The sequence below is a fragment of the Haematobia irritans genome, chromosome 5 (assembly GCF_050003625.1).
Source record: "Haematobia irritans isolate KBUSLIRL chromosome 5, ASM5000362v1, whole genome shotgun sequence".
NCBI classification, from domain to species: domain Eukaryota; kingdom Metazoa; phylum Arthropoda; class Insecta; order Diptera; family Muscidae; genus Haematobia; species Haematobia irritans.
The window spans coordinates 52,827,467-52,899,555 of NC_134401.1; the positions used below are offsets into that span (position 1 = coordinate 52,827,467).

The 72,089-nt window shown below is 34.0% G+C and overlaps 3 protein-coding genes across 3 annotated transcripts; all 3 read right to left on the reverse strand.

Moving 5' to 3' along the window:
- Positions 1–20,348: 20,348 nt before the first annotated feature.
- On the reverse strand, positions 20,349–28,608 carry LOC142240978 (uncharacterized). Its single transcript, XM_075312724.1, has 3 exons — positions 28,562–28,608; positions 28,256–28,345; positions 20,349–21,656 (listed from the first exon to the last, which is right to left on the reverse strand). The coding sequence occupies exon 3, from the start codon at positions 21,650–21,652 to the stop codon at positions 20,573–20,575; it is 1,080 nt and encodes a 359-aa protein (XP_075168839.1). The 5' UTR covers positions 21,653–21,656; positions 28,256–28,345; positions 28,562–28,608; the 3' UTR covers positions 20,349–20,572.
- Positions 21,676–27,114, reverse strand: LOC142239688 (uncharacterized). Its single transcript, XM_075311473.1, has one exon. It carries the CDS (start codon positions 27,112–27,114, stop codon positions 21,676–21,678), a length of 5,439 nt encoding a protein of 1,812 aa, XP_075167588.1.
- An 11,684-nt stretch (positions 28,609–40,292) lies between the features above and the next one.
- On the reverse strand, positions 40,293–50,683 carry LOC142239689 (pickpocket protein 28-like). The gene is made up of 2 exons (XM_075311474.1): positions 50,305–50,683; positions 40,293–41,637 (listed from the first exon to the last, which is right to left on the reverse strand). Exons 1-2 carry the CDS (start codon positions 50,681–50,683, stop codon positions 40,340–40,342), a joined length of 1,677 nt encoding a protein of 558 aa, XP_075167589.1. The 3' UTR covers positions 40,293–40,339.
- Between the last annotated feature and the right edge of the window lie 21,406 nt (positions 50,684–72,089).

Here is a 72,089-nt window from a genome sequence, read left to right on the forward strand (position 1 = left end):
CAAATCTCGGGATCGGTTTATATGGGGGCTATATATGATTATGGACTGCTATGGACCACTTTTGGCATGATTGTTGGATACCATATACTAACGTCACGTACTAAATTTCAACCGAATCTGATAAATTTTGCTCTTCTAAGGGGCTCCGGAGATCAAATGTGAGGATAGGTTTATATGGGGTCTATATAATTATGGACCGATTTCGACCAATTTTTGCATGGTCATTAGAGACCATATACTTACACCATGTTCCAAATTTCACCCCGATCGGATGAAATTTGCTTCTCTTAGAGGCTCCGCAAGCCAAATCTGGGGATCGGTTTATGTGGGGGCTATATATAATTATGAACTGATTTCGACCAATTTTTGCATGGTTGTTAGAGACCATATACTAACACCATGTACCAAATTTCAGCCGGTTCAGATGAAATTTGCTTCTCTTAGAGCAATCGCAAGCCAAATTTGGGGGTCCGTTTATATGGGGGCTATACGTAAAAGTGCGCCGATATGGCCCATTTGCAATACCATCCGACCTACATCAAAAACAACTACTTGTGCCAAGTTTCAAGTCGATAGCTTCTTTCGTTCGGAAATTAGCGTGATTTCAACAGACGGACGGACGGACATGCTCAGATCGACTCAGAATTTCACCGCGACCCAGAATATATATACTTTATGGGGTCTTAGAGCAATATTTCGGTGTGTTACAAACGGAATGACAAAGTTAATATACCCCCATCCTATGGTGGTAATATTAACAATCCTATAGAAATTTTTACAAAATTTTCTATAAAAATGAAATTTTGAGAAAATTTCCTATGGAAATGAAATTTTGAGAAAATTTCCTATGGAAATGAAATTTTGATAAAATTTCCTGTCGAAATGAAATTTTGAGAAAATTTCTCGGAATAAAATTTTGACAAAAATTTTCTAAAGAAATAAATTTTTGATAAAAATTCATATAGAAGAGAAAATTTGACAAATATTACTATAGAGATGAAATTCTGTAAAAAATTCCCATAAAAATTTTTTTTTGGAAAATTTCCTATAGAAATAAGATTTTGACAAAATTGCCTATAGAAATGAAATTTTGAAAAAATTTGTGGCTAAATTTCCCCAAGAAAGGAAATTCAACAAAAAATTCTTATAAAAATAAATTTTGACAAAATTTTCTATAAAATTGTAATTTGGCAAAATTTCATATATAAATGAAAGTTTGAGAAAATTTCTTATCGAAATGAAATTTTGAGAAAAATTTCCTACAGAAATGAAGTTTTCATAAATATTTCTATAGAAATGACATTTTGACAAAAGTTTCTATAGAAATAAAATTTTGACAAAATTTTCTATAGAAATAAAATTTTGGTAGATTTTTTTTTTGGGAATCGGGAACCCATCCTATGGTGGAGGGTATAAAAACAATCATATAGAAATGAAATTTTTTTAGAAAATTTTCTATAAAAATGAAATTTTGAGAAAATTTCCTATGGAAATGAAATTTTGAGAAAATTTCCTATCGAAATGAAATTTTGAGAAAATGAAATTTTGACAAAAATTTTCTATAGAAATTAATTTTTGATAAAAATTCATATAGAAATGAAAATTTGACAAATGTTGCTATAGAGATGAAGTTCTGTAAAAAATTCCCATTGAAATGAAATTTTTTGGAAAATTTCCTATAGAAATGAGATTTTGACAAAATTTCCTATAGAAATGAAATTTAAAAAAAAATTACTATAGAAATGAAATTCTGAGAAAATTTTCTTTAGAAAATAATTTGTGGCTATATTTCCCCAAGAAATGAAATTCAACAAAAAATTCTTAAAAAAATTAAATTTTGACAAAATTTTCTATAAAAATGTAACTTGGCAAAATTTCATATATAAATGAAAGTTTGAGAAAATTTTCTGTCGAAATGAAATTTTGTGAAAAATTTCCTACAGAAATGAAGTTTTCATAAATATTCCTATAGAAATGAAATTAAAAAAAAAAATCCTAAAGAAATTAAAATTTGTCAAAAGTTTCTATAGAAATTTAACTCTGTAACAATTTCCGAAAATTGCTAATTGAAGTTCTGTAAAAATTCCTATCTGTATAAATGGAATTCTGCAAAATGTTCCCATTGAAATGAAGTTTGACAAAATTCTTATAGAAATTAAATTTTGACAAAATTTTCTTTTAAAAAAATGCTATAGAAATTAAATTCTGTAAACATTTCCCAAATTTTGCTATAGAAAATTTGACAAAATTTTCTACAGAAATGAAAATTTGACAAAATTTCTTATAGAAATTTTACCACAATTAACCATACAAATGAAATGTGAACAAAATTTCCTATAGGAATACAACTTTTCCAAAAAGTCCTATGAATATTGAATTTTTACAAGATTCTATTGAAGCGAGACTACAGACAAAGTTTTCTACTTTAATGAAATTTTTTGCAAAATTTAAAACCTAAGTAAAAAATTCAATTTTCATCCCATCATTTGCTTTTTCCCTCTTCACTGCCATAATTTTCCCAATAATATACATTTGAAAAAATTATCGTCATTTGAATAAATTTGTATTGCATATTTATGGCATTGATTATGGCCGTTAATTGTTGACCACTTTAACATAATTTGTGGAGGGCATTTAAGTCTGTCATGTTCATTTGTCTGCTGCCTATTTGCTGGCGCACACCATACTCTTTGGCAAATGGCCCCACTTCTAATCATGTCAAACGAAATGCTCGTATTCAATTCAGATCTCGTTATTGGTGAAATGGACATGGGCGGTAATAATTTAGAGGAAATATTATTTCCGAATGGAAGGAAGGAAGGAAGTACGGAAGTGTTGTGCCAAGGGGAGGTTGGTTAAATAGATTAGTCATCAATTATGCAAAATACTCGTAAATCACCGTACATTTGGAAAATTACGAACATACATGGAGTGTGGATGGAACGTGGTATGACTGACTGACAGGGTCACACCAAATGTTTGCAATCATGTGGTTCCATATATCTCCACTTTGCCCCCCTCCCCCGTTTTCTATGGATGTGTGATGAATATCTCCAACAAATAGAAAAGCTAGGCAATAAAATATGTTTGGTTAGGAGTTCGATATGTTGGCCCTTCTTGGGGATGGGCTATACATAGAAAGGAATTTTGGTTTGAACATCAAACGTTTTTGATTGAAATATAATGTTTTGGGGTAATGTATGAACAAATGTGGGTAATGCTTATTTCTATACTTCTGCCCCAAACCAAAGTACCTTTCCTGTAAATGTCTATCACATCTAATGCGAAAATGTTTACTAAATTATTTGAAAATGCGCATTGCAGTTCCATATCGAGATGAGAACAGCAATCATGTTACATTGGAAAAATCATCTGAATTTCTATAACAGCAGAGTTTTTTTTTTAAGTTTTCGGAAGATTTACCAAATTTTAACAAAATTTCCAATAGTAATGTAGTTTTGACAAAATTTCCTATAGCAAAGCAATTTTGGCAAAGCATCCTATGGCAAGTAAATTTTGATAAAATATACAAAATATTTACAAAATTTTCTACAGCCAAGAATTTTTTTTAAAAATATTCCTATAGGAAACCAATCTTAAGGTAATTTTCAATAGTATCGAACATTCGACGAATTCGGTGGGAGCCACCGTGGTGCAATGGTTAGCATACCCGCCTTGCATACACAAGATCGTGGGTTCGATTCCTGCTTCGACCGAACACCAAAAAGTTTTTCAGCGGTGGATTATCCCACCTCAGTAATGCTGGTGACATTTCTGAGGGTTTCAAAGCTTCTCTCACTGCAATGTGGAACGCCGTTCGGACTCGGCTATAAAAAGGAGGTCCCTTGTCATTGATCTTAACATCGAATCGGGCAGCACTCAGTGATAAGAGAGAAGTTCACCAATGTGGTATCACAATGGACTGAATAGTCTAAGTGAGCCTGATACATCGGGCTGCCACCAAACCTAACCTAACATTGGAATGTTTTCAATATTTTCTATACCTAAGAAATTAAAAAAAAGTTCCTACAGCAAAGAAGTTTTGATGAAATTTCTTATACGAATGAAATGAAAAATTTCCCATAGTCGGGAAACTTTAAAATTTTTTCCTACAGTCAAGAAATCTTCACAACAATTTTTTATAGCAAGGAACTTTCAACAAAATTTTCAACAGGCACAAAATTTCATGGGCAACAAAATTTGAGAAAATTTCGTATATCATAAAATTTTTATAAAATTTCCCTTATCAAAGAAATTTTTCCATAGCAAAGTTTTTTTTTTTCAAATTTCATACAGCTAGGAACTAATTACAAAATTCCTTGTAGCAAAGATATTTAACCAAAATTTACTATAGCAAATAAATTTGGACAAAATTTTCTATACCAAAAATATTTTAACAAAATTTTCTTTAGTAAAGAATTTTGACAAAATTTCTTACAGCGAATAAATTTTGGCAAAATATGTTATAGATATGAAATTTTGACAGCATTTCCTATAGCAACGATATTTTTACAAATTTTCCTATTTCCTACACACAAAAAATTTTAACAAAATTTCCTACAGTAATGTAATTTTTACAACATAATAAAGTGTGTAGAAAATTTCCTATAGCAAAGCAATTTTGGCAAAGCTTCCTTTGGCAAGTAAATTTTGAAAAAAATCGTCCATATGAATGAAATGAAAAATTTCTTATAGCCAGGAAATTTTAAGCTTTTTTCCTACAATCAAGAAATCTTCACAACAATTTTTTATAGCAAGGAACTTTTAACAAAATTTTCTACGAGCACAAAATTTCATAGGCAACAAACTTTTAGAAAATTTCTTATAGCATACAATTATTATAAAATTTTCCTTATCAAAGAAGAACTTTCCATAGTAAAGATTTTTATACCCTCCATCATAGGATGGGGGTATATTAACTTCGTCATTCCGTTTGTAACACATCGAAATATTGCTCTAAAACCCCATAAAGTATATATATTCTGGGTCGTGGTGAAATTCTAAGTCGATCTAAGCATGTCCGTCCGTCCGTCCGTCTGTTGAAATCACGCTAACTTCCGAACGAAACAAGCTATCGACTTGAAACTTGGCACAAGTAGTTGTTATCGATGTAGGTCGGATGGTATTGAAAATGGGCCATATCGGTCCACTTTTACGTATAGCCCCCATATAAAGGGACCCTCAGATTTGGCTTGTGGAGCCTCTAACAGAGGCATATTTCATCCGATCCGGCTGAAATTTGGAATATGATTTTGGTATATGCTCTCTAACAACCATGCAAAAATTGGTCCACATCGGTCCATACTTATATATAGCCCCCATATAAACCGATCCCCAGATTTGGCTTGCGGAGCCTAAAAGAGAAGCAAATTTCATCCGATCCGGCTGAAATTTGGTAGATAGTGTTGGTATATGGTCTCTAACAACCATGCAAAAATTGGTTCACATCGGTCCATAATTATATATAGCCCCCATATAAACCGATCCACAGATTTGGCTTGCGGAGCCTCAAAGAGAAGAAAATTTCATCCGATCCGGCTGAAATTTGGTACATGATGTTGGTATATGGTCTCTAACAATCATGCAAAAATTGGTCCACATCGGTCCATAATTATATATAGCCCCCATATAAACCGATCCCCAGATTTGACTTGCGGAGCCTCAAAGAGAAGCAAATTTCATCTGATCCGGCTGAAATTTGGTACATGATGTTGTTATATGGTCTCTAACAACCATGCAAACATTGGTCCACATCGGTCCATAATTATATATAGACCCCATATAAACCGATCTCCAGATTTGGCTTGCGAAGCCTCAAAGAGGAGCAAATTGCATCCGATCCGGCTGAAATTTGGTACATGGTATTGGTATATGGTGTCTAACAACCGTGCAAAAATTGGTCCACATCGGTCCATAATTATATATGGCGCCCATATAAACCGATCCCCAGATTTGGGTTGCGGAGCCTCAAAGAGAAGCAAATTGCTTCCGATCCGCCCGAAATTTGGTACATGGTATTGGTATATGGTCTCTAACAACCATGCAAAAATTGGTCCACATCGGTTCATAATTATATATAGCCCCCATATAAACCGGTCCCCAGATTTGGCTTGCGAAGTCTCCAAGAGAAGCAAATTTCATCCAATCCGGTTGTAATTTTGAACATGGTGTTAGTATATGATCTTTAACAACCGTGACAGAATTGGTTCATATCGGTCCATAATTATATATAGCCCCCATATAAAACATTCTCCAGATTTGACCTCCGGAGCCTCTTGGAGGAGCAAAATTCATCCGATCCGGTTCAAATTAGGCATGGTCGCTAACAACCATATCAAAATTGGTCCAATCACACAAAAATTGGTCCATATCGGTTCATAATCATGGTTGCTACTAGAGCCAAAAATAATCTACCAAAATTTTATTTCTATAGAAAATTTTGTCAAAGTTTTATTTCTATAGAAAATTTTGTCAAAAATTTATTTCTAGAGAAACTTTTGTTAAAATTTTATTCGGTTCATAATAAAATTTTCATCATTGTCAAAATTTTATTTCTATAGAGAATTTTGTAAAAATTTTATTTCAATAGAAAATTTTATTCGGTTCATAATCATGGTTGCCACTCGAGCTAAAAGTAATCTACCAAGATTTTATTTCTATAGAAAATTTTGTCAAAAGTTTATTTCTATAGAAAATTTTTTTAAAATTTTATTTCTGTAGAAATTTTTGTCAAAACTTTCTTTCTATAGAAATTTTGTCAAAATTTTTATTTCAATAGAAAATTTTGTGAAAATTTTATTTCTATAGAAAATTTTGTTAAAATTTTATTTCTGTAGAACATTTTGTCAAAATTTTATGTCTACTTTGTCAAACTGAATTATATACGTATTGGATCGATCTTTTTATACCCTCCATCATAGGATGGGGGTATATTAACTTTGTCATTCCGTTTGTAACACATCGAAATATTGCTCTAAAACCCCATAAAGTATATATATTCTGGGTCGTGGTGAAATTCTAAGTCGATCTAAGCATGTCCGTCCGTCCGTCCGTCCGTCCGTCCGTCCGTCCGTCTGTTGAAATCACGCTAACTTCCGAACGAAACAAGCTATCGACTTGAAACTTGGCACAAGTAGTTGTTATCGATGTAGGTCGGATGGTATTGAAAATGGGCCATATCGGTCCACTTTTACGTATAGCCCCCATATAAAGGGACCCTCAGATTTGGCTTGTGGAGCCTCTAACAGAGGCATATTTCATCCGATCCGGCTGAAATTTGGTATATGGTGTTGGTATATGGTCTCTAACAATCATGCAAAAATTGGTCCACATCGGTCCATAATTATATATAGCCCCCATATAAACCGATCCCCAGATTTGCTTTTTGGAGTCTCTAACAGAAGCATATTTCATCCGATCCGGCTGAAATTTGGTATATGGTGTTGGTATATGGTCTCTAACAACCATGCAAAAATTGTTTCACATCGGTCTATAATTATATATAGCCCCCATATAAACCGATCCCCAGATTTCGGTTGCGGAGCCTCAAAGAGAAGCAAATTTTATCCGATCCGCCTGAAATTTGGTACATGATATTGGTATATGGTCTCTAAAAATCATGCAAAAATTGGTCCACATTAGTAAATAATTATATATAGCCCCCATATAAACCGATCCCCAGATTTTGGCTTGCGGAGCCTCAAAGAGAAGCAAATTTCATCCGATCCGGCTGAAATTTGGTACATGGTGTCAGCATATGGTCTCTAACAACCGTGCAAAAATTGGTCCACATCGGTCCATAATTATATATAGCGCCCATATAAACCGATCCCCAGATTTCGGTTGCGGAGCCTCAAAGAGAAGCAAATTTTATCCGATCCGCCTGAAATTTGGTACATGATATTGGTATATGGTCTCTAACAATCATGCAAAAATTGGTCCACATCGGTTCATAATTATGTATAGCCCCCATATAAACCGATCCCCAGATTTGGCTTGCGAAGTCTCCAAGAGAAGCAAATTTCATCCAATCCGGTTGTAATTTGGAACATGGTGTTAGTATATGATCTTTAACAACCGTGCCAGAATTGGTCCATATCGGTCCATAATTATATATAGCCCCCATATGAAACGTTCTCCAGATTTGACCTCCGGAGCCTCTTGGAGGAGCAAAATTCATCCGATCCGGTTCAAATTAGGAACGTGGTGTTAGTATATGGTCGCTAACAACCATACCAAAATTGGTCCAATCACACAAAAATTGGTCCATATCGGTTCATAATCATGGTTGCCACTAGAGCCAAAAATAATCTACCAAAATTTTATTTCTATAGAAAATGTTGTCAAAATTGTATTTCTAGAGAAAATTTTGTTTAAATTTTATTCGGTTCAAAATAAAATTTTCATCATTGTCAAAATTTCATTTCTATAGAAAATTTTGTCAAAATTTTATTTCTATAGAAAATTTTGTTCAAATTTTATTCGGTTCATAATCATAGTTGCCACTCGAGCCAAAAATAATCGACCAAGATTTTATTTCTATAGAAATTTTTTCAAAAGTTTATTTCTATAGAAAATTTTGTTAAAATTTCATTTCTGTAGAAATTTTTGTCAAAATTTTCTTTCTATAGAAAATTTTGTCAAAATTTTTATTTCTATAGACAATTTTGTGAAAATTTTATTTCCATAGAAAATTTTTTAATATTTTCTTTCTGTAGAAAATTTTGTCAAAATTTTATGTCTACTTTGTCAAACTGAATTATATACGTATTGGATCGATCTTTTTTGATTTAATATATACCACGTATGGACATACAATTTAGAAGATGGTGTTAGGAGGTTTTAAGATACCTTGCCATCGGCAAGCGTTACCGCAACTTAAGTAATTCGATTGTGGATGGCAGTGTTTAGAAGAAGTTTCTACGCAATCCATGATGGAGGGTACATAAGCTTCGGCCTGGCCGAACTTACGGCCGTATATACTTGTTTTTTTTCAAATTTCATACAGCTAGAACTAATGACACACTTGTTTATAGCAAAGAAATTTAAACAAAATTTACTATAGCAAATAAATTTTTACAAAATATTCTACACCAAAAATATTTTAACAAAATTTTCTTTAGTAAAGAAATTTGACAAAATTTCCTACAGCGAATAAATTTTGGCAAAATTTGTTATAGCTATGAAATTTTGATAGAACTTCCTATAGCAACGATATTTTTACAAATTTTCCTATTGCAAAGAAATATTGACCAAATTTCCCGTGGGAAAGAAATTTTTAAAAAATTTCCTATAGAAAAGAAATTTTTATAAAAATATCCTACAGACAAAAAATTTTAACAAAATTTCCTACAGTAATGTAATTTTGAGAAAATTTCCTATAACATAATAAAGTGTGTAGAAAATTTCCTATAGCAAAGGAATTTTGGCAAAGCTTCCTATGGCAAGTAAATTTTGAAAAAAATCGTGCATCCAGAAAATATTTACAAAATTTTCTACATCCAAGAATTTTGTGAAAATTTTCCTATAGCAAAAAAATTTAACAAAATCTTCAATAGCATCGAACATTCGACAATATTTCCTATAGCTAAGAAATTAAAAACAAGTATATACGGCCGTAAGTTCGGCCAGGCCGAATCTTATGTACCCTCCACCATGGATTGCGTAGAAACTTCTACGAAAGACTGTCATCCACAATCGAATTACTTGGGTTGTGGTATCTTAAAACTTCTTAACATCGTTTTCTAAATTGTGAGTTAGTCCATACGTGGTATATATTAGACAAAAAAGTTATGTATAGGTAAGTCTACAAGTAATTACGAATCGAAATGGACTTTTGCACGGTACGTAGAGAGCCAGAATTGAAATATGGGCGTCGCTTATATGGGGGCTATATACAATTATGAACTTGATATGGACCAATTTTTGTGTGATTGGGGATCGATTTATCTGATCCCCAATCAATCAAAAATATGGACCTAGTTAGGCATGGTTGTTAAAGGCCAGATACTAGCACAATGTACCAAATTTCAACTGACTCGGATGAAATTTGCTCCTGCAAGAGGCTCCAAAACCAAATCTCGGGATCGGTTTATATGGGGACTATATATGATTATGGACTGATATGGACCACTTTTGGCATGGTTGTTAAATATCATATACTACCACCACGTACCAAATTTCAACCAGATCGGATGAATTTTGCTTCTCCAAAAGGCACCAGAGGTCAAGTCTGGGGATCGGTTTATATGGGGGCAATATATAATTATGGACTGATATGAACCAATTCCTGCATGGTTGTTGGATACCATATACTAACATCACGTACCAAATTTCAACCAGATCGGATGAATATTGCTCTTCCAAGAGGCTCCGGAGGTCAAATCTGGGGACCGGTTTATATGGGGCCTATATATAATTATTGACCGATTTCGACCAATTTTTGCATGGGTGTTTGAGGCCATATATTAACACCACGTACCAAATTTCAACTGAATCAGATGAATTTTGGTCTTCCAAGAGGCTCCGGAGGTCAAATCTGGTGATCGGTTTATATGGGGGCTATATATAATTATTGACCGATGTGGACCAATTTTTGCATGGTCATTAGATACCATATACTAACACCATCTACCATTTTGCAGGCGGATCGGTTGAAATTTGCTTCTCTTGGAGGCTCCGCAAGCCAAATCGGGGGATCGGTTTATATGGGGGCTATATGTAATTATGGACCAATGTAGACCAATTTTTGCATGGTTGTTAGAGACCATATACTAACACCATTCACGTGGATCGGATGAAATTTGCATCTCTTAGAGCAATCGCAAGCCAAATTTTCGGGTCCGTTTATATGGGGGCTATACGTAAAAGTGGACCGATATGGCCCATTTGTAATACCATCCGACCTACATTAATAACAACTGATTGTGCCAAGTTTCAAGTCTATAGCTTGTTTCGTTCGGAAGTTAGCGTGATTTCAACAGACGGACGGACGGACGGACATGCTCATATCGACTCAGAGTTTCAGCGCGACCCAGAATATATATACTTTGCGGGGTCTTAGAGCAATATTTCGATGTGTTACTAACGGAATGACAAAGTTAAGATACCCCCATCCTATGGTGGAGGGTATAAAAAAATTTCCTATAGCAAAGAAGGTTGGATAACATTTCTCATATAAATGAAATGAAAAATTTAGTATATCCAGGAAACTTTAAAATTTTTTCCTACTGTCAAGAAATTTTCACAAAAAAATTTTATAAAAGAAAATTTTGTATAGAAAAAAAATCCCATGGTTAGCTAAATTTGAGAAAATTTCGTATAGCATAGCAACGATGTTTAACAAATTTTCCAATAGCAAAGAAATTTTGAGGAAATTTTACATACGAAAGAAATTGTTAAAACAAAATTTCTTAAGCAAATAAACTTTCCGGTAGAAAAGAAATTTTGACAAAATTTGGCACAGTAAACAAATTCTAATAAAATTTCCTACAGTCATGAAGGTTAGGTTAGGTTAGTTTTACAAAATTTCGATTGTACTGGAATTTTGACAAAAAAACCTTTTCGTTGGTTAAGCTGTTCTTGTAGTTTAAGCAACGCATGGTTTTAAGCTGAAATCAAAATATCATTTAGTAAACAAATGTTGACGAAATTTTCTACAGCAAAGATATTTTGACAAAATTTATATACTTCTATTTCCTATAGCAAAATATCCCATAGCAAAGACATTTCAAAGAAGACAAAATTTCTTTTAGCAAAGAAATTTAGACAACTTAGTAAAGAAATTTTAACAAAATTCCCTATAGCAAAGACATTTTGACAAAAATCCTTGTAGCAAAGACATTTTTACAATCTTTCCTACAACAAAGTAAATTTGACGAACTTTCTTAAAGCAAAAAAATTCCTTTCTACAACGAAATTTTGACAAAATTTCCTACAGAAAAGAAGTTTTTATAAAATTTCCTAATTTTGAAGAAATTTTCTATAGCAAAGTCGTTGCTACAAAATTTCAGTTTATAAAGAAATTGTGACAAAATTTCTTATAACAAAGAAACATTTACGAAATTTTTCTATAGTAATATATATAGCAAAAAAAAGACAAGTATATACAGTAGTAAATTCGGCCGGGCCGAATTTTAAATACCCACCACCATGAATCTAATAGCATAGTTTCCTTTGAAAATTTCAGGGGGGTTTCATGACAGATATTTTCCCAAGCAGATTAGTTCAACAAGTACGCTTCTCGAAGATATATGTAAAGATTTTACCTATGAAGATTAGATCAGATTCTGAAATTAAAATAACCATTTTTTGTTTGAGTTTTAGAGGAATCATAAACATATCTTGTAAGTGTGCAAGAAAGTGGTGAAATAACGCCTTGATTCGACATCTAAAATCTGTAGTTTTTTACCCCAATAATTTAAATGAGTACGAGAAATAAAATCTGGAAATTTTACATTCGGTTTCAAGCAATTTTCATGATCAGTGCATATTCTGTACCCTCAAGATCTGAAATCGGTCTATATGGAAGTCTTACCAAATGGACCGATAAAAACTAAATCATATACACTTTTTCGTGGGTATAAAATGCCAGTATATTTTGAATTTGTGGCAAATCGGATAAAAACTACAATTTCTAGAAACCCTAGGAGTTAAATCGGGAGATCGGTCTAATGGGGGCCTATATCACAAACTGTATCGATACACAATATATTCGGCACACCTCTTTAAGGTCCTAGAATACCTCCAGATTTCCAATTTCGGGCAAATTGGATAAAAACTGCGGATTCTAGAAGCCCAAGAAGTATAATCGGGAGATCGGCTATATATGAAAACGTGGACCGATACTCACCATTTTCGGTACACCTCTTTATGGCCCTAGAATACCTCTAAATATCAAATTTCAGGCAAATTGGATAACACCTTCGTACTCTAGAAGCCCAAGAAGTAAAATCGGTCTATATAGAGGCTGTACCAAACCATGGACCGATACGCACCATTTTCGGCACACCTTTTTATGGTCCTAGAATACCTCTTTCAGGCAAATTAGATAAAAACTACGGATTCTTGAAGCCCAAGAAGTGAAATCGGGAGACCGGTCTATATAGGGGCTATATCAAAACATGGACCGGTACTCACCATTTTCGGCACATCTCTTTATGGTCCGAGAATACGTCTAGATTTCCAATTTCAGGCAAATTGGATAAAAAATACGGGTTCTAGAAACCCAAGAAGTAAAATCGGGAGATAGGTCTATATGGGGGCTATATCAAAACATGAACCAGTACTCACCATTTTCGGCACACCTCTTTATGGTCATAGAATACCTCTAGATTTCCAATTTCAGGCAAATTGGATAAAAACTAAGGTTTCTATAAGCCCAAGACCCCAAATCGGGGCATCGGTTTTTATGGGAGCTATATCAAAACCTGGACCGATATAGCCCACATTCGAACATGGCCTGCGTGCGCCAAATTTCAGGACGATAGCTCCTTTATTGCAGACTGCAGCGTGTTTACAACTGACAGACAGACGGACATGCTTATAATGTCTTAGAATTTCTCCCTGATCAAGAATATATATACTTTATATAGTCGGACATCAATGTTTCGATGTGTTACAAACGGAATGACAAACTTATTATACCCCTATCACCATTCTATGGTGGTGGGTATAAAAATTAAAAAAATTTAACTAGAACAGAAATTTAGACAAAATGTCCTTTAGCAACGAAAATTTCCTATTTAAAAATTTCCTATAGTAAAGAAATTTTGACAATTAGAAAATAGCAAGGATATTTTGACGAAATTTTCTATATAATGAAATTTCTACAAAAAATTCCTATAGCAAAGAACAGCTTTTGGAAAGCAAAGAAATTAACATAGCAAAGCAATTTTGACAAAATTTACTATAGCAATGAAATTTTAAAAAAAAATTCTTTAGTAAAGAAATTTTTACAAAATTTTATTTAGTAAAGAAATTTTTAGAAAATTTTGAAAAAATATTTCTATAGTAAAGAAATTTTGACAATTAAGAAATAGCAAAAAAGCTTTGACGGAATTTTCTATATAATGAAAGTTTTACAAAATTTCCTCTAGCAAAGAAAATTTGTACAAACTTTTGGAAAACAAAGAAATTAGTAAAGCAATTTTGACGAAATTTTGAAAAAAATGTTCCTATAGCACAGAAATTTTGATCAAATTTCGAACTTAGTAAAGAAAGTTTTGACACAATTTTTACAGCAATGAAATTTTGACGAAAGTTGCAACAGCATAAAAATTTACGAAGTTTCCTAAAGCAATGAAATTTATACAAAATTTCTTTTGGCAAATACATTGTTATGAAATTTTTTATAGCAAAGAATTTTTTAGAAAATTTCCTTTCTACAGCGAAATTTTGACAAAATTTCCTATACAAAAGAAGTTTTTATAAAATTTCCTAAAGAAAAGATGTTTTGACGAAATTTTCTATAGGAAAAAGCATTTTACAGAAATTTCGCATTGTTACAAAATTTCCCTTTAGTACAGAAATTTTGACTAAATTTCCTATAACAAAGAAATTTTTACAAAATTTTCTGTAGTAAAGAAATTTAAAAAATCCTATAGCAAAAAAAATACAAAATTTAATTTCGAAATTTAGAAAAAAGGTCTTATAGCAAAGAAATTATTAAAGCATTTTCTATTTTAAAAAAATTTGACAATTAGGAAATAGCAAGGAAATTTTGACGAAATTTATGTAATGAAATTTTTACATAATTTCCTATTGACAGAGAAAAAATTACAATCTTTTGAAAAAAAAAATATTACATAATTCCCATTAGTAAAGCAATTTTGACGTAATTTCTTATATCAAATTAATTTTTAAAAAATGTTCTTTAGTAAGGAAATATTTACAAAATTTTTACAGAAATTTTTACAAAATTAAAAAAAAATGTTCTTATAGCACAAATATTTTGACCAAATTTGATACTACACAATTTCATTCAAATTCAGCCAACGAAAAATGTTCAATGATATAACGAAACACTTTCATTAATACAATGAAAATATTCGTTAATAGTACGAAACGTTACGTTGATTTGCAGAAAATTCGTTATATTAACGAAAAAGTTCGTTCTATTAACGAAATTGTTTCATTGGCTGGCTTTTAACGACACAATTCGTTAATATAACGAAACTTTTTCTATTAGTGTATAAAGAACTTTTGACGAAATTAAGACCAATTTTGATACTGTTGAGCCACCGTGGTGCAATGGTTAGCATGCCCGCCTTGCATACACAAGGTCGTGGGTTCGATTCCTGCTACGACCGAACACCAAAAAGTTTTTCAGTGGTGGATTATCCCACCTCAGTAATGCTGGTGACATTTCTGAGGGTTTCAAAGCTTCTCTAAGTGGTTTCACTGGAATGTGGAACGCCGTTCGGACTCGGCTATAAAAAGGAGGTCCCTTGTCATTGAGCTTAACATGGAATCGGGCAGAACTCAGTGATAAGAGAGAAGTTCACCACTGTGGTATCACAATGGACTGAATAGTCTAACTGAGCCTGATACATCGGGCTGCCACATAACCTAACCTAACCTACTGTTGACGAAATTTTTTATAGCAAAGAAATTTTAAAAAAACCAAATAAATTTTGGTTAAATTTCCTTTAAAAAAGAAATTTTGACAAAATTTCCTACACCAAAAAATAGTGACAACATTTTCTATAATAAAGAATTTTTGCCGAAATTTTCTATGGCGTTTTAAAATGAGTAATGTTAAAACACATCTATTGTACACTTGTATTTATTTGTAGTGGTTGTTCACTTATTGACTTGATTTCTCTTCCATCATAGTTGTGTATTTATGGATGCAAGACACGTTGTACATTTTCTATTAGAATTCATGTTTGGTACTCACATCCGAGTAGTAACATTTGATTTGTTAGTGTCTCATACTCCTCCATAGTTAACAGCAATCAAAGCAATGTGCTTTTGTCTATCTTTAGTGTACATTCTATCACTATATAGTCGGAGAACATAGACTTTGATCCGTGTGATAACGGAGCTATCAGAAATCTATGATCTGTAGGGTCTATATTATGTGATGTAATTTAGTCATAATCATAAGCTAGAATGAGTAACAGCAGAAAGTCATTATACCTAAACTAACAGTTAGTGAGATATAACGTTAACACTGTACTCTCTCCGTTAAAACTCATGTAATCAATATTATTTAATTATAAACCATACCAGACTCCATAAACCATACCAGACTCCATTTTGTGTCATTATATAGTCCGAATATCATAATACGAGGAATTAAATAATTTAATTTATTTATACTTACAACTAAAGTATAGGATTCTCATCGTGTACAATTTTCCCATAAATCGTTCTCACAGATGCTCATTAGAAAGCTCTCTTTACATCCGAGCCATGCGAATAATCCAATAAGGGAATTGAAGAAAGAGTTGTGCTCTTAGATGATGGTCTCCCACAATCCTAACTAAGCGAATAAAACCAAAGAGAGATTACAGGAGAATCCCCAAAAGTAGAATAAATTAACGAATATTTTGAAAAAGTGGCCTCAGATACTTAAAAAAAAATTAAAAATTTTAGATGATATAGATTTTACATTCTAAAATTAAGGTTACGTAACACAATATGAGTTCAATATTTTATCAGCAGTTCTTCTCCATGAACTGTGCTAAGGGGGATCTGTTTATAAAGGGTGATTTGTTAAGAGCTTGATAACTTTTTTTTAAAAAAAAACGCATAAAATTTGCAAAATCTCATCGGTTCTTTATTTGAAACGTTAGATTGGTCCATGACATTTACTTTTTGAAGATAATTTCATTTAAATGTTGACCGCGGCTGCGTCTTAGGTGGTCCATTCGGAAAGTCCAATTTTGGGCAACTTTTTCGAGCATTTCGGCCGGAATAGCCCGAATTTCTTCGGAAATGTTGTCTTCCAAAGCTGGAATAGTTGCTGGCTTATTTCTGTAGACTTTAGACTTGACGTAGCCCCACAAAAAATAGTCTAAAGGCGTCAAATCGCATGATCTTGGTGGCCAACTTACCGGTCCATTTCTTGAGATGAATTGTTCTCCGAAGTTTTCCCTCAAAATGGCCATAGAATCGCGAGCTGTGTGGCATGTAGCGCCATCTTGTTGAAACCACATGTCAACCAAGTTCAGTTCTTCCATTATTGGCAACAAAAAGTTTGTTAGCATCGAACGATAGCGATCGCCATTCACCGTAACGTTGCGTCCAACAGCATCTTTGAAAAAATACGGTCCAATGATTCCACCAGCGTACAAACCACACCAAACAGTGCATTTTTCGGGATGCATGGGCAGTTCTTGAACGGCTTCTGGTTGCTCTTCACTCCAAATGCGGCAATTTTGCTTATTTACGTAGCCATTCAACCAGAAATGAGCCTCATCGCTGAACAAAATTTGTCGATAAAAAAGCGGATTTTCTGCCACTGATTTTGGTAATAAAATTCAATGATTTGCAAGCGTTGCTCGTTAGTAAGTCTATTCATGATGAAATGTCAAAGCATACTGAGCATCTTTCTCTTTGACACCATGTCTGAAATCCCACGTGATCTGTCAAATACTAATGCATGAAAATCCTAACCTCAAAAGAATCACCCTTTATTTTTGTTCATTACATGAGATCTCTGTTTCATGAGATTAGACTTTATAAAGTAATTGCAAGTTATTTACTTTATTTACAAAAATATTTCCAAAAATCACATAAATTGCGAGAATAAAGGGGATCTTTATTCTCGCAATGTCATCCTCAATTTTTATATCATCTTTAAAATCTTCGTTATTAACGAATTCCACTCATAATGACAACCCCCAAAGGTAAAAGCAATGGCAACAAACGCATCTACACTAAATTGCCGATTAAATCGCAGGCGTCAATCCAAATTCAATTCAGAGGTGACAATAAATATATTGGGATGTTTATGTGCTCCATATAAACGTCGTTTCTATGCTCTACGTTCAACATATCAGCGGTAACATGTGTCCATATTTAATTACGTAGCGGCGGCGGCTATGATGACGACTTCGCTAGTATTGCAATATTTAGCTAGTCTCGACGTGTTTAGATGTTAAGTGCATTTGTGCAAGAGCCATTACAAATGCATTAGAGTGTGGTGGAGGAGGAGGAGATCCTGTAGAATGACCACTAGGCTTAGGACTCTTTTTCCTCAACATGTTGGATGTGGATTGAAATTGTTTGGTATTGGCCTAGGAACTATGGGATTGTTTGTAGTAGTAGTGGCATGAACATAACATCACTTTTAATTTGGCTAACAATTTACAGAACAACAAAATTCAATTCTGTCTTGCAATCAATTATCGGTTAGATGAGGTGAGAAAAAACAAGTATATACGGCCGTAAGTTCGGCCAGGCCGAAGCTTATGTACCCTCCATCATGGATTGCGTAGAAACTTCTTCTAAACACTGTCATCCACAATCGAATTACTTAAGTTGCGGTAACGCTTGCCGATGGCAAGGTATCCATACGTGGTATATATTAAATCAAAAAAGATCGATCCAATACGTATATAATTCAGTTTGACAAAGTAGACATAAAATTTTGATAAAATTTTCTACAGAAATAAAATTTTAACAAAATTTTCTATAGAAATAAAATTTGACAAAAATTTCTACAGAAATAAAATATTAACAAAATTTTCTTTAGAAAAAAAAATTTGACAAAAATTTCTACAGAAATAAAATATTAACAAAATTTTCTATAGAAATAAACTTTTGACAAAATATTCTATAGAAATAAAATCATGGTAGATTATTTTTGGCTCGAGTGGCAACCATGATTATGAACCGAATAAAATTTGAACAAAATTTTCTATAGAAATAAAATTTTGACAATGATGAAAATTTTATTATGAACCAAATCTAGAAAAAATCTAGAAATAAATTTTTGACAAAATTTTCTATAGAAATAAAATTTTGAAAAAATTTTCTATATAAATAAAATTTTGGTAGATTATTTTTTGCTCTAGTGGCAACCACGATTATGAATCGATATGGACCAATTTTTGTGTGATTGGACCAATTTTAGTATGGTTGTTAGCGACCATATACTAACACCACGTTCCTAATTTGAACCGGATCGGATGAATTTTGCTCCTCCAAGAGGCTCCGGAGGTCAAATCTGGAGAACGTTTTATATGGGGGCTATATATAATTATGGACCGATATGGACCAATTCTGGCACGGTTGTTAAAGATCATATACTAACACTATGTTCAAAGTTACAACCGAATTGGATGAAATTTGCTTCTCTTGGAGACTTCGCAAGCCAAATCTGGGGATCGGTTTATATGGGGGCTATATATAATTATGAACCGATGTGGACCAATTTTTGCATGATTATTAGAGACCATATACCAACACCATGTACCAAATTTCAGCCGGATCGGATGAAATATGCTTCTCTTAGAGGCTGCACAAGCCAAATCTGGGGATCGGTTTATATGGGGTCTATATATAATTATGGACCGATGTGGACCAATTTTTGCATGATTGTTAGAGACCATATACCAACACCATGTACCAAATTTCAGCCGGATCGGATGAAATATGCTTCTCTTAGAGGCTCCACAAGTCAAATCTGGGGATCGGTTTATATGGGGGCTATATATAATTATGGACCGATGTGGACCAATTTTTGCATGATTGTTAGAGACCATATACCAACACCATGTACCAAATTTCAGCCGGATCGGAAGAAATATGCTTCTGTTAGAGGCTCCACAAGCCAAATCTGAGGGTCCCTTTATATGGGGGCTATACGTAAAAGTGGACCGATATGGCCCTGTTCGCCGAATGCGAAAAGTATGGAAATATAGGGAAAAATAAAAACACGATAGTTTAATATTTTCAATATATAACAAGAGCAGAAGGTTTTATTAAGGTGTTTTCTATTATAATTAATGGTAAACAATATTACCTATAATTTCCAACGATATGGATAAATTTGCAACCGCACCAATTGGCTTATCGATAACAAGTAAAGTGAGAGATGCTCTCAACCAAGATGGCGGAAGGCGGGGCTTTTGACAAGATAAATTAATATTCAAATTATGACATTTCTACTCTGGCAGGGATGTACCAAAAAGTAGTATACAAATTCTAACGAACACTATTAAGTCCAATTAATCTTTACTCGAACTTAAACATTGCCGGCCGCCTTGCAACATCAAGGTATGTTGTAACTAAAACTAAACTTAAAATACAAAATGAGGCTAAGTGCAGTGAAAAGTGAGTTTCCTTCTGTTCATTTACCATAAATCCAATTTATTAATTCATTTATCTTTCCAAATTCAACCTAAGACTAGATTACAAAAAAAAACTAATAAAAATAATTACGTAAGGTCAGAAGGGGACCTGGTAGAACCCAAAAGGGGGGCTCTCGCGACAATATATCGATGGGTCAAAAGGGGACCCGTTGGAACCCCAAAAAGGGGGCTCTCGCGAAGAGATACAATAAAACGATGGCCAAAAGGGGGCCGTTAGAACCCAAAAGGGGGGCTCTCGCGCATTTACCCTAGCAGTTACACAACCCGGACAGAACCCAACCGAAGATTGTATAATGAGCCACCGGGAGACCGGGCGACGTATACACCCTATGTGTTATGATTCGCCCATACACCTCAGGACCAAAAACGATCGCAACCCGTCCCACTCGGTAAAATTGCGGATCTGCCAAAGGTAATCCCAAAAAGGATTCCTTGATCCGTTCTGGCACGGCTTCGGCGGGGGTCAACACACGACCTAGATCGTGCACACGAGCAGTAAACGTCAGTCGCTGCTCTGGATCATAAGCGGACGATACTGTCAACCGGCAAAATTGGACCCCCTCAATATTTGTAACCGGTAGCCCTAAGTTCTCGACCATAGAACGACAGATTTGGCTTTGGCGCGCGCAGTTGTCGATTACTGCACGGACCGGAACGGACACACCATGGGGGGACACGCGGACTACGAGGCTGGGCGCCAGAGTAACGACATTCTGCAGAGGCAGAACTCCGACGCCGCCAAAATCGGAATATGACCGTGCCACAGCAAGATCGGACGGACGATTCGTATGGCTCCCACTACGAATCCGCTGAGCAGACCTCGAGCTCCCATGTTCAATTCGAGGCGCCACAGCCGCAGCGTGTAACAAAACATTGTGGTCCCCGGAGCAACTGGGGCACCTACGCCGGCTAGGACAATCCTTCGACTGGTGGGTCTGTGCTAGACATCTGTAGCAATAGCGATGTCGTACCACCATACGTATCCTCTTCTCAATCGAAAGAGAGAGGAACTTCCGACACCGCCGCAATGCGTGACGACCTCCACAAACCCTGCAAACCAATTGAGCAGGAGTTCGACCAACATCAGTAGCCTCTACTACAGCAGGCGCCACCACGGGCTCATCCACAACTACCGGAGGTGGACTCTCAATTTCTTGGGGCGATAGCTGAACCTCCGGAATGGCAGGCGACGGTATCGCCATCGGCTCCTCCAACAATGCCCGTTCGACCGCCGACATATCAAGGGGGCACGCAGTATCATCATCCGATTGATCCATAATAACCTCGAAATTTTCCAAGTCGTCAGCGAAGCACGAGGTATTTTCCATGATACTGCGAGAAAATATACGAATTACAAAGAGTTCGCCGAAGTGTCGGTCAATGAGACCAACTTAGCTATAGGTCGTCTTACAACGCCATTCTCCGTACGTATATCCGCGACCCGAATGTGACCATCTACGCCCGGGTGAACCGACACGACTCGACCTAATTTCCAAGAAGTTGGTGGAAGCTGTTCATGACGAATAACGACTAGGTCATTTACCATAACATCGCGCTGAGGAAATTTCCACTTATATCTCATATGCAGATTCTTCAAATATTCCTCTTTCCAACGTACACAAAACTGTTGTGCAAGAGCCTGTACCTTACGAAACCGATTCACCAACGAAAGAGGCTGTTCGGTTATAACTGGCTCAGCAGGGGCGAGTAGAGGGGCACCTATAAGAAAATGACCCGGTGTCAAAGCGTCAAGCTCCTGCGGGTTATCCGATTGGGGACAAAGAGGTCTTGAATTCAAACAAGCCTCAATACGAGCCAACACCGTCGAAAACTCTTCAAACGTGAAACGAACATTCCCTATTTGCCTTCTGAAATGCAACTTAAAACTCTTCACCCCAGCTTCCCAAAGGCCTCCCATATGAGGCGCACCAGCTGGGATAAATCGCCACGATAGGCCCTGGTGTGCAAACTTAGAGGACACGACATCACTGCTTCCCCTAATTACATCCCGGAAATTTCGTTCAAGCTCACGCGACGCACCGACAAAATTTGTCCCATTGTCCGAGAAAATGGTCGCAGGACAACCCCGACGAGCAACAAACGTATGAAATGCCGCAAGAAAGCCGGCAGTCGACAAGTCGGAAACCGCTTCCAAATGAATCGCCCTAGTAGCAAAACACACGAAAACGCACACATAACCTTTAGTTATGCGACAATAACGTCCGGTGAACGACTTCACCTCAAAGGGGCCTGCATAGTCTACGCCAGTCGTAGTAAAAGGTCTGTCGAGAACAGTTCTTTCCGGAGGAAGAGGAGCCATCACCTGACTACAAACCCGTTTCCTCTCCAAAAGACATGGTTTACACCTATGTATAACCGAACGAATAAGATTCCTCACCCGAGGTATCCAGTATTCAATACGAAGAATACGCAACATCAACTGATTTCCTCCATGAATGGAAATCAAATGAACAAATTCCACCAAAAGCTTCGTGAATCGACAGCTGTAGGGCAAAATTATAGGGTGCCGCTCCGAATACGAAAGAATAGGCGAGCGGCTCAAACGACCATACATCCGCATTACACCCATTTCATCAAGGAACGGGTTCAAAGAAACAAGTGAACTGCCAGTACCTAACGAAGACCTATCCATCAAGTCCTTATATTCATTACCATAATTCATTTTTTGAGCAAGCACTATCAAGCGACTTTTAGTTGCCCTAATCTCAGACGATGATAAACTGTGATCCGCATAGCTACAATCACGCCTATGAGCGGGATGCGTCCGATAAAAGAATCTCATAACATATGAGATAACACGCAGCGCTCTATCCAGAGAAGAAAATCTATCGAGAACATCCTCGTATGAATTAACGAAAGAAGCATGTGCCTTCACAGACCGAATTTCTACGTCGGTGTCAAAAGAGGAAGTGTCACGAACCGGCCATTCCGATTGACTACACGATAGCCACTGAGGCCCATGCCACCAAAGTCGAGAGGCGGCCAAATCCGAAGGGGACACACCGCGGCTGCCAAGATCAGCAGGATTATCCTCCGACCTCACATGATACCAATTCGTACCACCGACGTTCTCCTGAATGCGACATACCCTATTCGCGACAAATGTTGTCCAAGCCGAAGGCGTTTTCTTTAACCAGGCTAGTACAATAGTCGAATCCGTCCAACAATAAATTCGACCAAAATCAATACCGATTTCTCGAATGACCGTTCTTGCGAGTTCGGACGCTAAAACAGCGCCGCAAAGCTCCAAACGAGGCAAAGAAACCGATTTCAACGGAGCAACTTTCGTCTTGCACGATAGCAAATTAACGACAATCTCGCCATTTGGGGCCAAAACTCGAATATATACTACCCCCGCGTATGCCTTAACCGAGGCATCTGAAAATACGTGAAGCTCGGCCGAAGTGCACGGTGTGTAACGAATCCACCGAGGAATATTTATCGAATTGACATCCGGATAACTATCTACAAATTTTTCCCACTCGGATGCCGTTGCCGAAGGCAGTATTTCATCCCAGCCGACGCGATCAAGCCAAACCTTCTGCATGATAATCTTTGCCACAATTATCACTGGACCTAACCAACCGACAGGGTCGAATAATTTCGCGATAGCCGACAACACTTCCCGTTTAGTGTATCCACACCTTTTTGCTATAGGCTCGACCGCGAAGTAGAATGCATCCAATTGAGCATTCCATCTCACACCCAATGGTTTCGAATTGCTAGCCTCGACAAATGCCAGCAATTGAGCATCAACCAAATATTCCGGCGGTAGTGAATCTAAAATTTCTCTATAATTCGATGTCCATTTCCGCAGTTCAAATTTAGCCGTCGCAAGCGCCGCGATTAATTGATCCCGAGCCATTATCGCAGTTTCAAGGTCATGAGTTCCGGTCAAAACGTCATCAACGTACATACATTTACGTAATATATCGGCCGCGAGTGGAAACTCCTCCTCAGTGTCTTCAGCTAACTGTAACAGTGTCCGTATCGCGAGATATGGTGCACAGTTTACACCGAAGGTCACCGTTTGTAGTTCATAGTCCTGGACTGTCCTTGTCGGAGAATCCCTAAAAACAATTCTCTGCAACGGAGCATGAGAAGAGTCCACTCGAATCTGCCTATACATCTGTGTAATATCGCAGTTGAACACGTATTTAAATAGTCGCCATCGCACAATAAGAAGGACTAAGTCCTGCTGCAAAGTGGGACCTACGTGAAGGATATCGTTAAGACTATTCCCGTTGGACGTTTTATTAGACGCATTAAATACGACGCGAAGTTTGGAAGTCTTCTTCTCGAGGTTAATGACAGGATGATGTGGAAGATAACACGAAAGTGTATCACTTGCAGAAATGGCGGATACTGGCCTCATGTGATCCAAATGCAAATATTCTTTAACAACACTATCATAAACTGATTTCACGTCCGGCCTTTTCGATAATGACGATTCATTACGATAAAATTGCCTCAAAGCAGTTGTTCGGGACTCACCCAAATATCCACGAGGACCGAGCTCTTCCTTTAGCGGAAGTGTAACTATATATCTACCTTCCGAATCTCTGCGCGTTGTCCGAACGTAATTTTCCTCACAGAACTTATCGGAGGGGGACAAAACCCCTTTACGTGGTGTTTCCTCCAACTCCCAAAACCGTAAAAGCGTTCTATCTAAATTTTCCTCTTCATCAACCGCTATAGTCGTAGTAAATGTTTGAATTTGCGATGTAGAAATCGGACCCGTTACTAGCCAGCCGAAAACACTGTTCTGTGCTATCAATGATTGAGCCGCAATCTGCCGGCAACCTTCTAATAGTATTCTCGGGTACAAGTCAGCGCCTAGTAGAATATCGACCGGTCTCGACACGAAAAGATTCGGATCAGCTAAGCGAATATCCGGAATCTGAGACAAAACTTCCTGCGACACCGTAAAGGAAGGTAAATTCCCGGATATAGATTGGAGCACTATAGCCATAGTTTCCAACAAAACCGACGCGTTGAGTGGAGATCCGATTTTCAAATTACACATTTTACTCGATTTGGCCGAAATTGCGCTATTTACCCCCGAAATTGTAACATTAGCCGCGTGAACCGGTAGTTTCACCCGATTTCGAAAGCGTTCCGTCAGAAACGAAGATTCTGAAGCGGGGTCAATCAAAGCGCGTGCCGGATATGAAACCCCATCGTGCATGATATTAATCATCGCAGTTCCCAAAAGCACGGCCCTATTTTGCGTCGTATGAAATGCCTGGCGAGGTAGGCACGCCGACGAGGTAGAAGGTTGCGGCTGATCAACCGAAGGCATAGTTCTCGGTTGAAAACTAGCCGCTGAACTCGACAAGGTGTTGGTCGAACCCGTCGCCGAAGTCGCGCTATTAGACGGCGTAGAATCGCGATGCAATAGCGAATGATGTCTCGAATTACATTTTGCACACGAATATTGTCTTGGACAATCCTTCATCTCATGACCTTTCATTAAGCAATTCAAGCACAACCGGTTACGTTTTACCACTATGTAACGTTCCGATACCGAGAGTTTACCAAATTTAACGCAAGCCGAAAGTCTATGATTATGTTTAGGACAAATAACGCACTTAGATTCCGACGAAGCACGCGACGATTTAGAAGAAGACGCATTGGTAAAATGCGCTTTTACCTTCTTTTCCTGAGAACGCTTCGAAGACGTGTCTTCCCGCAAATCATGCAAACACATCAACGTACGAACCCTTTCGGACAAAAAAGCGTCTAAATCCGCCCACGACGAAAGGGCTGATTTGTCCCTAACACTCTGCTCCCAAAGAGTCTGTGTGAGCCGCGGCAAACGTTGAAGGCAAATAAAAACGAGTATCTGGTCCCAATTATCGGTCGAAACTTCGTACGTATTCAATGCCGAAAGACAGCCATTGATTCCACGTTGAATCGATTTCAAACCCGCACTTGTCTCTACCGATACTGCCGAAATTGCAAAGAGAGACTTAAGTTGATTGTGAACTAGAACCCGCTTATTGTCGTATGCATCAACGAGGGCCTTCCACGCGAGGGCAAAACTTCGATGTGTCAGCGGAAACTTCGAGACAATTTCCCTAGCTTCGCCACTGGTCTTCCGCACAAGATGACACAAACGCTCGACGTCCGTTAATCTTGAATTGTTAACATAAACTGCTTGAAACAAATCCCGGAATGTAGGCCAGTCTAGAAAATTGCCCTCAAATACATCCGTATCGCACGGTGGCAACGCCAAATTGTGAACCATATCACAAAGTGGAGGGCCACTAACGGCCACTTCACCCCTAAACCCGGCTTTGCCATTAGGCAGCGACTGCCCATCCCGATCAGCCGGTATCGAAGTAGTCGCGTTATTAGCCCAAATCGCTTCGGATCCTTGAGTCGATTTATGAGACCCGATACTCCGTCTCGATGCTGCAACGACCGAAGACGCAGACGAAGTGATCGATGATCTACGTGACCGACGAAACTGGCCCAATTTTCGATTTATCGCGGACAAACAATTCATATAAGCCTGATGGGACGCGTCATATTTCCCGTCCACCGATTCAATATCGCTCGTTTGCGTTGTTCCGGCACCCTGTAAACTAGCCACGCATTCCTCAAAGCAATCCTGAACCTTTGTCCACAACTTCCCCAATTCCTCACTTCGAATCTCGAGGCTATAGACGTCTAACTCCTCATCTTTCATGGCATTAAAATGGGCGTGGAATTTAATAAGAGCGTCCGAAACGCGAATAAAGCGATCAAAGGGAGATACAGACATTCTAACTTTACGTTCAACTACCAAATTGAAGAATGTAACCAAATACGAAATTACAATATAGCCAAGAAGCAACGGCCAATAAAATTACCAAACTCAGACAAGGTTCCGTTCAATAAAAATAGCAAAATACGCAAAAGTAACTCGAGTTACAAAGATTAATTCGAGTCCACAACTCGCGAAAATCCGACAAAAGATCAAACGTTCGCAGAAACCGAAAATACTGAATGTAGGGTGCACAAAATATTACCCCCGAACGCTTGACACAAGAAAAATTATAATAATAATAATAATAAACAAAGGTATAAATAAATCAATAATAATAAATACCTGTCCAATAAATATTCAAAATTTACCAAATATTTGAATGATCGAATAATTTCTCTCAGTGTGAGAGCGTAAAAGTTTCAAAATATACCGAGTTTTAATTCAAGCCCCGATTCCAACCGGGAAATATTCAAACCTTTGAATTCAACTTGAATTCTAATGTGGGAATTACACGTAGTGTATAGCCCCCTTAAGAATTCAAATGATGATCGATATCCGATAACACGATAGTACGAGATGTGCCCGATTAGTCACTATACTATAGCAATCGACTAAGAGCGCAACACTGATGAGAACAAAACAAAATAAAAGCTTTTGTATGTTCTCAAATGTATGCAAATGAACGAAACAATAATTAATAAATGAAATTTCAGCACAGAAAACGCGAAAAAGTGGTGAATATACGAAACAAAGAGAGTGATATATGTGTATAGTGAATATTAGTGTACGAAAGTGGTGAAAATATGTACTTTAAGTTATTTCTCTCCGAAATTATTTGCACAGACGTCAAAATGGAAATACAAAAACAAAAACCTTGAATGCGTTTTGCCGTCGGCAAATGAAAATTTACTTAAAAACAATGAAAAACGATATTTTCACGCAAATAAATGCAAATAAACCACTTTAAATAAAAAAACACTAATATTCACTGATATCACTGAACTTGTACACCACTTTTAGGAATATTTATAATAAAAACCGATCGCGTAGCGTTGTAAAACAACCTTTTTTTTTCTTTAAATGGACGGACGACCACTATATTTGTTGTTGCACCGACCGCGAACTCACTTTATAAGGGAAAATGCACTGCACTTACCTTATAAAACGATGAAACAGATGTTGAGGATGATGAACTGATTGGTTTGAGTTTAAGGTGAAATTGATGACCAGGTCAGGTGGACTGTGTCTATAACAAAAACCAAGAAAAACACCGGTTAAACCAATTCTTCCACTCCGAAGTCCAATTATCCGGTACGAATGGATCAAAATGTTCGCCGAATGCGAAAAGTATGGAAATATAGGGAAAAATAAAAACACGATAGTTTAATATTTTCAATATATAACAAGAGCAGAAGGTTTTATTAAGGTGTTTTCTATTATAATTAATGGTAAACAATATTACCTATAATTTCCAACGATATGGATAAATTTGCAACCGCACCAATTGGCTTATCGATAACAAGTAAAGTGAGAGATGCTCTCAACCAAGATGGCGGAAGGCGGGGCTTTTGACAAGATAAATTAATATTCAAATTATGACATTTCTACTCTGGCAGGGATGTACCAAAAAGTAGTATACAAATTCTAACGAACACTATTAAGTCCAATTAATCTTTACTCGAACTTAAACAGGCCCATTTTCAATACCATCCGACCTACATCGATAACAACTACTTGTGCCAAGTTTCAAGTCGATAGCTTGTTTCGTTCGGAAGTTAGCGTGATTTCAACAGACGGACGGACGGACGGACGGACTGACGGACGGACGAACGGACGGACGGACGGACATGCTTAGATCGACTCAGAATTTCACCACGACCCAGAATATATATACTTTATGGGGTCTTAGAGCAATATTTCGATGTGTTACAAACGGAATGACAAAGTTAATATACCCCCATCCTATGATGGAGGGTATAAAAACGACAATGTGTTAACCCAATACACCCTCAAAAAAATCGCTTCTGTAACACATACCCCAAACACATTTTGCTTCAAGCATATATATTTTCAGGATTGGTCCAAACAAAATATTGTTTGTATTGTTCACCTTCCGAACGAAACAAGCTATCGACTTGAAACTTGGCACAAGTAGTTGTTATTGATGTAGGTCGGATGGTATTGAAAATGGGCCATATCGGACCACGTTTACGTATAGCCCCCATATAAACCGATCCCCAAATTTGGCTTGGGGAGCCTCCCGGAGCAGCAAAATTCATCCGATCCGGTTGAAATTTGGTACGTGGTCTTAGTATACGGTCTCTAACAACCATGCAAAAATTGGTCCATATCGGTCCATAATTATATATAGCCCCCATATAAACCGATCCCCAGATTTGACCTCCGGAGCCTCTTGGAGGGGCAAAATTCATCCGATCCGATTGAAATTTGGTACCTGATGTTAGTATATGGTCTCTAACAACCATGCAAAAATTGGTCCATATCGGTCCATAATTATATATAGCCCCCATATAAACCGATCCCCAGATTTGACCTCCGGAGACTTTTGGAGGGGCAAAATTCATCGGATCCGGTTGAAATTTGGTACCTGATGTTAGTATACGGCCTCTAACAACCATGCCAAAATTGGTCCATATCGATCCATAATTATATATAGCTCCCATATAAACCGATCCCCAGATTTGACCATCGGAGCCTCTTGGAGGAGCAAAATTCTTCCGATCCGGTTGAAATTTAGTACGTGGTATTAGTATACGGTTTTTAACAACCATGCAAAAATTGGTCCATATCGGTCCATAATTATATAGCCCCCATATAAACCGATCCCCAGATTTGACCTCCGGAGCCTCTTGGAGGGGCAAAATTCATCCGATCCGGTTGAAATTTGGTACCTGATGTTAGTTTACGGCCTCTAATAACCATGCAAAAATTGGTCCATATCGGTCCATAATTATATATAGCCCCCATATAAACCGATCCCCAGATTTGACCTCCGGAGCCTCTTGGAAGAGCAAAATTCATACGATCCAGTTGAAATTTGGTACATGGTGTTAGTATATGGTCTCTAACAACCATGCAAAAATTGGTCCATATCGGTCCATAATTATATATAGTTCCCATATAAACCGTCCCCAGATTTGATGTCCGGAACCTCTTGGAGGAGCAAAAGTCATCCGATACGGTTGAAATTTGGTACATTTTGTCAATATATGGCCTCTAACAGCCATGTAAAAATTGGTCCATATCGGTCTTTAGTTATATATAGCCGATGACTTATTACACAAAAATTGGTCCATATCGCCAAAAATAATCTACCAAAACTTTATTTCCATAGAAAATTTTGTCAAATTTTATTACTATAGAAAGTTTTGTCAAAATTTCATTTCTATAGAAAGTTTTGTCAAAAGTTTATTTCTATACAAATGTTTGTCAAAATTTTATTTCCATAGAAAATTTTGTCAAAATTTTATTTCTATAGAAAATTTTGTAATCTACCAAGACTTTATTTCCATAGAAAATTTTGTCAAATTTTATTACTATAGAAAGTTTTGTCAAAAGTTTATTTCTATAGAAATGTTTGTCAAAATTTTATTTCTATAGAAAATTTTGTAAAAAATTTATTTCTGTAGAAAATTTTGTCAACATTTTATTTCTATACAAAATTTTGTCAAAATTTCATTTCTATACAAAATTTTGTCAACATTTTATTTCTATAGAAATTTTTGTCAAAATTGTATTTCTATAGAAAATTTTGTCAACATTTTACTTCCATAGAACATTTTTTCAACATTTTATTTCTATAGAAAATTTTGTCAAGTTTTTATTCTATAGAAAATTTTGTCAAATTTTTATTTCTATAGAAAATTTTGTCAAAATTTTATTTCTATAGAAAATTTTGTCAAACTAGATTATATACGTATTTAATCGCCTTTTTTTGTTTAATATATACCCCGTATGGGCTAACTTACAATTTAGAAGACAGTGTTGAAAAGTTTTACGATACCTTGCCATCGGCAAGTGTTATCGCAACCCAAGTAATTCGATTGTGGATGACAGCCTTTAGTAGAAGTTCCTACGCAATCCATGGTGGAGGGTACATAAGATTCGGCCTGGCCGAACTTACGGCCGTATATACTTGTTAAGGCCCAATTGGTTACTTCCATTATTTTACTTGCATCATACTCTCTAGGTCTCTCTTTCTAAACACATATATGTTTACAGGCTATTTCTAAATTAATATATGTTTGCATCTAAGCATATTATATTTAGAAACAGTTCATGTCCCAAACATAATATGTTCTAAAATATTAACATATATGTCCCAAACATGTTATGCTAGTTTATGCACTTAAAATATTGTCTTAATACATTTTGAGTTCCAAACATATAATTTTTACACCCAAACATATGAAAAACAGTCTTTTTCGTCCGTGTAGATAGGCTTTATTATAGTAAGAGTATTAAGGAACAGAGAGAGAGAGAGTAAATATTTCCATTACACGATTTGTAATCAATGACCAAATGGTTTTTAATGTCGCTCTAACATCTGTCACCACAATTGCCACTCGAGTCAAAAATAAGCTACCAACATTTGGAGAAAATTTTACCACAAAACTACCAAACGAAAAAATCTTATTTTGCAAAATTTTATTTCTATATACAATTTTCTCAAAATTGTATTTTTATAGAAAATTTTCTCATAACTTTATTTCCATAGAAAATTTTTTAAAAATTTTATTTCTATACAAATTTTCTCAAAATTTTATTTCCACAGGAAATTTTTATACCCTGCGCCACACTGTGGAACAGGGTATTATAAGTTAGTGCATATGTTTGTAACACCCAGAAGGAGACGAGATAGACACATGGTGTCTTTGGCAATAATGCTCAGGGTGGGTCCATGATTCGATATAACCATGTCCGTCTGTCCGTCCGTCTGTCTGTGAACACATTTTTGTGATTAAAGTCTAGGTCGCAATTTAAGTCCAATCGCATTCATGTTCCAAATTTGGGTCAGAATAGAACCTTATTGATTTTGGAAGAAATCGGTTCAGATTTAGATATAGCTCCCATATATATCTTTCGCCCGATATGCACTAATATGGACCCAGCAGCCAGAGTTTTATACCGATTTGCTTGAAATTTAGTACAAACATAACATTTAGTCGTATAGTCAAGTGTGCAAAATTTGATTGAAATTGGTTCAGATTTAGATATAGCTCCCATATATATCTTTCGCCCGATATGCACTTATATGGACCCAGAAGCCAGATCTTTGGCCGAATTTGGTTGAAATTTTGCACAGGGAGTACAATTGGTAGTATAGTCATGTGTGCCAAATTTGATTGAAGTCGGTTCAGATATAGATATAGCTTCCATTAATATTTTTCGCCCGATATGCACTTATATGGCCCCAGGAGCCAGAGTTTTGGCCCAATTTGGTTGAAATTTTGCACTAGGAGTACAATTAGTAATATAGTCATGTGTGCCAAATTTGATTGAAATCGGTTTAGATATAGCTCCCATATATATGTTTTTCTGATTTCGACAAAAATGGTCAAAATACCAACATTTTCCTTGTTAAATCGCCACTGCTTAGTCGAAAAGTTGTAAAAATAACTCTAATTTTCATAAACTTCTAATACATAGGGTAAGTGCAGCAAATGTGGTATAGGCTGGTAATGTGGTATAGTAGCTTTTTTCTCTATCTGACAACATACGAAGAACTAAACCAAGCTGAATAGATTGTGGCTATCAGAAAATGAAGCTATCAAAGATCAATTTGATTTTTGCAACTCTTTCTTTGTGCCAGTTGAAAGAATTCACATTTACCCGTGCTCGAAGGTCTTTTTTTGGTGGTTCTTAATCATTTCGTTTTGTGTGAAGATATATTTTAAATTTATTAATTTTCGGATGTAAATAACTGACGAGTACTAAATAAGCAAAAAATGTATTCAATTGCGATACACATATTGCATTTATTTTTTTTTTACAAAAAAAATCTACATTATGGTGTACCACATTACCTGCACATTTTATGAATCCGTGATTAATGTGTTTTTTAATAAATTCGCAAATATATCCGAAATTATGGGTTTCTAGTTTTTCGCTAATAGTTGCGTGGATGGCTAACACTAGTAAAATGAATGTGGTAAAATCTTAGCCTCGTCGAAGAAAAACAAAAAATTTGGCTTAGGAAAAACAAATGGGTATACCACATTTGCTGCACTTACCCTATATATCGAGCGATAAATCATAAATAAACTTTTGCGAAGTTTCCTTAAAATTGCTTCAGATTTAAATGTTTCCCATATTTTTTTACTAAAATTGTGTTCCACCCTAGTGCATTAGCCAACTTAAATTTTGAGTCTATAGATTTTGTAGAAGTCTATCAAATTCTGTCCAGATCGAGTGATATTTAAATGTATGTATTTGGGACAAACCTTTATATATAGCCCCTAACACATTTGACGGATATGATATGGTATCGAAAATTTAGATCTACAAAGTGGTGCAGGGTATAATATAGTTGGCTCCGCCCGACTTTAAACTTTCCTTACTTGTTATTTATATAAAATATTTTTGAAAAATTTTATTTCTGTAGAAAATTTTTGAAAAATTTTATTCCTACAAAAAACATTTGAAAAATTTTATTTCGATAGAAAATTTTTTAAAACTTATATTTCTACGGAAAATTTTTGAAAAATTTTATTTTATAGAAACTTTTCTCAAAATTTTATTACTATGAAATATTTTTGAAAAATTTTATTTCTATAGAAAAGTTTTGAAAAATGTTATTTCTGTAGAAAATTTTTGAAAAAATTTAGAAATAAATTTTGGAAAACATTTTATTTCTACAAAAAATTATTGAAAATTTTTATTTCTATAGAAAATTTTTTGAAATTTTATTTCTAGAGGAAATTTTTAAAAATTTTATTTCTTAGAAAATTTTTGAAAAATGTTATTTATATAAAAAAATTTTATTTCTATAAAAAATTTTATTTCTAGAGGAAATTTTTAAAAATTTTATTTCTTAGAAAATTTTTGAAAAATGTTATTTATATAAAAAAATTTTATTTCTATAAAAAATTTTTAAAAATTTTATTGCTATAAAAATTTTTAAACATTTTATTGCTTTAGAAAATTTTTCAAAAATTTTATTTCTATAGAAAATTTTTGAAATATTTTATTTCTATAGAAAATTTTTGAAAAATTTTATTGCTAAAAAATTAGTTTCAAGAGAAAATTTTTGAAAAATTTTATTTCTATAGAAAATTTTTGAAAAATTTTATTGCTATAGAAAATTTTTCAAAAATTTTATTGCTATAGAAAATTTTTCAAAAATTTTATTTCTATAGAAAATTTTGGAAACATTTTATTGCTAAAGAAAATTTTTGAAAAATTTTATTTCTATAGAAAATTTTTATTTCTATAGAAAATTTTTATTTCTATAGAAAATTGTTGAAATATTTTATTTCTATAGAAAATTTTTGAAAATTTTTATTTCTATAGAAAATTTTTGAAAAATTTTATTGCTATAGAAAATTTTTGAAAAATTTTATTGCTATAGAAAATTTTTAAAAATGTTGTTGCTATAGAAAATTTTTAAAATTTTTATTGCTATAGAAAATTTTTGAAAAATTTTATTTCTATAGAAAATTTTTATTTCTATAGAAAATTTTTGAAAAATTTTATTTCTATAGAAAATTTTTAAAACTTTTATTGGTATAGAAAATTTTTGAAAAATTTTATTTCTATAGAAAATTTTTATTTCTATAGAAAATTTTTGGAAATATTTTATTTCTTTAGAAAATTTTTGAAAAATTGTATTTCTATAGAAAATTTTTATTTCTATAGAAAATTTTTGAAAAATTTTATTGCTATAGAAAATTTTTGAAAAATTGTATTTCTAAATGAAATTTTTGAAAAATTTTATATTCACAAAAAAAGTTTAGAAATTGTATTTCTATAGAAAATTTTTGAAAAATTTTATATCCGCAGAAAAATTTAAAAAAATTTATTTCTACACCCTCAAAAAAAATCGCTTCTTTAACATATGTTCCAAACATATTTTGCAGGAAGCACATATATTATTGCATACTGCCGAAACATTAATATGTTTGTTTTATGTGAACATATTATATGTTTGGAAGCATTTTGAGCCCAAAAATATTATATGCTTGGAAGAATTTTTCCCAAAGACGGTTGTGCTCATTCCCCAACATACTCGTTATTTTCACTTCCACGAAATATTTTAATTCTTGGCACCTTTTTCTGTAATACAAATAATGTTGAAGAAATTATTCATTTTTATAAATTGTTTAAATTTTACCTTTCGCCTGCACGGAGAATCGAACCGAGGACCATACAGTTTGTAAGCCAACACACTATCCACTGGGCTACGTAGCTGTTATGGTCACCAGCAGATAATTATCGTTATAAGTTACATTTATATAGCATAGTTTGCAGCGCCCACGAGCCCATCCAAACATAACATTATTTAACAGAAACATACATTTGTTTGCCACGTGGAGCAGTGGTTAGCATGCCTGCCTTGCATGCAAGGGGTCGTGGGTTCAATCCCTGCTCCGACCGAACACTTTTTTTTCATTTTCACATTTATATTTATACTATATTAAATTTTTATAATGAAACTTCGAAATATGGGTTATTAAAGATTTATAGTCATTAACAATGCTTGATATAAACGAAATTGACTGATTTTTGGATAAAATATTATTTTTTTTATCGCAAAAATAACAATTTTGTAACAAAAAACTGTTTTTTGTACAAAACTTTAAATTTTGGAAGGGATTCAAAAACTCTAACAAAAGAAGAACGTGGAGACGAGTATAAATATATAAACATAAATTTATTTAGGTTTTTAGGTTTTTTACTAGCATTTAACACCATCGGTCTAAAATGCCTTTTATTTTTCTTTAATAATACATTTTTAAACTTTTTAAATTGTTTTAGCTGCAAAACTCGAACTTAATGCTTGATTTTATATTTGAAGGTGTCCGTCAACACCTCTTGGACTACTTATTAATAAAGAGGAACTAAACTTTGTTTTTATACATTTTACTGTGTAATTTTTCACTATTTCCTCCTTATTTCATTTTACTGTCCCAACTCTAAAAAGAGTACAGTGCCCTTTCGTTATTTTTATGAAGACCCCTGATTTCTTTTAACGAACCAAAAAAAAAATTGTGCCCATAATGCCAAAATGATAAACAAAACACATGTCCACACATACATAAAATGCTGATCTCAAGGCGAAAACATATGCTGTTTATTTGTCTATTCTCTTGGTTCCGAATGTCTATTCTCTTTATTCAAATTAAATAATATTTAGACTTAAGCATATCAAATTTTTGGCCTTACCATAAAACAGTTTTCCGAAACAACATACAAGCGGTTTCACAGAAATTGCTTTCTTTTGATTCTTTCGCTGTGTTATGTTGATATCTTTCGTCAACTCTCCCGGTTTCCATCTCTATTTCTTTCTCTATACTCTCTCTATCGCTTTGAATAAAATATCACAACATATGTATGTTTAGTCGAAATTTGTAAATTTATATATCTTTGCATTCACAAATATGATTTTGTATGAAACATTCATTCCCCAAACATAATATATTCTAACATATTAACATAGATGTCCCAAACATTTAGTGTTTGTTTAGGAACATTACATGTTTGCACTTAAATATATTGTGTTTTAAAATTGTGCCCGAAACACATTTTGTTTATATCGGAACATATGAAAAACATATTTTTCTAAAAGTGTAGAGAATATTTTGTAAAACTTTTATCAAAAAATTATTTCTATTAAAAATTGTTGTCAAAATTTTATTTCTGTAGAAAATTTGTGAAGTACTTATTAGTTGGAGAGGAATATTTTGCAAAATTTACCAACACATCCAGAATTATACCAATCTACAAAACAGTAAAGAAATCAACCATTTTTGGTGTAATTCTACCAACTGTGTCTGTCACCCATCTCAATCTTCGACCTTTACCACATCTTAGACATTTCATTGCAACATCTTACCCTAGTTGGTATGGTGAGTTCTGAGAGTAAATTATTGGTATGGTTATGCGAGTACATACATTTTAATGTACTACCCAATTAAATGTGTATTTATATGCATGGTTATGACTTTTAAAAAGAGGTACAAATATTAATAACTAATGAGTTGAGGTATATCTTAAACACACACACGCAAATATACTCTCTAAAACACAGAGTGAAGCAAACGTGAATACACTTATTCAAAAGCAAGAGCATGAGAATTCCATAGGTCTCTTTATCATATAAAGAGTCTTATGTTACGCTTTACCCTTTTTTCATAGAATTTTTTTTCCAAAATAATATTAAACCTTTTCTCATTTATCAATGTATGTATGTGTATCTTTACACATACATAACATGTAAGTGTGTAGACTAAATTTTTAAGGATGATTAACGTTTCCATTAAATATCCTTTTTCATGTGTTAAATTTACATGCAGCTGTGTATGTAGGTATGCATGTTTGTGTCATTTATATGAACATACGTGACATTTTCATTCGTTGTTTATTAGATTTTTCATTTCACTACGTTAATATATCACAAATATTTTGTTAGATGCCGTTTTGTGAGTGTGTTTGTACTCTTGTACTCTTCCTCACTCACACTCTTTATACGAGAAATTATAAAGAGTGTGAGCTATTATATTCATTAGAGATTTCTGTAATTTTGTGAATATTTTGTTTTGGTTAATATTTACCCTTAAAACCAGTTTATAATTAACTTTAATATCCATTTTTTTTATAAAATATTTGAATATGTTCAGCTAAAAGGTTACTTTTGGCATTCCATAAAAACATTTTCGTTATAGCCGTCAACATTTGATTTGGTGGATTATCGCCTCTCAGTAATGATGGTGGCATTTCTGAGTGTTTGAAGTGAATTCACCGTAAGGTAAAGCGCCGTTCGGACTTCAACTGCAAATACGAGTAAGAAACTAGCACACCGGATGGTACCGGGTCTATTCTCTGCCTTGGTTTTTTAATGCCCTTCGCCATACTGTATTATGGAACTGGGTACTATAAGTTAGTGCATATATTTGCAACACCCTGAAGGAGACTAGATAGCCACGTGATGTCTTTGGCAATAATGCTCAGAGCCGTCCCCTGAGTTGATCTAGCCATGTCCGTCTGTCTGTGAACACATTTTGTGATCAAAATGTAGATTGCAGTTTTAGTCCAATCGACTTCAACGACTCTCACAAAATGTTACGAATTTCTTACAATTTGTAAATTTTATTACAATCGCGGTCATCACGAACTTCGTATGGCGCTAATGACTACGAAATTTTCTTTTACAAGTGAGAAAAAATTATTACGTCCAATTAATTATTACGGCAATCCTTAAATCTATTCCTTGGGGATTCCCCTTTTTGGAGTCGTTGGCTTAGAAAAGCTCGCCAATGGAATTGTGTACATGTCGAGTCTTAGGTCCTAATTTTTTGTCAGTACCCGGAGTTGGAGATTTCAAATAAACAATTAGTCGTAAATGCTGTGAAGACTGAAGTTAGTGATTTTAATATGCTTCTCAGTTCACTTTATTGGAAAAACTATTGCATCCAACTATTAGACATTCCTACAAAGTCAAACTTCAAATTTGAGATCGAGCTTCATAATATATAAAATTTAAAAATAAAACAAGTAAGGAAAGTCTAAAGTCGGGCGGGGACGACTATATTATACCCTGCACCACTTAGTAGATCTAAATTTTCGATACCATATCACATTCGTCAAACGTGTTGGGGGCTATATATAAAGGTTTGTACCAAATACATACATTTAAATACCACTCGATCTGGACAGAATTTGATAGACTTCTACAAAATCTATAGACTCAAAATTTGTGTCGGCTAATGCTCTAGGGTGGAACACAATGTTAGTACAAAAAATATGGGAAACATTTAAATCTGAAGCAATTTTAAGGAAACTTCGCAAAAGGTTATTTATGATTTATCGCTCGATATATATGTATTAGAAGTTTAGGAAAATTAGAGTCATTTTTACAACTTTTCGACTAAGCAGTGGCGATTTAACGAGCAAAATGTTGGTATTTTGACCATTTTTGTCGAAATCAAAAAAACATATATATGGGAGCTATATCTAAATCTGAACCGATGTCAACCAAATTTGGCACGCATAGCTACAATGCCAATTCTACACCCTGTGCGAAATTTCAACTAAATCGGAGTTAAAAACTGGCCTCTGTGGTCATATGAGTGTAAATCGGGCGAAAGCTATATATAGGAGATATATCTAAATCTGAACCGATTTCAACCAAATTTGGCACGCATAGCTCAAATGCTAATTCTACTCCCTGTGCAAAATTTCAACTAAATCGGAGTTAAAAATTGGCCTCTGTGGTCATATGAGTGTAAATCGGGCGAAAGCTATATATGGGAGCTATATCTATATCTGAACCGATTTCAACCAAATTTGGCACGCATAGCAACAATGATAATTATACTCCCTGTGCAAAATTTCAACTAAATCGGAGCAAAAAATTGGCCTGTGGTCATTTGAGTGTAAATCGGGAGAAAGCTATATATGGGAGCTATATCTAACTCTGAACCAATTTGGCTGATATTTTGCAAGTTTTTCGAGACTCATAAAATATTCGGATGTACGGAATTTGAGGAAGATCGGTTGATATACACGCCAATTATGACCAGATCGGTGAAAAATATATATGGCAGCTATATCTAAATCTGAACCGATTTTTTTCAAAATTAATAGGGATCGTCTTTGAGCCGAAACAGGACCCTATACCAAATTTTAGGACAATCGGACTAAAACTGCGAGCTGTACTCTGCACACAAAAATACATCAACAGACAGACAGACGGACAGACAGACGGACTTCGCTAAATCGACTCAGAATTTAATTCTAAGACGATCGGTATACTAAACGATGGGTCTCAGACTTTTCCTTCTTGGTGTTACATACAAATGCACAAACTTATTATACCCTGTACCACAGTAGTGGTGAAGGGTATAAATACAAGCAACTGAAATATTTTTATTTACCAAGAACATCACTCTAGGTGCCATATGTGGCAACTGCATGTTCTCTAATTTATTGATGTCTTCTAAATGAATCCAATCTTTAAAAGAACAACCAATTTTTATATCCCAAATATCGTCTCTTACATCTAACGTCTTAATCTATTTCGATAAAAATTCGACCAAAGTCTTAAAGTAAAATGATAAAACATCTCAATGCCACTCAGAAGTGATACGCCCATAAATAGGCCACAAATACCACCAAAATTAGCCAACAAATCACTAACACCATACAACTGTGAACGGCGTGAGGTAATAAATTGATTCTCCTTGAAATAAATGCCCACAGCGGACATAGTCAAATCCGGATGTTTATCACGTATACCATGATAATCTCCCAAAGCTTTAAGGGTATTTTCCACACTGAAACTACCTTCAGATATTTCGGTTTCATAATCCAATGATGTACAAGCTGGCAAGCAATCACATTTATCCTTTTCCGATCCATCCTGGTGACCCACTGAAAATTGATGGTATAAAAGTTGTTCTCTAGCCTGGCGATAGCAAATGATTTTATCGGCACCACATACAGGTATCTCAGGTCCTCGAGGCATTGAAAACGTAACACAACCACATAGGTTGTAGGTGAAATTCGTCAAACACTCATATTCACAATTATTTTGGCTATAGATCTTAAAATATCTCAATTGACGATCTTGGCTTAAGTAGCACTGCCTTTTGTGCGGGCGATAATCGGCTATACCCGGAGATGTGGTTATCATATTGGGCTTTACAACCACCATCATATTCTTATTCATTGAAACGTGAACAAAATGTTTACTCATGGTGGGTACATCATCGGGTGAGTGCAGCAGAATTTTAAATCCATCGGCCACATAGCGGCAGCTGTAGTCTATTTCATAGGCAAAATTTTGTAAAGTTGGAGCAAAGCCTCCAATTGATCCAGAGCCCAAGACACGGGCAGGATAAGTGTGGAGCACCCCATCAGCTGTATAACCCTCTTCAAGAGACCAATCCAGCGAACGATTAAATCCTGCCTTTGATTGCAGAGCCGTAGAGTTAATGCTCATTTGATATTGTATCGTATCTGCCCGATACAGATCCTTAGCTTGAAGACCATTAAAGGTAAAACACACACCTTCATCGGTATAGGTGCGTGTAAAGAAATCATCACACGGGCCCTCAACACCTAACCACAAAGCATTAAAGCAATATTTATTGAAATCTGGTAACATTTGATTCAAATTCCCATAAAAATCAATGGGGTCATGCTCCACATAGGGCATTGCATCTTCAGTGGTGACATCGCACACGTGAAGTAAGGCGAGAACCTGCTGCAAATCACTGGAGGTGAAATTCGGTTGTAGTTGTTGACCTTCTCCCATGTAAGTTTTAAATGACTTCACTAAATCCAAATAGCTGGGTACTGTAAAGAGATTGAGAGCGAGAGAGAGTAGAAGTCAGTGAGAAATCGAGAACATATCAAGAGCACGGTAGATTTCTACTAAAAATGGTAGAGTTTTTACTATTTGGTAGATTGGTAGAATTCGTTATGTTTTGGTAGATTTTGCAAAGAGGAGAAATAAACCTTTGACAAAGTTTTTTAAAAATATAAAATTTTGACAAAATTTTCGATAGAAACAAAGTTTTGACAAAATTTTCGATAGAAATAAAATGTTGACAAAATTTTCTATGGAAATAAAATTTTGCCAAAATTTTCTATGGAAGTAAAATTTTGACAAAATTTTCTATGGAAGTAAAATTTTTACAAAATTTTCCATAGAAATATAATTTTGACAAAATTTTCTATAGAAATACAATTTCCACAAAATTTTTGTAAAGAAATAAAATTTTGACAATATTTTCTATAGAAATAAAATTTTGACAAAATTTTCTACGGAAGTAAAATTTTGACCAAATTTTGTATCGAAATAAAATTTTGACACAATTTTTTATAGAAATAAAATTTCCACAAAATTTTTGTAAAGAAATAAAAGTTTTAACAATATTTTCTATAGAAATAAAATTTTAACAAAATTTTCTATAGAAATAAAATGTTGACAAAATTTTCTATAGAAATAAAATTGACAAAATTTTCTATAGAAATAAAAAAATTTCTATAGAAATAAAATTTTGACAAAATTTTCTATAGAAATAAAATTTTGACAAAATTTACTATAGAAATAAAATTTTGCCTAAATTTTCCATAGAAATAAAATGTTGGCAACATTTTTAATAGGAATAAAATTTTGGCAAAATTTTCAATAAAAATAAACTTTTGACAAAATTTTCTATAGAAACAAAATTTTGCCTAAATTTTCCATAGAAATAAAATTTTGGTAAAATTTTCTATAGAAAAAAAAAAAATGTTTGCAAACTTTTCTGCAGAAATAAAATTTGGCAAAATTTTCCATGGAAACAAACTTTTGACAAAATTTTCTATGGAAATAAACTTTTGACAAAATTTTCTAAGGAAATAAAATTTTGGCAAAATTTTCTATGGAAGTAACATTTTAACAAAATTTTCCATGGAAATATAATTTTGACAAAATTTTCTATGGAAATAAAATTTCCATAAAATTTTTGTAAATAAATAAAATGTTGACAATATTTTCTATAAAAATAAAATGTTGACAAAATTTTCTACGGAAACCAAGTTTTGTATCGAAATAAAATTTCGACACAATTTTTTATAGAAATAAAATTTTGACAAAATTTTCTATAGAAATAAAATTGTAACAACATTTTCTATAGAAATAAAATGTTGACAAAATTTTCCATAGAAATAAAATTTTGACAAAATTTTCTATAGAAATAAAATATTGCCTAAATTTTCCATAGAAACAAAATTTTGGCAACATTTTTCATAGGAATAAAATTTTGGCAAAAATTTCAATAGAAATAAACTTTTGACAAAATTTTCTATGGAAATAAAATTTTGCCAAAATTTTCCATAGAAAAAAAATTTTGGCAAAATTTTCTATAGAAAAAAATTTTACCATAATTTTCTGTAGAAATAAAATTTTGACAAAATTTTCTATAGAAGTAAAATTTTGACAAATTTTCTATTGAAATAAAATTTTCACAAAATTTTCTTAGAAATAACATTTTGGCAAATTTTTCTAGAGAAATAAAAATGGGGGAAAAATTTTTTGGTAAAATTTTCCCCTAATTTTGGTACACGCAAACAAATAATTCTTTCCTCCCAAACGAAATTTTAGACAAACAAAGTTCGTTTCTCATGTGCTTTTCGCTGGAAGGAAGTGTATTTGGAAGAAAAGTATATACTTTTTGTGATAAACGTTTATTCTTTTCCAGGATGTAAAAACAATTTCATAAAGACTAACTCACAAAAAACATTGTTTTCTTGCTAATTGCATTTTACCTCACATCTTTCTCACATCCACGAGTTTTTTTAGTTCTTAACACCTCTTCCTGTAATACCAACAATGTAGAAGAAAGTATACGATTTTATAAATTTGTAAATTTTTTTTTACCTTTCGCCTGGACGGAGAATCGAACCGCGAACTTTGTAAGCCAACACACTAACCACTGAGCTATGTACCTGTTATGGTCATCAATAGATAAATATCCATATAAGTTATATATATTTAGCATAGCTTGCGGCGCCCACGAACCGAATAAACAAAGTTTATTTAACAGAAACAAACATTTAGGTTGGCACCGTGGAGCAGTGGTTGCTACGTCCGACTTGCATGCCAAGGGTCGTGGGTTCGATCCCTGCTTCGACCAAAGTTTTTTTTTTCGTTTTTTTTTCGGAAGATTCCGAAAAATTTTCAACATTTTTTTTTTTGCGTGTAAGTGATTTTTGGCTCGAGTGCACTGAAAAAATATCTACGAGATATTAAAGATTACACACACAATATTAAAGCAAATTTCTTAAAAAATATGAGATTTTAATTAAAAGAAAATTTATAATCTTTGCTTCAAAATTTTTTTTTTCATTAAATTTATTTCATTAAATTTTTAAGAAAATATTTTTTACTTCGAAGTATCCGTCATAATTTAGATTTTTAAACTGACATTTGTTTGTACGTGAATAACATAGCTTTATTAATATACCGGAAAATAGAATGAAAATTCGATAAATGAGATCTGTATCCTAATTTTAATTTTATAGATCCTACACGCAAAGAAAAAAAACGTTTGGAAAACGTGTACCGAAAACGTTTTTCTTTTGTTAGAGTTTTTTGAATTGCTTCGAAAATTTTAAACTTTTATCACCAAAAAAATTCCTTTGTTACAAAATTTTTATTTTTTCAATAAAAAAAGTTATTTTTGAAACAACAACACAGTCCATTTCGTTTATATCAAACACTGTTCTTTTCCGACTTTAGGTCTTTAATAAGACACAGTTTACAGTTCAAAATTTAATATACTACAATGTAATGTTGAACATTTTTTCGGAATCTTCCGAACATATCTGGAATATATGTAAAAAAAAAAACCAAAAAAAAACAAAAACTTTGGTCGAAGCGGGGATCGAACCCACGACCCTTGGCATGCAAGTCGGACGTAGCAACCACTGTTCCACGGTGCCAAACTAAATGTTTGTTTCTGTTAAATAAACTTTGTTTATTCGGTTCGTGGGCGCCGCAAGCTATGCTATATAAATATAACTTATATGGATATTTATCTATTGATGACCATAACAGGTACATAGCTCAGTGGTTAGTGTGTTGGCTTACAAAGTGCATGGTCCGCGGTTCGATTCTCCGTCCAGGCGAAAGGTAAAAAAATTTTAAAAATTTGTAAAATCGTATAATTTCTTCTACATTGTTGGTATTACAGAAAAAGGTGCTAAGAACTAAAAAACTTCGTGGAAGTGAGAAAGATGTGAGGGAAAATGCAATTAGCCAGAAAAAAATTTTTTTGAGTTAGTCTTTATGAAATTGTTTTTACATCCTGGAAAAGAATAAACGTTTATCACAAAAAGTATATACTTTTCTTCCAAATGCACTTCCTTTCAACGAAAAGCAAATGAGAAACGAACTTTGTTTGTCTAAAATTTCGTTTGGGAGGAAAAAATTATTTTTTTGCGTGTAGATTTAAAGCCAGATAGGTGGCAAAAAATTTCCTTATTTTAAAGAATCCGCATCTTTGGCTCGGAATCAATGCGAAAATCCTTAAAGGAAGGTCAAAATCTTTGAATCCAAGTAAACTTTTTTTGAGTGTGGCAACCGCGATCAAGAGGTAAATTGGGCTGAGTAACTAAATTAACTGATGGAGAGAGTTCCCAATAACATTTAAAAAAATCGTCACTTTTTTCTGAAAAACTCATCGTAATGGGCACTTGCATTTTAAAAATCCGCAAAAGTATCGGCAACGTATAGAATATTAAAGTAGAACATATTTTTGGAATTTATTTCATGATCACTACTCCCAAAAAAAAATTTGAACTTCCATCCAAATCCTAAAAATATTCAAATTTTTATATGCAAAACTTCTTTTGGCCATACAGTGGGTAACAGCTTATTTCGTGCAGTGAATATTTCAATATATAAATAATTATATCACCAAAAGTTGAAACGTTTTCGTTATAATTTCAACGTCTCTTTAAAAAGAAACACTGAGCACACATCATGCGAAAAGAAAAAAGTACACTAAAAAAAAGTGAACTCACTATTTCACTAAAGCCAAATTAACTATATTTTAGTTCATGAACTTATTATATTTGGTGAAAGTTTCATTTACTCTAATAATTTTTTGCGTACGTTAGTTAAATGAACTAAAAGACGGGAAAAAATTATACACAAGTTAAGGACAGAGATTTACTAAATTCGTATATGCCATAAAATAGTTCATTATTTCCTCAAATTTGTAAATTTTACTACAAAAGCGTCCATTGTGAACTTCGTATGTCACTAAAGACATTCTTGCAATTTTGAACTCCAAATTTTTCCTTCAGACTACAAAATTTTCTTTAAAAAGTGAAAAAAATTATTTATGTCTAATAAATTTTCTTGAATTTGTCGAAAAATATTTACTTATTTTTGTGATATCGGCGCGATGCCAGCGCTTGTAATACTGTTTAGTTAAAAATTTCTAAAAATATTCAAAATTTTCTAAAATTAATCAAAAGTTTTCTTCCTGGTGGGTTCACTGTTTTTTCAGTGTACGAATTTATTTTTGATAGGGACGAAAGAGCGAAGAGAATTGCAAATCAATGTATTGTTCTGTTAGAGCTTAGCATGCACGAAGCTCATTTTTCTTTTTTATCATGCTCCCACTCATATAATATGCACTCTATCAAACTGTATTCCCTATATAACTTTTTAGAGTGTTTGCTAATATTATTGTATGACTATTAGTGTAATTTTGCGTATGCTAGAGTCAACACACGATCCTTATAAATATGGGTCGGCGCACAACAATTGAACAGCGCGAACTTGTCTTAACATATTTCAAAAATGGAAAATCACAAGGTAGAGAAAGAAAAGCACCCAATAAGATTTTTAACGAGACTGATGAGCGTTATATTGTCCGCAAAGTCAAGGTGAATCCCAAAATTTCTGCTCCTAAACTTGCTGTTGAGGTTGAAAAACTCTTAGGGAAGGCTTGTAACATAGTGCACAAATAATTCGCCATGATTTAAATGGTCGAGTTGCTCAAAAAAAAACATTTATCAATAAGAAAAATCAGAAGTACAGACTCAACTTCGCTAAAGAGTATATTTCTAAAAGTTCAGAGTTCTGGAAATCTGTAATTTTCGCAGACGAGTCAAAATTTAACATTTTTGGCTCAGATGGCATGACTTATGTATGGCGGGAACCAAACACTGAACTACAAAATGTTAATTTACGACCAACTGTGAAATATGGAGGTGGGAACGTAATGGTTTGGGCCTGTATGTCGGCAGCGGGGAACGGTAACCTAGCATTCATAGAAGAAATATGTATTTATAAGGAAATGTACCTGAATATATTAAAAGAAAATTTAATTGAAAGTGCCACCCAACTGGGCATAAATGACTCTTTTCGATTTTACCGGACAACGACCATAAACATAGGTCTGGCTTTGTACAGTCCTGGCTCATTTTGAATTGGCCCACCTTATGGCACCACCCGCACAATCTCTAGACTTGAACGTAATTGAAAATTTGCGGGCCTTGCTGGAGCAAAACATATGCAAACACAATATATCTAGTAGGGAAAGCTTGAAGAAGGCGCTGTTGGAGGAATGGCAGAAAATTGGGCCAGAAACCACAGAAAAGCTAGTAGATTCGATGCCAAAAGGACTCAAGTCTGTCCTATACCAAAAAGGTGGTCACACCAAATATTGATGTAAACTATTCCCAAATTAGTTTTTAAAAATACCAAGACTCATTTCCCTGCATGAAATAAGCTGTTACATTGAGTTCATCAGTAATTTTTATTTTTGTTATTTTCCTTTTGTTGAATAAATGAATTTTTATTTTTGAATAAACTATATGTATTCTAGACATTCATATCTAGAAAAACTGCTTTTAACACTTTTAGTATATTTTATTTAGCTTTACTGTTATAACGGATTCGACGCTAAATACTCTGCTGCACGGGATAAGCTGTTACCCACTGTATCTTCTAAACTAAGCGTCCAGAGCGAAAAGGACGTTAATTCCAGATCACCCTTACAAAATTAAAAATTCCATCCAAATCCTAAAAAAATGCAAATTTCTACATGAAAAACTTTTTTTTTGGCCATATCTCCTAAATTAAGCGTCGTAGAGTGAAAAGGACATTAATTCGTGATAACTAAAAACATTGAAAATTCCATCCAAATCCTAAAAAATACAATTTTTCATATGAAAAACTTCTTTTGGCCATATCTCCTCGAGCTAAAAGGTAATTAATTCATGATCACCCTCAAAAATTGAAAATTCCACCCAAATTCCAAAAACTCAAATTTTTATACCAAAAACTTGTAGAACAACACTATGCGAAAGAGCGTTAATTCGTGATCAACATCAAAAAATTGAAAATTCACAAATCCTAAAAAACATCAAATTTTTATATGAAAACCAAGCGTCTTAGATCGAAAAGGACGAAAAGGAACAGGATATTATAAGTTAGTGGATGTGTTAGGTTAGGTTGTGATACCACATTGGTGAACTTCTCTCTTATCGCTGAGTGCTGCCCTATTCCATGTTAAGCTCAATGACAAAGGACCTCCTTTTTATAGCCGAGTCAGAACGGCGTTCCACATTGATGTGAAACCACTTAGAGAAGCATTGAAACTCTCAGAAATGTCACCAGCATTACTGAGGTGGGATAATCCACCGCTGAAAAACTTTTTGGTGTTCGGTCGAAGCAGGTATCGAACCAACGACCTTGTGTATGCAAGACGGGCATGCTAACCATTGCACCACGGTGGCTCCCGTGGATGTTTTGTGACACCCAGAAGGAGACGAGATAGGCATATGGTGTGTTTGGCAATGTTGGTCAGGGCCGGCCCCTGAGTCGATCTTGTAATGTCCGTCTATCCATCCGTCTGTCTGTCTGTGAACACATTTTTGTAATCAAATCCTGGTTGCAGTTTCAATCCAATCGACTTCAAATTTGGCACAAGTTTCTTTTTTCAGATTTAGATATAGCTCCCACACTGAAAAAAAGCATACAAGGTTCCAAAGATTTTGTCTTTACTTTAAAAAATTTGGTATTGATTCCGAGCCAAAGAAGCGGAGAATACAAGTAAGGATACTTTTAAGACACAATTCTCTTTTAAATTTAGGTTTTGTGTATTTGCTTCTAGGAAGCAAATTTTAATTTTTCGCTTTCTCAGCTTTTTTTCTTTATATGCTATCAAAGTCCTTTAAAAACGAGTTAACGGCAACTTTGTTTTCCAAATTAGGATTCGACTTCCAGTAGAAATTATGCTATGTTTGAAGTAAAAAACTTCTTTAAAATAAAGTTTTGAAAACATGTCCTTTATTTGAATGATTTTTTGCCAAGATGCAAAAAGACAACAAATTTAAAGACAATTTCATTAAATTTAAAGAATTTTTCTGAATTATTAAAGTCAAGTTGACCTTAGCCTATAATTTTTTTCTTTCATGTTAAGATACCCATTTTTAAGTCAAATCACTTAATTATAAGGACAATACGACTTCATTGAAAAGTTTATCGACTTTTGGACAAGGAAAATAACTTTTTTTTAGAGAAATGCGTCTTCTATGCTAAGCAAAATTTGTATTCGTATTTTAAAGACATGAAATCTTTGACCTCATGACAATATTTTTTTCAGTGCATATATATCTTTCGCCCGATATTCACTTATATGGCCCCAGTTGCTAGAGTTTTACCCCGATTTACATGAAATTTTGTACAAGGAGTACAATTAGTAGTATAGCCTAGTATCCTAAATTTAATCGTTTCAGATTTAGATATAGCTCCCAAATATATCTTTCGTCCGATTTACACTCATATGACCACAGAGGTTAAATTTGTAATCCGATTTAAGTGAAATTTTGCATAGGATGTAGAATTAACACTGTAGGTATCCATGCCAAATTTGGTTGAAATCGGATCATATTTAAATATGGCTCCCATATAATGTTTTTCTGATTTCGGCAAAAATGGGCAAAATAACAACATTTTCTTTGTAAATTCGCCACTGCTAAGTCAAAAACTTGTAAAAATGACTCAAATTTTTCTATACTTCTAATACATATCTATCGACCGAATAACCATAAACACCCTTATGCGAAGTTGCCTAAAAATTGCTCCAGATTGAAATGTTTCCCATATTTTGTACTAACATTGTATTCCACCCCGGGACTTTAGCCGACCTTAATTTTAAATCTGTAGATTCTGTAGAAGTCTAACAAATTTTGTCCAGATCGAGTCAGATTGAAATATATGTATATGGGAACAAGAACCTTTATATACATCACCCAGCACATTTGACGCATTTTATCTGGTATCGAAAATGTGAATCCACAAAGTAGTGCAGGGTATAATATAGTCGGTCCCGCTCGACTTTAGACTTTTCTTACTTGTTTTGTTTATGCCAGAGCATGCTACAAATTTTCACTTTCTGCAAGCTCTATAAACATTATTATCGACTACATAATACCACAAATAGAAATTCTTACCCGACTGATTGATACTCCTTTTAGTTTCTGGACATATGGTGACAGCTGGAAAAGGTATACTCCAAATTGGTGTAGGTTTTTCCGATATGGTAACAATCACTGGAGTCTCTTTCCATTTCACATAGACTTGGAAGATCATCGAGGCACAAAAAAAGATTGACACCACAAATACAAGAATCCAAAAAACTATCTCGTGCCATGGACGATGTTGGTCAAAATATTGAAATCCATGTATAGAAGTGTTGAAACAAAATTCCTTATAAGTCTCTTTGAAAGTTTGATGAAACGATGATCTAGCCTTCTTTGGATTCGTTGTAATGTTGTCTTTGGTTTCTGGTATGTTAATGGTAAAATTATCCTCTTTGCGATCAGTAAACATCTCCTTTTTTTCAGAAGCAAAAAATTCAAGTTAGTTCACCGACAATTTCCATTAAATTCAAATTTTCTTACTTTGTTTTCTATTTCCAATTGTTTTTGGTAATTTAACAAAAATTTAATTTTCCATTAATCCGCTGGCATTGATATGACTGGCACTACCCGTATTTCACGACTTTCTATAAAATCTATTTTCATTTCTTTTCTTACCACGACGAATATTATTCCCCATCTTCAGGGGCAATGTGGCCGAGGTAATTAATCTACAATTATATATTTCTCTTGCCTCTTGGTAAATGAATGGGTTTATGTAAAAGGGTGGTCCCCAAAGAAAACTATTGATTTTCTTATATCTTGCAAACTTTTAGTTATTTAATTTTATTTTATTTTGGAATTTAATTTTAAATTTTAGTTTTATATTTAATTTTAGTTTTAAATTTAATATTTATTTTTATTTTAATTTTAAGTTCAATTTTAATACTAATTTTAATTTTTATTTTATTTTTATTTTAATTTGAATTCTAATTTTAATTTTTATTCTAATTCAAATTCCAATTCTAATTGTAATTTTATTTTAATTTTCATATAAATTTTAATTTCAATTTTAGTTTGAATTTCAAATCTGATTTTAATTCTAATATTATTCAATTTTAATTTTAACTTTAATTTTGTAATTTAAGTAATTCACTATTTAATAATTGAACCTGTGGTGACTCTTTTGAAATTTACTTTTCAACTATTTCTAGTTGCCATAGCTTTTTATTTATTTTTTTTTTAATTTTAAATTTAATATCGTGATTTTTTCATTTTAGCATCAAGCAGAAACTACAGGCTTTTAGAAACAGATGTCTTCTCAATATCCTAAAAAATTTGTGTCTACGTAATATCTCTAACGAGGTACTTCTCAAAATAGCCGATCAAGACAATATAAACACATAAATTAAAAGGAGAAAATACAACTGGTTGGGGCACATCCTTCGAATGGCATATTATGAAATATGTCACGAGACCCTGGAATGGAATCCTCAAGGATCAAGAAGGAAAGGCAGATCAAAGACAACATGGAGACGAACAATTTCCAACGAGACTGGCAATTTTTTTTGCAAAATTACGCTACATCGCAGCGGACAGAGACCGATGGATATTCAATTTGCACAACCTATGATCTTGACGAAATTTGCTAAATAATAATAATAGCAGTAGGCAAGGAAATTTTGTTTTTTTTTTTTTTGTTTAATTAAAATTTTTATTTTTATCTTAATTTTAATTTTGTAATTTAAAAATTTTAATTTAACTAATTTACTACTTAATTTATTATAATGCTTTTTTAACCCGGCATTGAACCTGTGGTGACTCTTAGCTACTAAAGAGAAATTTACTTTTCAAATATTTCTATTTTTCAAATCTAGTTTTCATAGCCTTTTTTTAATTTTTATTTTAAATTTCATATTTTGAATTTTTCATTTTTTACATTGCAGTACACAAAAAAAATATCACCAAATTGGAAATAAAAAGTTAATTGAAGTTGAAAAATTGTTCAATTAATTGATACAATTAACTTTTTAATCAAGATGGAAGCATTTAATTAATTACGTCAATGATTTGAAATTTTTACATTTTCAATTAAAAATATTAATTGATACAATTAACTTTTTAATCAAACTCGGAGGTCTGAGTTACAGAAACCAGTGATGGATTTTTTTTTAGTTTTTAAATAAACATTTATTTCAAACAATAAATTTTTGAATCAAACTAAAAACACAAAGTCAGATAAGAAAGTAATTGAAAATAGTCACGTTTTTAATTCAAGAAATTAATTGAGTTTTGCAATCAACATCAATTACATTTTTAATTGAATTAATTAAAAAAATTAATTGAAATTTTCAAATCAAATCATTTAAATTATTAAACAAATATTTTGAACGCCCAATTAAAACTGTGATTGTTGCTATTATTTTCGTGATTGAAGACATTTAAATTAAACAAGTAAGTAAAGTCTAAAGTCGGGCGGAGCCAACTTTATTATACCCTTCACCACTATGTAGACAAACATTTGTGTGACCATCTCAACTACTTCAAATTTGCTGGGAGCTATATAAAGGTTTGCATTTCCAGATACAAATATTTTTAATGGAGACAATTTTTTGTACTTCTACAAAAACTCTAGAATTAAAATTTAAATCGGCTAACGCCCCGGGATGAAACACAATGTTAGTAAAAAACAAGTAAGTAAAGTCTAAAGTCGGGCGGGGCCGACTATATTATACCCTTCACCCCTATGTAGGCCAAAATTTGTGTTACCATCTCAGCTACTTCACATTTGCTGGAAGCTATATAAAGGAGAAAATTTTTTTACTTCTACAAAATCTCTAGAATTAAAATTTAAATCGGTTAACGCTATCCAGTTAATTGGAGGAAACTTCCATTGAAAATGGGTCTAAAATGTGTAACAGTCTATCCTATTTCCCCAACTCTGGTGCACGTACATATGGGAGCTTTATATAATCTGAACCGATTTTGACTAAATTTAACATGCATAGTTAGAATAATAATTTTGCTATCTCTGCAAAATTTCACGTAAATGGGAGTATAACTTTGGCCCCCGTGGTCATATGAGTATATATATATATATATATATATATATATATATATATATATATATATATATATATATATATATATATATATATATATATATATATATATATATATATATATATATATATATATATATATATATATATATATATATATATATATATATATATATATATATATATATATATATATATATATATATATATATATATATATATATATATATATATATATATATATATATATATATATATATATATATATATATATATATATATATATATATATATATATATATATATATATATATATATGGGAGCTATATCTAAATCTGAACCGATTTCAATCAAATTTAGCAGACATTAGACTTTACCAACTTTAGACTTTCCTTACTTGTTATTAATAATTTTTTCATTCTCTCTGTTCCCCCCTAATAAACTTGAGTACATTTTTAATTAAACCATAATGTTTTCGAATTTGAATGAAAATAGAGAGTATCATTTTATCGCTATTGTAAATAGACATCATATATTTTTTGATGGTTCTCTCGAGACTTGGTGGTGGCATGCCAATAAAACCTTGGGTTGGAAAGATGCGGTCGTAGTTGTCATTGTTAATTCACCAGCTGATGAATAAAGAGCAGGTATATTAAGAATTTAAGCAATGACATATATTTTATTCGAAGAAAATTTTAAAATTTTTTTTAGCCCAATTTACAAGTGGTAAGGATAAAACGTTTGGTCTGCACACAGCAAAAGGGTGAAAACTGTCCTGTCCTGTTATCAGTCGAATTAGGTGGAATATTGTTAAGGGTTTATAAAAAGTTGTAGCCTTTTAGGACTTTGTTTTGGATCCTTGAGGCCATAAATTTGGTACGGCGAGAAAATTTGAAATTTATAACGTTAGGTTAGGTTAAAGTGGCAGCTCGATTAAGTTTCAGGCTCACTTAGACTATTCAATCCATTGTGATACCACATGGACTGACATGGACATATGGGCACTTCTAGTTTTAACCGCTGAACCTTCTCGATTATTTCCTTCTGTTGAACCAACCAGATTGTTCCAAAAACATTAGCAGACTGCTTAAGTTAACGTTTTCCAGGTCCGCCATTAATCTAAAGCTACACAGAAAAAAAAAAATCCGTAGTTAAACCAACGCTAAATTTAACTTATTTTTATTGGAAAAAAATTTATTTGCTTGTAGTAAAATTTTATTATTTTTATCGAAATTTCCCACAGCTTAATGAAATCTTACTATTTTTTAAGTATGTCTCAAAAATTTTATGAACTATGTTACACGTGAGTATAAAGTTCAATGACCGTACACGTAAGTTCAATATGAACTAAAACAAATGAAAATTTTCGTACGATTCCCAAAACTAGTAAGAATGAACTACTGTATGGTTAAAATGGTCATGATTTGGCGCCAATAATTTTCTTCTTAACTTTTAGTTAATTTTTTCTTCTAAGAGATACTGTAATTTCGTGAACTGCAGTTAAAAAGTACAACAGGGCATTAAAATTTCCTGGTTTTAACAACGCTTTGTAGAAATCTCAAAATGTAGAGTAAGATTTAGTTAAATTTTCGTGCGTGGTAGTTCATTCTTCCTATAAAACAATTCACTTTTTTTCGGTGTTTAAACGGCACAATAATATACTCGGCCAGCACAACTGTCAAAATGTCGAATTTCGAAAATGGTGAATTATGTTAAAATTTTTTTCCAAATATCTCGGCTATTGCTGCACAAATCGGCACAAACCTATCAGAATTCAGCACAACTTTCAAATCTTCGAAATTCGAAAATGGCAATTCTACTTTCATATAAGCGTAAGAAGGCCTCTGGGGAAGGGGCTTAGACCGCCTCAGAAAAATGTTAGCCCCCCCCCCAGAATTTGAAAACCTATTTATGATTTTCCATTGTTTTTATAAAAATTAAACAAGTACATTAGATAGGGTCACGGCCTAAAGGAAAAAAAGTTTTGTAGCATATTCGAAGACAATTTCAGAACACCAAAACTTTTTTTCCGTGCACCCTACGACCCCCCGAAATACAATGGCAATATATAGTTTTATTTCTCGACATTGTCTTCTAAATTGTGAGTTAGTTTCTTTATTATAAGGGAATGTTTGAAGTCTGATATTTATGAAACAAAGCTGTGATTGAACTTATGATTTAAGTTCCTAAATAGTAATAGAGTAATAACAAGTATATACGGCCGTAAGTTCGGCCAGGCCGAATCTTATGTACCCTCCACCATGGATTGAGTAAAAACTTCTATGAAAGACTAACATCCACAATCGAATAACTTGGGTTGTGGTATCTTAAAACTTCTTAACATCGTTTTCTAAATTGTGAGTTAGTCCATACGTGGTATATATTAGACAAAAAAGTTATGCATAGTTAAGTCTACAAATAATTAGGAATCGATATGGATTTTTTGCACGGAACGTAGAGAGCCAGAATTGAAATATGGGGGTCGCTTATATGGGGGCTATATACAATTATGAATTTGATATGGACCAATTTTTGTGTGATTGGGGATCGATTTATCTGAGGGCCATATATAACTATAGACCGATATGGACCTAGTTAGGCATGGTTGTTAACGACCATATACTAGCACAATGTACCAAATTTCAACTCACTCGCATGAAATTTGCTCCTCCAAGAGGCTCCAAAACCAAATCTCGGGATCGGTTTATATGAGCCTATGTATGATTATGGACTGATATGGACCACTTTTGGCATGGTTGTTAAATATCATATACTTCCACCATGTACCAACTTACAAGCAGATCGGATGAATTTTGCTTCTCCAAAAAGACACCGGAGGTCAAATCTGGGGATCGGTTTATATGGGAGCTATATATAATTATGGACTGATATGAACCAATTCCTGCATGGTTGTTGGATACCACATACTAACATCACGTACCAAATTTCAACCGAATGGGAAGAATTTTGCTCTTCCAAGGGGCTCTGGAGGTCAAATCTGGGGATCGGTTTATATGGGGCCTATATATAATTATTGACCTATATCGACCAATTTTTGCATGGGAGTTTGAGGCCATATATTAACACCACGTACCAAATTTCAACTGAATCAGATGAATTTTGGTCTTCTAAGAGGCTCCGGAGATCAAATCTGGCGATCGGTTTATATGGGGCTATATATAATTATAGACCGATGTGGACCAATTTTTGCATGGTTGTTAGGGCCCATGTACCAAATTTCAGCCGGATCGGATGAAATTTGCTTCTCTTACAGACCTCGCAAGCCAAATCGGGGGATCGGTTTATATGGGGGCTATATATAATTATGGACCGATGTGACCCAATTTTTGCATGGTTGTTAGAGACCATATACTAACACCATGTACCAAATTTCAGCCGGATCGGATGAAATTTGCTTCTCTTAGAGGCCTCGCAAGCCATATCGGGGGATCGGTTTATATGGGGGCTATATATAATTATTGACCGATGTGAACCAATTTTTCCATGGTTGTTAGGGACCATATACTTACATCATGTACCAAATTTCAGCCGGATCGGATGAAATTTGCTTCTCTTAGACGGTCTGCAAGCCAAATTTGGGGGTCCGTTTATATGGGGGCTATACGTAAAAGTGGACCGATATGGCCCATTTGCAATACCATCTGACCTACATCAATAACAGCTACTTGTGCCAAGTTTCAAGTCGATATCTTGTTTCGTTCGGAAGTTAGCGTGATTTCAACAGACGGACGGACGGACATGCTCAGATCGACTCAGAATTTCACCACGACCCAGAATATATGTACTTTATGGGGTCTTAGAGCAATATTTCGATGTGTTACAAATGGAATGACAAAGTTAATATACCCCCTATCCTATGGTACATGATGTTGGTATATGGTCTCTAATAACCATGCAAAAATTGGTCCACATCGGTTCATAATTATATAACCCCTATATAAACCGATCCCCAGATTTGGCTTGCGAAGTCTCCAAGAGAAGCAAATTTCATCCAATCCGGTTGTAATTTGGAACATGGTGTTAGTATATGATCTTTAACAACCGTGCCAGAATTGATCCATAGCGGTCCATAATTATATATAGCCCCCATATAAAACGTTCTATAGATTTGACCTCCGGAGTCTCTTGGAGGGGCAAAATTCATCCGATCCGGTTCAAATTAGGAACGTGGTGTTAGTATATGGTCGCTAACAACCATACCAAAATTGGTCCAATCACACAAAAATTGGTCCATATCGGTTCATAATCATGGTTGCCACTAGAGCCAAAAATAATCTACCAAGATTTTATTTCTATAGAAAATTTTGTCAAAAGTTTATTTCTATAGAAAATTTTGTTAAAATTTTATTTCTGTAGAAATTTTTGTCAAAATTTTCTTTCTATAGAAAATTTTGTCAAAATTTTTATTTCTATAGAAAATTTTGTGAAAATTTTATTTCTATAGAAAATGTTGTCAAAATTTTATGTCTACTTTGTCAAACTGAATTATATACGTATTGGATCGATCTTTTTTTATTTAATATATACCACGTATGGACTTACATACAATTTAGAAGATGGTGTTAGGAGGTTTTAAGATACCTTGGCTTCGGCAAGCGTTACCGCAACTTAAGTAATTCGATTGTGGATGGCAGTGTTTAGAAGAAGATTCTACTACTTGTTTTTTTTTTTATTCATTTTTATGAAATAAAACATTAATTGAACCTATATGTGCAGTCTATAAATTCTTAGCTAAGGGGGCTATAGCCCCCCCTAGGAAAATTGTCTAGCTACGCTAATGTTCGTACAACAAAGAAATTTTGACAAAATTTTCCAAGGCAAAGAAATTTCAACAAAACTTTGTATAACACAGAAATTTTGAGGAAATATTTGACAAAATTTTGTAGGGCAACAAAATTTTGACAAGTTATTCTATAGGAGATATTTTGACAAAAATTCCTACGGCACGAAATTATGACAAAATTTCCCATATCAAAAAAAGTTTTGACAAAATTTCCCATAGAAACGAAATGTTAACAAACAATATTTTAGTCAAACCAAAAATCAGAATTAAATGGGAACAAATAATTATAAATTTCGTACAAAAAAGAAATTTTGAAAAAAATTAAAGAAAGGCATTTTTTAAAAAAGAAATTCTTCCTACAGCAAATGAATTTGGAAAAAAACTTTATATAGCAAAGAAATTTTAAGATAGTTTCCTTAAATTTCAAAAATTACAAAAATTTCCTATAATAATAAATTTTGACAAAACATTCTATAGCAATTTGGCAAAATTTCCGATAGCAAAAAAATTTTAAAGAGTTTCTACGGCAACGAAATTTTAATAAAATTTCCCATGTCACAAAAATGTTGACAACATTTTTTTCCATACCAAAAATTTTGTTAAACTTTTCTATAGAAACGAAGTGTTAATAAACGAAATTTTAGCCCAATCAAACATCGAAAGCAAAAATTTATGGGAACTATACATTGTTTAATTGGATCGATTCAAATAAATTAATTCTTAATCAATTAATTAAATCTTAATCATTCTTACCATTTTCGTGATTGAAGCATTTTCTTTAAATTAAATCAGTTTCAAAGGAAAAAATCATACTCTTTTCTTTCACATCATCCAATTTAGTATTGCAACAATGAAACTTCAATACTATATTGGTATATTTTTTTTTTTTCAAACTTTATTCGAATTGAAAACCTTAAAAGGACAAGTAAATAATTTTACCCAAAAAAAATTTCCAAATTATTATCCATCTCGTCCATTACGAAATAATTTCGACCAAAGCCTTAGAGTAAAATAGTACAACATTTCAATAAAACTTAATATGGATATACCCATAAATAGGCCACAGACACCCCCGAAATTGGCCAACAAATCAGTGATTCCATACAATTCCGAACGTCTTGAGGCTATGAATTCATTTTCCTTAAAATAAATCCAAACAGCACTAAATATAATATCGGGAAATTTCTCACGTATTCCTTGAAAATTGCCAATAGCATTTAAGGTTTTCTCCACATTTAAAGTTCCTTCGGATATTTCCGTTTCATAATCCAATGATGTACAGGCTGGTAAGCAATCACATTCATCCTTGGTCATAGGGCTATTGGTCTTTTGCGCTTTAAGACCTCGAATAAATTGTTGGAATAGTAGATCCTCATTGGCCTTGCGATAACAGGTGATTTTATCAGCTCCACACACAGGCATCTCAGGACTTCGAGGCATGGAGAAGGTAACACATCCACATAGGTTATAGGTGAAATTGGTCAAACACTCCAAGGCACAATTTGTTTGAGTGTAAATTTTAAAATATCTCAATTGTCTGTCCTTACTCAGATAACATTGACGTTTTTCAGGTTCATATTCAGCTATACCAACTGATGTGGTTATCATTTTGGGTTTCACCGATATCATTACATCCTTACTCATGGCAATATGGACAAAATGTTTTCTCATGGTGGGCACATCATCAGGTGAATGTAATAGAATTCTGAAACCATCGGAAACATAACGACAACTGTAATCAATCTCATTGGCAAAATTCTGTAATGTGGATTGAAATCCTGCCAATTGTCCAGAACCTAATACTCTGGCTGGATAGGTATGCAGAACTTCATCGGCATTGTAACCCTCTTCTAAAGACCAACTCAACGAGAGATTACTAAACATAGTCGCTTCCGGGGAATTCATTGCCATTTGATATTGCACACTATTTTCTCGATATAAATCAGTAGGCCGTAGGCCATTAAATGTAAAGCAAATACCATCTTCGGTATAGGTTCGAGTGAAAAACTGCTCACAGCCACGTTCAGTATTGAGCCACATGCTATTGTAGCAGTATTTATTGAAATCTGGCAACATTCGTTTGAGAATCTGGTGAAAGTCTATGGGACCGTGTTCGAATTGTGGTAGTGATTGCTCAGTAGCGACATCACATATATGGATTAACGTGAGAGCTTCTTCAAAATCTATGGAGGTGATATTCGTTAGATGGTTCTGATCTTGAGCCTCATATACTCGCAAAGCGTTTACAAGATCCAAATAAGATGGAACTTTAAGAAAAAACGAGAAATTCAAAAATTAATTAGCAGATTTCTAAGGGTGCAAACTATTTAGATTGTAGTTATCCAAAAAAAAATAAATTTAATTAAAAATACAATTAATACTAAAACCATAGCTGATTACAGTCTCGGTAGATGTTTCTTTTAATTTTTTATATATTATAATTTTAGCATCATTTATAAATAAACTAATAATAAAATACTTTTAAATAAAAATCATATAAAAAATTAAATTAGAATAAATATAAAAATGAAAATAAAATAAAATAAAATAAAATAAAATAAAATGAAAAATATTATTATAACTGATCAATGCTGCATTAAGCAATACATTTATAAACTTGTATTGCATAACCCAGCAAAAACATTGGATGGTGGCCCACAAACTTTTCATTTGTAGGCATCCTGGGATCCTCTATCAATTAGTTTCCCCTTCCGATTAATTTCTTTTAGAGCAATCTTAGAATTTTTTAGAATATTTGACAGTTTAAAGTCAAAATTTAAATTTGGGACAAAGAAGAAACAATCTTTTGAAAAAACAAGTAAGGAAAGTCTAAAGTCGGGCGGGGCCGACTATATTATACCCTGCACCACTTTGCAGATCTAAATTTTCGATACCATATCACATCCGTCAATTGTGTTGGGGGCTATATATAAAGGTTTGTCCCAAATACATACATTTAAATATCACTCGATCTGGACAGAATTTGATAGACTTCTACAAATCTATAGACTCAAAATTTAAGTCGAATGCCCTAGGGTGGAACACAATATTAGTAAAAAACAAGTATATACGGCCGTAAGTTCGGCCAGGCCGCAGCTTTTGTACCCTCCATCATGGATTGCTTAGAAACTTCTTCTAAGCACTGCCATCCACAATCGAATTACTGAAGTTGCGGTAACGCTTGCCGATGGCAAAGTATCTTAAAACCTCCTAACACCATCTTCTAAATTGTATGTAAGTCCATACGTGGTATATATTAAATAAAAAAAGATCGATCCAATACGTATATAATTCAGTTTGACAAAGTAGACATAAAATTTTGACAAAATTTTCTCTAGAAATAAAATTTTGACAAAATTTTCTAAAGAAATAAAATTTTGGTAGACTATTTTTGGCTCTAGTGGCAACCATGATTATGAACCGATATGGACCAATTTTTGTGTGATTGGACCAATTTTGGTATGGTTGTTAGAGATCATATACCAATATCATGTACCAAATTTCAGGCGGATCGGAAGAAATTTGCTTCTCTTTGAGGCTCCGGAACCCAAATCTGGGGATCGGTTTATATGGGCGCTATATATAATTATGGACCGATGTGGACCAATTTTTGCACGGTTGTTAGAGACCATATACCAACATCATGTACCGAATTTCAGCCGGATCGGATGAAATTTACTTCTCTTGGAGGCTCCGCAAGCCAAATCTGGAGATCGGTTTATACGGGGGCTATTTATAATTATGGACCGATGTGGACCAATTTTTGCATGATTGTTAGAGGCCATATACCAACACCATGTACCAAATTTCAGCCGGATCGGATGAAATATGCTTCTCTTAGAGGCTCCAAAAGCCAAATCTGGGGATCGGCTTATATGGGGGCTATATATAATTAAGGATCGATATGGACCAATTTTTGCATGGTTGTTAGAGACCATATACCAACATCATGTACCAAATTTCAGCCGAATCGGATGATATTTTCTTCTCTTTGAGGCTCCGCAAGCCAAATCTGGGGATCGGTTTATATGGGGGCTATATATAATTATGGACCGATGTGGACCAATTTTTGCATGGTTGTTAGAGACCATATACTAACACCATGTACCAAATTTCAGCCGGATCGGATGAGGCCATATACCAACACCATGTACCAAATTTCAGCCGGATCGGATGAAATTTGCTTCTCTTAAAGGCTCCACAAGCCAAATCTGGGGATCGGCTTATATGGGGGCTATATATAATTAAGGACCGATATGGACCAATTTTTGCATGGTTGTTAGAGACCATATACCAACATCATGTACCAAATTTCAGCCGAATCGGATGAAATTTTCTTCTCTTTGAGGCTCCGCAAGCCAAATCTGGGGATCGGTTTATATGGGGGCTATATATAATTATGGACCGATGTGGACCAATTTTTGCATGGTTGTTAGAGGCCATATACTAACACCATGTACCAAATTTCAGCCGGATCGGATGAAATTTGCTTCTCTTTTAGGCTCCGCAAGCCAAATCTGGGGATCGGTTTATATGGGGGCTACACGTAAAAGTGGACCGATATGGCCCGACCTACATCAATAACAACTACTTGTGCCAAGTTTCAAGTCGATAGCTTGTTTCGTTCGGAAGTTAGCGTGATTTCAACAGACGGACGGACGGACATGCTTAGGTCGACTCAGAATTTCACCACTACCCAGAATATATATACTTTATGGGGTCTTAGAGCAATATTTCAATGTGTTACAAACGGAATGACAAAGTTAATATACCCCCCATCCTATGGTGGAGGGTATAAAAAAATAGCTGACTGACCAATGCTCTTAAATACTAGTATAAAATATTCTAAAAAGTTTGCATTATTATACCCTCCACCATAGGATGGGGGTATATTAACTTTGTCATTCCGTTTGTAACACATCGAAATATTGCTCTAAGACCCCATAAAGTATATATATTCTGGGTCGTGGTGAAATTCTGAGTCGATCTAAGCATGTCCGTCCGTCCGTCCGTCTGTCCGTCTGTCCGTCCGTCCGTCTGTCCGTCTGTCCGGCTGTCCGTCCGTCTGTGGAAATCACGCTAACTTCCGAACGAAACAAGCTATCGACTTGAAACTTGGCACAAGTAGTTGTTATTGATGTAGGTCGGATGGTATTGAAAATGGGCCATATCGGACCACGTTTACGTATAGCCCCCATATAAACCGATCCCCAAATTTGGCTTGGGGAGCCTCCCGGAGCAGCAAAATTCATCCGATCCGGTTGAAATTTGGTACGTGGTCTTAGTATACGGTCTCTAACAACCATGCAAAAATTGGTCCATATCGGTCCATAATTATATATAGCCCCCATATAAACCGATCCCCAGATTTGACCTCCGGAGACTTTTGGAGGGGTAAAATTCATCGGATCCGGTTGAAATTTGGTACCTGATGTTAGTATACGGCCTCTAACAACCATGCAAAAATTGGTCCATATCGGTCCATAATTATATATAGCTCCCATATAAACCGATCCCCAGATTTGACCACCGGAGCCTCTGGGAGGAGCAAAATTCTTCCGATCCGGTTGAAATTTAGTACGTGGTCTTAGTATACGGTTTTTAACAACCATGCAAAAATTGGTCCATATCGGTCCATAAGTATATATAGCCCCCATATAAACCGATCCCCAGATTTGACCTCCGGAGCCTCTTGGAGGGGCAAAATTCATCCGATCCGGTTGAAATTTGGTACCTGATGTTAGTTTACGGCCTCTAATAACCATGCAAAAATTGGTCCATATCGGTCCATAATTATATATAGCCCCCATATAAACCGATCCCCAGATTTGACCTCCGGAGCCTCTTGGAAGAGCAAAATTCATCCGATCCAGTTGAAATTTGGTACATGGTGTTAGTATATGGTCTCTAACAACCATGCAAAAATTGGTCCATATCGGTCCATAATTATATATAGTTCCCATATAAACCGTCCCCAGATTTGACGTCCGGAACCTCTTGGAGGAGCAAAAGTCATCCGATACGGTTGAAATTTGGTACATTTTGTCAATATATGGCCTCAATATATGGCCTCTAACACAAATGCGCAAAGTACACTGCTGAAACTACAAAATTAATATGAAAAGCAAATATTTATAACGGTTCTTCACATTCTTAGACAAAGAGAGAGCATACACAATTATTTTTTTGCCGCTCTTATCGTAGTACGTCATATATTAAAGAAATTATAGAGACTTAAAGTTACCCGCACAATTGTGCGTACACGGTCGGAAAGGGATATATACCCCGTATGGGCTAACTTACAATTTAGAAGACAGTGTTAAAAAGTTTTACGATACCTTGCCATCGGCAAGTGTTATCGCAACCCAAGTAATTCGATTGTGGATGACAGCCTTTAGTAGAAGTTCCTACGCAATCCATGGTGGAGGGTACATAAGATTCGGCCTGGCCGAACTTACGGCCGTATATACTTGTTTTTTATTTGTTTTTAAATAAACAGTAATATATTGCAAAATTAAGTTTATCTAAAAAAATATGGGAAATAAAAAGTTAAAAATAAAATTATATAGCTTGCTTGTATATGCTATAAAATGAAATTTACTTATATTTGTTGTATGTAAATATAAATAAAATAAAAAAATTATAGCTGATTAAAAACACAGTTTTCATATACTAATACAATGTATGCCATAAATTAAGCATTATTTTTATATAAATAAATTCGTAAATATTTAAAATGAGATTCATCTAAAATATATTAAAAAAATATAGTTTAAATGGAAATAAAAAGAATATAATTATAAAACTTTAGTTGGACGTAAAACAGATCGAAGAAAAAACAAAAGCAATAAAAATAAAAATTTTTAAGAGTAAACCAATAATAAAACATTATTAAATTAATTAACAAATAAAAAATACATTAAAATGTAAAAAACTAATAATAATAATATCTGAATAAAGCATTATTTATAAATAAGTAAATAAATAAAAAATGTAAAGATCAAATGCATACAAAAGAGATGAAGAATCAAATAGAAATGAAATTAATTATTAATTTAGCTACAATAGAAAATAATAATAAAATTATAGCTTACTAAAATCTGAGTAAGCAATGCTTTTATAAACTTGTCATAGGACGGAATTACTCCATTTTTGGATCCTTTGCATTGCTTTATATGTTCCAATTTCACTTTTTATTATACCCTCCACCATAGGATGGGGGGTATACTAATTTTGTCATTCCGTTTATAACACATCGAAATATTGCTCTAAGACACCATAAAGTATATATTCTGGGTCGTGGTGAAATTCTGAGTCGATCTGAGCATGTCCGTCCGACCGTCTGTTGAAATCACGCTAACTTCCGAACGAAGCAAACTATCGACTTGAAATTTGGCACAAATAGTTGTTATTGATGTAGGTCGGATGGTATTGCAAATGGGCGAAATCGGACCACTTTTACGTATAGCCCCCATATAAACCGACGCTCATATCTGGCTTGCGGAGATTCTTGGAGGAGCTACGCAAAATACTACGCAAAAATTGGTCCACATCGGTCCATAATTATATATAGCCCCCATATAAACCGATCCCCCGATTTGGCTTGCCAAGCCTCAAAGAGAAGCAAATTTCACACGATCCGGCTGAAATTTGGTACGTGGTGTTAGTATATGGTCTCTAACAACCATGCAAAAATTGGTCCATACCGGTCTTAATTATATATAATCCTCATTTAAACCGATCCCCAGATTTGACCTCCGGAGCTTTGGTACGTGGTGAAATTTGGTACATTACGCTAGTATATGGCCGCTAACAACCATCCCGAAATTGGTCCATATCGGTCTATAGTTATATATAGCCGATCACCAAAACTAATCTACCAGAATTTAGTTTCTATAGAAAATTTTGTCGAATTGAATTATAAACGTACTTAATCGGCCTTGTTATACCCACCACCATAGGATGGGGGGTATATTATCTTTGTCATTCCGTTTGTAACACATCGAAATATTGCTCTAAGACCCCATAAAGTATATATATTCTGGGTCGTGGTGAAATTCTGAGTCGATCTGAGCATGTCCGTCCGTCCGTCCGTCCGTCCGTCCGTCCGTCCGTCTGTTGAAATCACGCTAACTTCCGAACGAAACAAGCTATCGACTTGAAACTTGGCACAAGTAGTTGTTATTGATGTAGGTCGGATGGTATTGCAAATGGGCCATATCGGTCCACTTTTACGTATAGCCCCCATATAAACGGACCCCAAAATTTGGCTTGCGAGGCCTCTAAGAGAAGCAACTTTCATCCGATCCGGCTGAAATTTGGAACATGGTGTTACTATATGGTCTCTAACAACCGTACAAAAATTGGTCCACATCGGTCCATAATTATATATAGCCCCCATATAAACCGATCCCCCGATTTGGCTTGCGAGGCCCCTAAGAGAAGCAAATTTCACCCGATCCGGCTGAAATTTGGTACATGGTGTCAGTATATGGTCTCTAACAACCATGCAAAAATTGGTCCACATCGGTCTATAATTATATATAGCCCCCATATAAACCGATCCCCCGATTTGGCTTGCCAGGCCTCTAAGAGAAGCAAATTTCATCCGATCCGGCTGAAATTTGGTACATGGTGTTAGTATATGGTCTCTAACAACCATGCAAAAATTGGTCGACATCGGTCCATAATTATATATAGCCCCCATATAAACCGATCCCCCGATTTGGCTTGCGAGGCCGCAAAGAGAAGCAATTTTCATCCGATCCGGCTGAAATTTTGTACGTTATGTTAGTATATGGTCTATAACAACCATGCAAAAATTGGTCCACATCGGTTCATAATTATATATAACCCCCATATAAACCGATCACCAGATTTGACCTCCGGAACCTATTGGAAGACCAAAATTCATCTGATTCAGTTGAAATTTGGTATGTGGTGTTAATATATGGCCTCAAACTCCCATGCAAAAATTGGTCGATATCGGTCCATAATTATATATAGGCCCCATATAAACCGATCCCCAGATTTGACCTCCAGAGCCCCTTGGAAGACCAAAATTCTTGCCATTCGGTTGAAATTTGGTACGTGATGTTAGTATATGGTATCCAACAACCATGCAGGAATTGGTTCCTATCAGTCCATAATTATATATAACTCCCATATAAACCGATCCCCAGATTTGACCTCCGGTGCCTTTTGGAGAAGCAAAATTCATCCGATCAGCTTGAAATTTAGTACGTGGTGGTAGTATATGATATTTAACAACCATGCCAAAAGTGGTCAATATCAGTCCATAATTGTACATAGCCCCATATAAACCGATCCCGAGATTTGGTTTTGGAACCTCTTGGAGGAGCAAATTTCATCCGAGTGAGTTGAAATTTGGTACATTGTGCTAGTATATGGTCGTTAACAACCATGCCTAATATCGGTCTATAGTTATATATGGCATATCGGTCTATAGTTATATATGGCACTCAGATAAATCGATCCCCAATCACACAAAAATTGGTCCATATCAAGTTCATAATTGTATATAGGCCCCATATAAGCGACCCCCATATTTAAATTCTTGCTCTCTACGTACAAAAAGTCCATATCGATTCGTTATTATTTGTAGACTTAACTATACATAACTTTTTTGTCTAATATATACCATGTATGGACTAAATCACAGTCTTTCGTAGAAGTTTCTACGCAATCCATGGTGGTGGGTACATAAGATTCGGCCTGGCCGAACTTGCGGCCGTATGTACTTGTTTTTTAATATATACTCCATATGGACTAACTTACAATTGAGAAGACGGTGTTAAGAAGTTTTAAGATACCTTGCCATCGACAAGTGTTACCGCAACCCAAGTAGTTCGACTGTGAATGACAGTCTTTAGTAGAAGTTTCTACGCAATCCATGGTGGAGGGTACATAAGATTCGGCATGGCTGAACTTACGGCCGTATAGACTTGTTTTTTTTTTATTATTTTTTACCTTTTAACTGTCCAAAACTTACATTTTCATTTAAAACGACCTAATTCCATACGAGTACTTTAGAAGACTTTTCCAAAGGGACTGCATCGGAAGTGAAAAAAATCGATAGGGGATCCCGGGATGCGCTTTAATAGCAATGTTTATGGACTTGTCCAAAAGGACTGCATCGGAAGTGGAAAAAGCTTGTTGGGGGATTCCGGGGAGCGCTTTAAAAGAAATGTTTGTGGAACATTAATTAAAATGCTATTAATAAAATTATAAAAAGTAAGAAAATAATAAAATATTATTAACTTAAACTAATTTAAAACAAATGACAAATAAATTAAAATTTTAATTGAAATTTAAATTAAATTATATATAAGAGAAAATAAGAATACAATTATAGCTGATTAAAGTCTCAGTAACCAATACTTTATTTACTAGTATAACAAAAAATTAGCATTATCTGTTAATAAATAAATAATACAATATTTAAAGATACATATAGAATAAAGTTATAGCTTACTAAAATCTAAGTAAGCAATGCTTTTATAAACTGGTATTGGACATGCAAAAATTATTTTTTTTAATATATAGTAAAATATTTTTAAATTAAATTCATTTAAATAAAATAAAAAATAAAAATAAAATTATAGCTGATTATAGTCTCAGATCCTATAATTTTATTTAGTAGTATACGTATAAATTTATTTATTTATAAATAAATATTAGAATATTTTTAAACTAAAAAATAAATGAAAACAGATTAACAATTAATTTCAGACGTTTAAAACCTCAGTATCCAATGTTTATATATACTAAATAGTACTACACGCTCACAAAAAATCGCTTCTGTAACATATACTCCCAAACATATTTTGCTTCAAGCATATACATTTTTGGGTATTGCCCAAACATTTATATGTTTGATCTCTTCCAATATATAATATGTTTGAAAGCATATTGGTCTAAACAATATATGTTTGGGTAGTCTAAGTTCCAAACATTTTGTATTTTTGCATCCAAATTCAATAATTTTGTCTTCCAAAACAACAATATGTTATTATATGAACATATAATATGTTTGGAAGCATTTTGCACCCAAAATTATTATATGCTTAAAAAAAATTCTCAAAATTTTATTTATTTATTTATATATTTACAATCATAATGAATTATGAAAATAAACAGGTAATATAGGTGCTAACAACATAGGTTTTCGACCTGAATGCTCAAAATTTTGTTTCTGCCCAATTGTATATTCCCCGACATCTTTCTCACTTCCACGAGATTTTTTAGTTCTTAGCACCTTTTTCTGTAATACAAACATTGTAGAAGAAATTATTCAATTTTATGATTTTTTTTATTTTAATTTTACCTTTTGCCGGACGGGGATTCGAAGAACGGACCACACAGTTTGTAAGGATCAAAGAAGTAGCTGATCAATTGCCCAAGGGAAAATAAAATGTTAATGTTGTAATAACAAGCAACAACCACCAACTTAATTCAATATTGCTCCCTGTTAAATAGCGCTCCAAGCTACTAAACACATATATGTTTATAGGCTATTTCTAAATTAATATATGTTTGCATCCAAGCATATTATATTTACAAACATTTTATGTCCCAAACATAATATGTTCTAACATATTAACATATATGTCCCAAACATGTTATGCTAGTTTATGAACATTATATGCTTGCACTCAAAAATATTGTGTTTAAAAATTTGTGTTCCAAACATATAATGTTTATAGCCAAACATATGAAAAACAGTATTTTTCAACCGTGTATATATGTTAGAAATGTAGCATTATTTATAAATAACCTAGCGTAACCCGGCCCGCTTCGCTGCGCCTTCCGAAGCGTATTTGGAGGAATATTTTGCGTTAACTTAGTCAACTATATCCTTCGTGCTGAAAACAAATTCGAAAAGATTTGAATTCTTTTAAACAAATCGGACTACTTGATTTTTCGTTTATAGGTACAAATACGGCGGGAGAGGGTGTACCTTCTTCTATATTTCTTGTGAATTTTAAGTGTGGTTTGTCAAGGAAAGGTATCCTTCTCCTCAACATATGTGAAAATTAAATACTATATTATAATAACATACATACAAAGAATTACTGTTTCCCATCCAATAAATCGGAAAAAGCAAAAGTAGTAAAAAATTTTACCACATTAACATTTGCTAAAATGTTGGAAAATTATGCACCCTCTACGTTGGCTGCCAATTTCATGTAAATTTAAGTTCTTTACTAAAAAGAAGTCTTGCAGAAGCCTGTGCAAAAATCATAAAATTATGTACCGAGTTCCCATTTACGGACAACACTCTACTTTCAATTTAAGAAAACAAAAAAAAACGGACAAAAGGGAATCCTCTCCCGCTCCACTCCGACCTGATATCAGACTATCACGTACCCTATATTAATTTCGCAACTACTCAATGGTCCCTATAAATTCTATCGAAGTAAATCGACAAAATTTATTTCAATTTTCCCCTTCCAACCAGATATCGAAAAATCATATACTAATTTAAAAATCATGTATAAATTTAATCACCGCCTCCCACGTTCTTTGTAAATTTCAAGTAGATCGGCGATGTTTAAATTTTGCTCTATTGTTTTAAAGGGACGTTACTTTCCCCGATACAATATCGACAAACACCGTAGTGAATAGCACCCCTAACCTTCCCTGAAAATTCTTGAAACTTTCCTTCATGTGCGGGGCAAGGAAGGGTGCCTCTTCGTTCATAACCTTCCCCCACTGCCTATGTAAATTTCAAGAAAACTTAAGAATTGTTGTTTTTTTTTTCAGTTTTAGAGGAGGACCTCCTCCCCGACTAAATATCGAAAAGTGATCTTTTGTAAACGTCCCAGAAAATGTCAAGCAAATTATAAGCCTAAAAGGGCGGCCTCTCTTCCGTCCAAATATAACAAAATCAGGTATCAACTATTAATATCGTAACCTCTCCCCAGTCCTCTGTAAATTTCAAGTAACTCGGTAAAAGTTTAATTGTTTCTCTGTATGTACTTAAGAGAAGCGGATGTCTCCCTATGCCCTTTTATTTTTATTAAAAAATTAAGAACCTGATATAAATTTCATAACCCATTTTTTTCGTAAAATTTCAGTCGGGGGAGTTTAGTTTTGTTTGTACTTTCAAAAAAAAAGTCGGGCAAAGGGGTGGTCCCCCTCCCCGACCAAATATCGAAAAATAATGTAGCGGATTTTTGTCTAGATGCCAACCCTAACATTCAATGAAAATTTCAAGCAAATCACATAATTTTGTTCCAAGTTTCAAAAAGTAGGGCAGGGGGAGGTCCCCCTCCCCATCCACATATGAAATCATCGGGTACCCCAAATTAATTCCATAACCTCACCACATGTTCTCTGTAAATCTCAGATAATTTAGAGAATTTTAGTTTTTTTCACTGTACTTTAAAAAAAGTCGAACAAAGGGGAGGCCCCCTCCGCCACCAAATATCGAAATATAAAGTAGCGGATCTTTGTCTAGATGCCAACCCCAATCTTCAATGAAAATTTCTAGCAAATCGGTCAACTTTGGTCCAATTTTCAAAAAGTCCGACAAAGGGGATGTCCCCCTCCGCGACCAGGTGTCAAAAAATGAGATACCCTATTTTCACCACATGAACGCCCTCTACGATCTCTGAAAGTTTCAAGTAAATCGGTTCAGCCGTTTCGGAGCCAACTCGGAACATACAAACAAACAAACAAACATAGATTGAATTTTATATATATAGATAAATAGAAAATAGTTTTAATATAGTTTTACTAGTTGGGTCGAAAAACAGATCGATGAAGAAACAAAAATACAATTTATATTAAGGTAAAACGGAATAAAAATAAAATTGCAGTTAATTAAGGCAAATAAAAAAAAAATCAATTTAATTAAACTAAAACATATGAAAAGTATTATAAAATTTAAATTAAACTAAAATAAATAATTATACATGATTAAAGTCTCATTAAGCAATGATTTTATATATTGGTATTGCATAAACAATAATAAACAAAAAGTAAAA

Excerpts from the sequence above, each read along its gene's own strand:
- LOC142240978 (XM_075312724.1), bottom strand. The coding sequence starts at position 21,652 with ATGGAAAATACCTCGTGCTTCGCTGACGACTTGGAAAATTTCGAGGTT.
- LOC142239688 (XM_075311473.1), bottom strand. The coding sequence starts at position 27,114 with ATGTCTGTATCTCCCTTTGATCGCTTTATTCGCGTTTCGGACGCTCTT.
- LOC142239689 (XM_075311474.1), bottom strand. The coding sequence starts at position 50,683 with ATGTTTACTGATCGCAAAGAGGATAATTTTACCATTAACATACCAGAA. Across the intron at positions 41,638-50,304 it reads AAGGAGTATCAATCAGTCGG|TACCCAGCTATTTGGATTTA; the intron begins GTAAGAATTTCT and ends ATCTCTTTACAG.